The following is a 70,905-nucleotide window of genomic DNA, read 5'->3' on the forward strand; positions in this document are numbered from 1 at the left end:
GATCTCCACCGTTCGCCGACCCTTTCCACTGATCTCCACTGTCCCGCCAGCCCTTTCCACCAATTCTCCGTCTGTGGTTGCGCCACGATGACGAAATCCCAGTGGGCGGGTTACCTGAGCGGTGATTTCGTCCCTGACACTGAAGATCCGTGAGATTGGGGCTCGCCACCGGAGATTGAATTCCCCTGCTGGTTGCCGCCGTCGGATTTCTGATCTTCGTATCCTTCACCGGTGTCTGGAGAAGCCTATGTTGGGCTGCCTTCACCGGAAGCGATGAGTGGAGATGGATTTGCTCCGGCCTCACCCTTGGCCACGGTTTATCCTGTGGCCAGGCGGACGATCTATCGTCGGCCTTCAAAAATTCATAAGAGATTTGCCAAAAATGCTAGGGTTACTCCCCATGTGTGGCTTGTGTGTTGCTCTGCCTTGTTTGGCTGCCTGTGGCTTTATGTGCTTTAGCCCTGTGTGGCTTTGTGTACTTTTGCCCTGTGTGGCTGTTGCTCTTGCTGCCTGTGGCTCTGTTGGTCTTTGCCTTAGCCATCTATTGAACCAAACAACATATTTTCATTTCATAAAAATTGCATACAAAAGGCATTTTTTACAACTGAAAAATGCATACAAAAACAATCTGCATTTTTTACAAAATCAGTTTGGCTTTCAAAAAGTAATCATTCATCTTTCCTTCACTAAGTCATGGTTCTTGAATACCTAAGTTTGTCATTAGGTATTCGTCCCATCTAATGAAATTGATCCTATACCTAGATCATTCATTAGATGGTCCATGCCCTCCTCACAGCCATTATCCACAAGATATTGTAGGCATTCCTTCACTAACTCATTAGTGACTTCCAAATTTCATTGGAAGTTCATTTTGCCTAATGAGCGTGCCCTTCTTCATGTGTGGTATCTTGTATGCATTGTGTCCTTTCACCTTCATCATTTCCACAATGCATCCTTGAAGACTCAAGAACACATTGTTTAGAGTAGTAGGTGAGAGGTCTTAATATGACTTCTCAACTGCAGCCACTAGCTCCTCCACATTGTTGCACACACTTTCTGTTTGCAAGCTCTGGATTGCTCTAAAAAACCCCAAATCATTGATATTCGTGTCTGGACTGTTGGGGGGTTGATGAATAATTATGATGTCAAAGCCATCAGAACTTGCAGCCCGCCTAAAATCTGGATCATCATCCTTGATGTGAGGCCTTGCATTGTCTTGTTGAATGAAAATCACTTTGCTTGTAAATTCTGGCCATTTAAGCTTTATGGCTGGTATTATCTGTATGAAAACCACTTCATTCATTACAAATTATGTAGAAATACAGAAATTAATCTAAAATACAAATGCATTCAGCCCCTACTAGTTTTACTGTTGCATTTGTCACAACAATCATCACTAATCCATACCTTATTGATAAAACAATGCTTTGTGACTTGCTTTGTTATGCTCTCGATTGGTTTTAACTCCAAAGTTCCAGCCTCCAGGTTTTTGTTGTTTCTTTTAGCAAGCACCAATTCTGTAAATGGCCAAATCCCTATTTTTCCGTCGAATAACACGCTGCCATCTTCTGCAAATATTGGCCTACACACTGCACACATGAACATCACTTTTTTGATGAATTTCTTTGATTTGCATGTTCTATGCGGTTCTGCCTCTCCGGGGGTTAAGTAGAACCTGTGATTTACTTTTGTGATATAAAACCACTTCTCGTCGATATGCACAGTGTTGTGCATATCTTTGAACTGAAGTACCTTCAGAATACAGTCGTATTCTATGGCTTCAAGGATGAATCGCAGGCGTAGAAGTTTGTTAAGAACAGTTAGGTCAGGTCGTATTGCACTTGTGTGAGCTTTGATCAATCCCTTGCTTATCCATCGACCCACTGTACTTTTACTGCAATTTATGCCACTTGCAAGCCTTCGAATAGTTGATCTTTTGCTCAATTCCAGGCTGGAAATTAGCTCTAAGTCGATTTGCACTCTTTTTCTATGTGGTCGATGTATTTTCATGCTTGCCGAATGAATGTGCTCACCTATTTCTTGTTGTTTTTTTGTCGCAGCCCAAAGCCGACTCACGATCCTCCTAGAGTTTCCGAATTTGACAATGGCTTCTTGGATCTTCCCTCTCTTCGGCTTGCCGTTTTTGCTATCTTGAAGAAGGAATTGAACAATGGTGTTCCTTTCTCCACTACTTAGATCTTTTCTTCTCATTTTTCCTTTCTTTTTGCTGTAATTTTTGGTGTTTAGGATGAAAAACTGAATCTGCACTTGTGCCTATTTATAAGGCTTTTTGTGATTGTAAAGAGAGGGAAATTCAAATTCTATGAAAAAGTTTAATTAAATTTGGTGTTGAATTTTTTTTGAAGCCTTTACAGCTTTTGGCGCATTCAGGAGGGAAGTCAAATTTTGGGCAGTATCATTCAGACGTAAAAGTGGAAACCTAATTTATTAAAGTTCACTTAAAATTTGGATAATAAAATTAAAGGGAAACCTAATTGTAATAAAAAATAAAAGAATATTTAAATTTATAAAAAAGTAAAAGTGGGCCACCACATTCTTAATGGTTACAATTACTTTTGCTAATTAAATGGTTAAAAAGGTGGGCCACCAACTTTAACACCTTAATTCAACACTCCTTAATCTCCAGTGCCCAAAAGAAACAGGCCATTCTTTCTGAGACGGAGGGAGTATTTTCTTAATTCTCATGTTAAAGAAAAAGATCTCAAAATAGCTGGGACGGAGAGAATACTATTAATAATTTGTGTCGTTACAACTCATGACCTACATACAAATACCAATTAACGACACTAATGTCGTCCGTTGATCAATGACACTATGATTCTCATCGTTGTATTAAAAAAATTATTTTTTAATTATATTTCATCATAAAAACGTTGTTTTAATGAAATATATCAAATTTAATATTTTTTCCATTGTAAATCATTTGTAAAAACACATTTGCTTAATTAATTTTATTTATTTTACGTCATTATTTTGTCATGAAAAATAATTAATTAAATATTTAAATTGCTAAATTAATTAACATGTATTTTTCCTACTATTACGTACTAATTATAATACTACATCTCAATATAATTGACCGATCATTCGATTTTTTTCGCAATGAGGTGATTTTTCAGTAAGTATACCGGAGTGCCGCCTGCATGAAACCCTAGCTTTTCCGCCTGCATGGATCCGCTGTCGCCGATGGATTCCGGTGGCCGCGACGTCAATACTGTTAACAACGGTGATGTCAACAGCAACATGAAGACTGGAGGTCTCAATCTTCCGGTGGTTTCGAATAATTTCGCCCTAAACAACGTTGGTATGACTCTTCCTGGAAGGAACCCTAACTCTCTTATTCAGTCCTCGCATTCTCGTCCTAGTTTGTTGGACAAGACTTCAGTTTCCTTCGGTAATTCTCGCGGTGAGAGTAACCATGGACATAGCCATGGAGATTCTTCTGCTCCGAAAGCCCTCGACTCAACCATCGTTGAAGTTCCGCACCAACAGCCTGGAAAATCTTATGCGGATGCTACTACGCTTCGTACGCCTCGCCGGCCGGATGTTGCTGCTCATCGCTTTCATGCTCTTCGTCCTACTAAAGAGGGGGATCGTTACTGTTTCAAAATGCCTAAAGATCTTCTTGTAAAACAGTTGTCACAGTTTGATAATGCTTTAACGGGAAGACTCTTCCTTCGAAAGGGTGATAAACCGCGTCCGGCAATGATGGTTAAGAAAGAACTATCGACTATTTGGGGTATTACGTCGGAGTGGCAGATTATACCTTTGGGAAAAGGGTACTATACTATGGTTTTTCAAAACGCTGCTGATAAATCTATTGCCAAATCTAAGCAAATCTGGGACATCTTTGATGGACACATTAGGCTGCGAGAATGGTCCAAAAACTTCGATCCTTTTAAGGAACACTCGTCGTTGGCTAACGTTTGGGTGCGCATTCATTACCTACCCATCGAATATTGGCACGCGGAGGTTATTTTAGGAATTGCGAGATATATTGGGCATCCTTTAAAGATTGATGGCGCCTCCATTACAAAGGACTTCGGGCAGTTTGCTCGTATTCTGGTGGAAATAGATATGTCGAATCCTCTGCCTACTACTTTACTTTTCGATGCTGAAGATTTTTCGTTTCACGTTGAATTTTCCTATGAATCTTTGCCGTTATATTGTGCTAGGTGCAAAATCACAGGGCACTCTCCGGAAAAATGTCGTAAGGCAGGTTCTAATTTTAAAGATGGATCGAAGGGGATTGTGAATCAGCCACCACCGTTGAAGCCTCAGCCAAGCTCGGCCTTGGGGAAACAATGGCAGCAAATTAGTGAGGAGGGGGCGTCTGTGAAGGATTGCCGTGTGCAGCAACAGCTGGAGAACCCTCAAACTGATCAAGGCAGAAAAAATGGGGTTGGGCAGGACAGCCGTGTGCAGCAGCAGTTGGAGAATCCTCAAACTGATCAAGGCAGGAAGAGCGGAGCGTTGCAGAACGATAGAATGCAGCAACAAGAGGTTCCTCGAGCTGTCGGAGCTTCATCTCCACCACGAGGCCCGATCGGAAATCGGTTCCAAGCTTTAGGGGGTTTGACGGGAATGGATGTTCTTGAGGGGAATGAACAGCAGAATAACACTTATCAGGAAATTGGAAAACAACCTATTGTGGAGCTGGATCTTGATGGAGTTACTGAGGGTTCTAGGCGGAATTCTCCCAGATCGAACTCACCTTCTAGTGCTCGGAATAATGGGATAAATTTGAGAGAGCAGCAAGGGCAGATTTCGAGAGTACAGCAAGAGCGGATTTCTGGGCCGGATTTATTACATACCACTGCAAAGCCGGTGGAAAACTCGGCGTATGATAAACCTTTACGGGACTATAGCTCTGAGGAGGAGGAGGAGTTGATTGTGGCTGATGCTGAACCTACTACACAGGGACCCATTACACAAGAGGCGACACAAGTGGCGAAAGCGAGTGTTGATAAGGAGAATGCAATAAAAGCCCAACGCCTGGAACAGATACTGGAGCTTGTCAAGGCTCCCATTCCGCAGGAGGTACAGGTCAAGAGAGGGCGGGGTAGGCCCACGAAACAAGAACAAGCGGCTAGAGCGGCAGGACAAGTGACGAAACAGGCTGACGATACTATTAAAAGCCGCCTCAGGAAGTCTGGGGAAACATGAGGTAAGCATCGAGATTTTGTGATTGATAATAGCGGGAATGAGTGTTTTCGGGCTATGGATAACGTTGTTAATGAGAGTTGGGCGGATCAAGTGGAGCGAAGCGAAGCTTCCTCTACTCATTTCAATTAATTTCATGAATATTATCGCCTGGAATGTCCGTGGTCTAACGGACGAATCCAAGCGTCTGCTTAAGGAACATTGTAGTTCCTTTAATCCTGTGGTCTTGGGGATTGTTGAGCCTAAGAAATCTCTCCACAAAGTTCGGCAGAGCTTTTGGAATTCTTTGAATCTCTTTCCTGTTCATCAGAATTGTCGGGCTCCTAGATGTCCGAACATTTGGATTCTTGCACAACCTTCGGTTGTTGCAACTATTGTTTTCTCGTCTACTCAGGTGGTTATTGTGGATTGTATCTGGCAGACGATCAACTTCAGGGTGGCAGTTGTGCATGGCGCTAATGAGCAAAGTCTTAGACGTGAACATTGGCGTGATTTGCTTCATTTTGTCTCTGGGAACACCGTTTTCATTGGTGACTTTAATGCGGTTAAAGGGGCTCACGAACGTATCAGTCCGCTTTTACCTGCCAGGAGTTCTTGCATGGAGTTCTGTTCTTTCATCGATGATTCTCAGTTCATCGAATCCCCTACTGATGGTTTACGATTTACTTGGTCTGGTCGGAGGTTTTTCCCTCGGCATGTGGAGTCCATTTTAGACAGAGCTCTCTTCTCTCAGAGTTTTGCGGATTTATGGGACTCGGTGGTCACGTCGGTTCTCCTTCGACTTACTTCTGATCACTCGCCTCTTGTTCTTCGATGTAGTCGGACTTCTCCTCCTAGAAATCGTCAGTTTCGTTTCCTGAATATGTGGGCTCTCCATCCTACCTTTCAGGACATGGTTAGAAATTCTTGGATGCATGATGTTAGTACTTGCTGCCCCATCCTGCGTGTGATGTGGAAGCTTAAACGGTTGAGGGTGGACATCAAGATTTGGAACAAGGATGTTTTCGGTCATGTGGACTCAGAAATTGCTGGTCTTCAACGACAACTGGCTAGCACTCAGGCTAGAATTTCTGAGGTGGGTTATACGGTGGACTTGTTTGATGAAGAAGTTGGTTTTCAAACGGGTTTGAATGTCGCTCTTACTAGGAAGAGCAACCTTTTGCAGCAAAAGAGCCGGGCTTCTTGGTTGCAGGATGGCGATAGAAACACTTCTTTTTTCCACCGTTTGACAAAAACTAAGAAGATGAATGCTTCCATTACTCATCTGAATATTGATGGGGTTGATACTTACGACCAGGCCACTATTGAGCAACATATTGTGGGATATTTCTCGGCGTTATTTACTGATGATGGACGGTCGTGTGCTGATCCGATTGAGATTGAGGCTCTCATTGATCCTTCTATCTCTGAGGCGCAAAGTAGAGTGTTAGCCCGTACCCCGGATGAAAGTGAGATTGTTGCTGCGGTTTTTGGAATGGATGTCAACAGTGCGCCTGGACCGGATGGTTTTTCAGGTATGTTTTTTCACACCTGTTGGGAGACGGTGAAGGCGGATGTCGTGGTGGCTGTTCAAACTTTTTTCTTGAAATCTTATCTCCCCATGGGATGTAACTCCAGCACGATGATTTTGATCCCCAAAAAGGAGGTTATATCTTCTGTTGCTGATCTTCGCCCTATTGTGCTCTCGAATTTTTTCTTTAAAATCATCTCCAAGATTTTGGCCTCGAGACTTAGTGTGGTGGCTGCTTCGCATGTTTCTGACAACCAATTCGGTTTTATTAGCGGTAGGAACATACATGATTGTATTATGCTCAGTTCCGAGGGTTTCAATTGTATGCAGCGAACCAACCGGGGTGTGAATATGGCTTGTAAGATTGATATCAGAAAAGCTTTTGACACCATCAGATGGGAGTTTATTATGCAGGTCTTGAGGGCTAATGGTTATCCTGTGACCTTCATCCGTTGGATTTCAGTCATCTTTAATTCTGCCAGACTGTCTATTCTTTATAATGGAAGGCTCAGCGGATATTTTGCTTGTTCTCGTGGTGTTAGGCAAGGAGATCCTCTTTCGCCTATTCTTTTTGGGATTGCTGAAGATGCTTTAAGTAGCATTATCAAGAGCTGTGTGGATTCTGGGCATTTGACACCTATGGGGTTCAGCAGGGCTACTTACTTCCCTACTCATCTTTTTTACACTGATGATATCATCATCTTCTGCACTGCCACTGTCAGGAATGCCAAGAAGATTAAGGGTATCTTGACTTATTATGGCGAGATTTCTGGTCAGCTTTGCAGCCAGGAAAAGTCGAATTTGTATTTTGGTCCCAAGGTCTCTACGGATAGGAGTCGGGCTATTCAGCGTGTTTTGGGTTTCTCCACTGGGAATCTGCCGATGACTTACCTGGGTGTTCCTATGTTTATCGGGTGGCCGAAAGCTTCTTATTTTATGCCTATTTATGATCGGATCGTTCAAAAGTTCGCTAGATGGAAGGGTCTCCAACTCTCAATTGCTGGTCGGGTTTGTCTTTTGAGATCGGTGATTCAAAGTTCTGTTGTCCATTCGATGATGGTCTACGAATGGCCTAAATCTCTGCTGCATTCGCTTGATAAGAAGTGCCGAAATTTTGTGTGGACGGGAAGCATTGATAAAAGACTTACTTGCCCTGTCAGTTGGGGTCGTGTCTGCACCCCTCGGGAGGAGGGGGGTCTTGGGATTAGGTCTTTCACCTTGATGAATCAATCTTATTTAATGAAGTTGGCCTGGAAGATGATCAAAGGCGTTGAGTGGGCTCACCAGATTATGCGGTCTCGTTATCTTAATCAGTTCAGCTACGCCAAGAAGTCGATTGCTAACTCCCCGATTTGGATTGGAGTTAAGCATGAGGTGGATGATTTGGTGGAGGATTCCTATACTTGTGTTGATCGTGGTGACAGTACTTATTTTTGGCGGGATAATTGGCTTGGCTATAAACTTGTAGATAAGCTGAAAATTCCACATTATATGCATGAGTATTTCAGTTTTTCGGTCAAAGACTATTATTATGATGGCCTTTGGCACTTCTCTGCTGCTTTCGTTAATAAGTTTCCTGAGATTGTGGCTGATATTTTACTTGTTCACATGAGCGGCGAGCTGGACTCTAGATTTTGGAAGCATTCTGTCAGCGGGGATGTTTCGGCGGCCTTGGCTTTCTCCAGCAAGTGTAGTCATTTTCCAATGGTAAAATGGGGTAAGTGGATTTGGGAACCCTACATTCCGGTTAGACGTTCTATTCTTTGCTGGCGTGTTCTTCATGATCGCCTCCCGACCCTAGACAAGCTTCGAAATCAGGGTCTGATAATTCCTAATGGTTGCCCTTTATGCTTGAGGGAGTCGGAATCTATTTCTCATGTTATGTGGAGCTGCTCTATGACTAAGCCGTTGTGGGTGACTTTTCTTTCTTGGTTTGGTAAAGAGGCTTTTATTGACTCTTTTGATATTCTGTCTTTTTTAGTTATGGCTTGGAATACTCACTTTAGCTCGCAAATTCTAGCTTTCTGGAAAGCAGGTATTATCACTCTTTTGTGGAAAATTTGGGAGAATCGGAATGCTGTGATTTTTTAGGATCGTGAGTTTAGTGCTCTTCCTATTCTCACGTTTGTCAAAACCTTCTTCAAAGAGCTTGAGGTCAATTTCCCGAAGCTTGGCACGGTCAGCAATACTTGGGGAGATTACCTGATCACCCGCAATCTGGGTGTCAAGTGTCGCGCTATGCCCCCTTCTCGCATGATTGAGGTTCATTGGTGGCCTCCGGTTTTGCATTGGATCAAGGTAAACACAGATGGTTCTGCTGCTGGGGCGCCTGGTTTGATTGCTGCTGGTGGAGTTTTTAGGGATCAGTGGTCGGAGGTTCGAGGCTGCTATCATATTAAGGGTGGGACTGGATTCGCTTTTGAGGCGGAGCTGCTCGCTGTCATTACTGCCATCAACATTGCCCATGATCGTGGCTGGCACTATCTTTGGGTTGAGTCTGACTCAATGTATGTTATCCATCTTTTGGACTCCAGAACTACTAATGTTCCGTGGCGCTTCATGAATTCTTGGAAACACATTCTTCGGATTTTACGGGATTTCCAGTTGATGGTTACACATATTTATAGAGAGGGCAATCAGCCTGCGGATATTATGGCTAATGGAAATAGGCAGGAGGGCTGGTGGCCGTTTGCTATTGATGAGATCAAGCTTGCGGTTTCTCGTGATATGTCTACTCATAGCCATGTTAGAATTGCTCGTTAGAGTTTTCTTTTCGTGTTCTGCTGGTTTTGGGGTTCTTTCTTGACTGCGGTGTGCGGTGGTGGTGTTGTGTTGAGGTGGATGGGCAGGGGTGTCTCTCTGACCTTTTTTCAGTTTTCTGGTGCGCTAGAGGCTGGGGTCAGAGAGGTCGGATCCCTTTGGGTACGTCTTGTCCTTTATTGATGGGATATGGTCGGCTCTCGCTTTCGCGGAAGGCAGCTTTGGTCAGTGATGTGCTTTCTTGCTGGTTTTGTCCTTGGAAGCGAGTTTTCTTTTCGTGCTATGCTGGTCTTGGTGTTTGTTCTTGCTGCGGGGTGCGGTGGTTGTGGTGTGTTGAGATGGATGGGCAGGGGTGTCTCTCTGACCTTTTTTCAGTTTTCTGGTGCGCTAGAGGCTGGGGTGAGGGAGGTCGGATCCCTTTGGATACGTCATGTCCCTTGTTGTTGGGATATGGTTGGTTCTCGCTTTCGCGGAAGGCTGCTTTGGTCGGCGATGTGCTTTCCTGTGGGGTTAACCCTTGGAAGCAAGTTTTTTGCAGGTTTAATTTCTTGTTCTGTCTTGTGTTTTTTCGCTGTTGGCTTTTTCTCTTCTGGGTCAAGAAGGTGTCCGGGGAGGCTTGGGGACGATGGTTAGGCCGGAGTTTCTGAAGTCTCTCCCTCCTTTTTGGCTTTTTTGTTATCTGGTTTCGAGTTTGCTTGGTTTTAGACGAATACTCTTTTTCCCCTTTAAGGTTTTTCCCTTTGGGTTTTCTTTAAAGGGGTTTTAACGAGGCTCGGTCCTTAGTGAGCTTTGCTGTGCTCTCAAGGGTTTCTAGGCTTTTCCTTTTTCTTTTTTAATAAAATCCGATTTTAATAATAATTGACCGATCATTCAATAAAGTTTATAATGACAATTAGTATTTCTTAAAATAAATAATATATGTACATAATAAACTATATATATTTTCGGTATTCAATAAAGTTTACGAGGAGAAGAGGTGAACCCGCTGCAATCATCGAAAACACAAAATCTCATGTACACTCAAGTTGATTCGTACCCACATCCTGACTCGCATTCTGATCTAAATAGTGTAAATGACACCATTCAGTTATACAAATGACACTAATTATAATTGGCAATATTCAATTATATAAATGACACTGTAACTTTAAAATGTTATAGTGTCATTTTCAATTTTATTGTGTTATTTAAAGTATTATAATGTCATTTACAATCTTATAGTATCAATTACAGGATGTGTCATTTATATTTCTGAATAGTGTCAATTATACACAATGTCATTTACAATGTTATAGTGTCATTTATACGTAGTGTCATTTGTATAGCAGAATAACGTCAATTACAGGCAGTGTAATTTGTATAACCAAATAGTGTCATTTACACGATTTGAGTCAAAATGCGAGTTTGGATACGGATCAATTCGAGTGTACGGTACACCCTGTTGTACCCAAAACCTCCTCCATCGAAAAAATTAGAAGGAGTATTGAAGCATGCCTACGGACCCACTGTTGTTGGAATAAAGAATTAGAAAAAGTTATTTTACGCAAAACTATTTTTTTAGAAATGATATTTTTAATTAACATTATTTTCCTGTCAAACATATACTTAAGCACCCTTTTTTTTGGGTGTGTGTGTGTGTGGGTGGGGGGGGAGGATGCCAAATCTTTCAAAATTTGCAATTAAAGCTTTCTCAATTTTTTTCAATGAATGGGAAAGATGACATGCACGCCCACATGAATTGAGATGATGATGTGGACAACCATTGTTAACTAAAATCCAATAGAGATGGATTTTATTGTGCAATTAATAGCATCTCAAAACAACACTCAACCTTATTGTGAAGCAGGGTAAAGTCTATGCCACACCCAGGTGCCCAGCACTCCCACTCTCGATGCGCGCCACGTGGCACTTTTCATTTAATCAATTTATCTTTTCCTTTTGTAATTTTGAGTTAACTCCGTTTATGGGTTCCGTCTAGCACTCAATTGATTCTTGGGAACCGTAATGTCATGGCATCAGAATTCGGCAAAATTTGTTGCCGAAACACTCGGCAAGCATGACACATGCTTAATTTTCCGCGCCAATTTTTCAATTCCAATTTTTTGGGGGATTAAAACATGACTTTTGGGTTTACTTTCTTCCATTTCTTCCACACGAAGTCTGAGCTGATTCTGAAGCTCTTCATTTTTCTTAAATGAAAATTTATATTGTAAACTCGATTTTTCTATTGTGAAGTGTCCATATTCAAGCTATTTCAAGATTTATTGTAAGGTTATGTTTCTTTTCTAATTTTGACGGATTATTTGTGAATTTTGTTCATTTTTTAATCATTTATTTTTATTCTTCTTATATGAAAATTGAAATTGTAAGCTAGATTTTTCTATTGTGAAGTGTTCATATTCAAGCTATTTTAAGTTCTATTGTAAGTTACGTATTTTTCTAGTTTTGACAGATTATTAGTGAATTTTGTTCATTTTATTTGTTTATTGTGTATTTTTAGTTTGATAATATCATATTTTTATGTTGTTGTTTTTTTGTTATTGAATATCATAACTACCGATTCTGGCAAGTACATATTTTGGCAAAGTTTTGTTTTTAATTCGAAAAGTGCCTTTTTGTAATAATATCATAAATTTAAATATTGGTAGAATTTTGGCAATTTTTCATTTCGGCAAGTACATATATCGGCCTGTTTTTTTATTGAATAAAAATCTGTCGATATATGTACTTGCCGGTATTGGCAAGTCATTATTTTGCCGAAATACATAGTAATTTCCGGATATAATTGCCGAATAAAATATAGTAATTATCTATCATACAATGTATCTTTAAAAATAAAACAACTGCATCTCTTTAAAAATAATTTCAAAATTAATATTTTTCATGATTATAAAATAATGTTGTTGCCGAACTAAAATAATTGTCGACAAGCATTAAAATTTGGTTGGCCGAATAACAGCTGCCGAAACCATGGAAAATGGTGCTATTGCATTACAACTGTATTGATAGGAATAAAATAAACTTATAAATTCTTTTTTAAAAAAAGATAATTTTATAATTGAAACTTGCTATATTTAGTCATATCAACATAATATTGTGCTAACTAAACTAATGTCTGCCAAGCATTCAAATGTTTACCGAATAATAGCTGCCGAAATTGAAAAAAGGGTAATGCATGAAAAACTGCATTTTGAAGGAATAGGAATAAAAAATATATAAATCTTGAAAAATAAAGTAATTATTACATTAAAATTGCTTCTATTTAGGTTACATAATAAACAGAATACGAAAATTAATTTGCGTAATATTAGAATTTAATAATATAGTTAAATTAAGAATAATTTTTGCCGAATTAAACAAAATCTGCCAACAAAGCAAAAACTTTCTTGCCAAATACTAGCTACCTAAAATATGAAATCTCGTGAAAGGAATGACCACTGATCATTGATAAGACAATATATATATATATATATATATATATATATATATATATATAATTTTTTTAAAATAAGAGAAATTTATTCAATTTCAACTTGCTTGTATTTATTTCACATAATATACATGCTTCCAAAATTACTATTTTCAATAGTTATAAGTTTAATTATATATTTGAATTTAAAAATATATTTGCCGAACTAAATTATTATATGCCGAGTATTATAATTTTATTGCCGAGATTACTTGCCGAAACCATCGAAACGTGTGCCACGAATGACCGCTGAACCTTGATAAGATAAATGTTGAAAAATGGGGTTACTGCGAATGATTACATAGACGGACGTTAAAGCATTTATGTTTATTTTGAATTTAAATTTATTCAACCCTATAAAGTTAAAACGCCACGTGGCGCGCATCAGGAGTGGGAGTGCTGGGCACCTGGGTGTGGCATAGAATTTACCGTGAAGCAGTCGTTTGATAGAATAGATAGAAAACGGAGACTGAATAACCAGGAAGAATGGAATTGTCAGGATTTCCTAACCATTTCGTTAGACTCTGTAGCGCTACTCACCATTCCATTATACATCTGTCGCTCACCCCAGTCAAAGATTGTACAGTGTTCTTGGTTAGATTTTAGGTTTACAAAATTACCCTCCCAATTTCAACTGCAAAGCATCGATGTTCTTGGAGCTCTAGTTTAGCTGGGTGAAGTGATTGGCCATGAAAGGGATTAGCCAGGTGTTACCAGCTGGGTTTGTTTTGAGAAGATGGTTGAAAGATTTGGGTGTATATCTCGCTGCCCTCACTCTCGACGCCCCCTGCCTTCGCCGAAGTCGTCGTCCCCGCCCTCGCCGCCCCCGCCACCTCGCCCCTTACCAACAGCAGCGCTCCTCCAGCGAGCCGCTGACCGTCGATCTCAGGCAGCGGCTAGCGGCGGCGACTCAGGGCGTGTTCTGCACAAGAAAAAAAGGGGAGGGGGTTAGGGGATGAGCTTGTGAAGAAGAAGGGGGGGGGGGGCGTGTTCTATGTGGGTTTACACGTTTGGATAGCCTTTTTTTATTTTTATTCTTATTTCTTAAATTAAGATTAAAAAGATAATTTGCTAATTTGATTTTTTTTTTGCGAAAATTTGTTAATTTAACTTAAGTTATATATATTGTCTATCAAACAAAAAAATTAGTTATCTCAAGGATTCTATCTTAACTATCAAACACTTATAAAATATTAACAATTTCACTCAATTTATATTATTTATCTAAATTTTATTTATCATCATTTATCTCATCCCAGCTATCAAACGCATCCAAATATATTGCGCTATTATGGTACAATGAACATTGTTGCTCTATTAAAATAGTGACATTGTTTATTGCGCCATTTATTATTATTATTATTATTATTATTATTATTATTATTATTATTAATAATAATCGTATTGTTTATTTTGTATCAATTACAATAAATTTCAACTATTAATAAAAAATAGTCTAATTTAAAAAATATTTTTTGAAATACTATTATTTTTGGTTGTATTACTACAGACGACTGTAGATGAAACTAAATTTCTATGTTTTCTTAAGTTAAAACTGTTGTATTATAGCGTGTAGAGTGTCATAAGCAATCCAAGTACAACCCTCTCGAAAAAAATAAAATAATAAGCTATCTAAGCCCAAAATTGAAATGAATATTCGATTTTTATCAGCTTATGTGCTTAATTGCACATTGAACAACACCGTTTAGTCCATATTGATATGCCAACATCCACGACATTTGTTGGGTCACCGAAAAAAAATAAAGAAGCCTCAATTATAAAAATTATAAAGATTTGCTATTAAAGTAAGATAAAAAATGACATATTTTAGTTTATAATTTATTTTGTAATATTTTTTAAAAAAATTATTCTTTTACGCAGTGAGTGATTGTGATTCTTCAGAAAAAGGTAATTCAAATTTAATTAAATTTTTAATTGCAATTATTTTAGCAGGTAACTTTTATATTTGAAATAATGTAATAAGAGAGGTAAGGATACAATATATCTTACCAACATCATCATTCCTTATATCTTACATTTAAGGGGGTGTATTCGTTCAGGATTTTAATAGATTTCTGTAGACTTTTAAAACTTTTAAAATTTGGGTGTATTCGTTCAAGACTTTTAAAAGTCTATGAAAATCTAGAGGTATTCGTTTAAAACTTTTAAAATTCTATAAAAATTCAGAGGTATTTGTTTCAGACTTTTAAAAATCTATGAAAATCTAGAGGTATTTAAAAATATATGAATTTTAAAATTGGACTGAATTTTCATTAATTTTATTCAAAAAATACACATGAACAAATCCAACCTCAGACCACGAGATTTCTGAAATCTTCAAATTTCAGCGTCGGCTGAGTTCCAGCGGCCGCGGCTCGAGGAAGCCAGCGATCGCTGGCACCCAACGGTTGCTGGGCCCGGTATTACAATTCTAGCTTTGCACACGGTTTTGTGCTCTGTGTTTTTATTTATTTATATATATATATATATGTATCGATATTACCGATGATTTTTTTCTTGATTTTCTCCCTTAATTCATTCGCACATGTCCTTGTTAGTAAAGGAGTTTGTGATCATTGTTATCCTGTTATAAAATATTATTGCAAGTTGTTGGGAGATATTATATGTTATATTCACTTACGACGACTGTGTGCATGATTTTATTGACCTATTCAAAAGTTATTGAAAGTCGAGCTTTATATTGCACGAGGACTTTTGTTGGAAGAACTGGTTGCGGCCAGCGGCTAGCTAGAACTCAGCGATAGCTGGAAGCTGTCCCAACGATTGCTGGGATGGTAGATTTCAAGTCCGTAAAAATTACGTTTAATTTTTGTTAAAATTCCTACAAATTTGGTTCAAAATCTATTTAAAATTTCAAAATACATGAAGAATCTATATGAAATTTGTAGATTTTTAAAATATCTGAATTTTAAAAATCTATTAAAATCCTGAACAAATACACCCCCCAAATTTTGATACGAATAAATCTCATAAGTCATAATTTTGTCTTACCTTTATTTTTTGTATACCTTAATTTTCGGTGTACATTATTTTTTTCTTTTATGTACTAACAATATTAATATTGATTAGATTATATAATATCATTCAATTATTATTAATATCTATTCATTTAGTTTTAAAAATATATTTTATTTATAAAACGTATTTTTCAATTGTTTATTTATTGCATAATGTTTTTTATTTTACATTATAATATATATGAAATATATATTAATATTTGATTTTTTTTTTTTGAAATTACAAGAGACATCTGAATACAATCAAATAAGCAAACCGCACGCAGGCGGGACCTCAACACCATTCAACGGTGGGAAAACATCACTGCACGCAGGCGAGCCGCATATAGGCGAGAACGCCCTGCGTGTGGGACCACAATATGAAATAATATAATCTATATATTATATATAACAACAGTTTAACGGTAACATTTTACTGCCAATTTTTTCCTGCTATTTAGAAAAACGTGGATGATTTCTGTTAGTTTGAGATAATCATGGATTTATAAGCAGTAATCTTCTTTAAAAATTTCAAACACCCCATTATCTTCTCTACATTATAATTTTTCTGTAACTGCATCTTTCTCTCTCTCTCTCACGCTGCCGCTTCTCACTTCTTTGAGCAACACACACTCCCATGTTTGGCCTCTCCACTCGCTGCCGCAACTTATCATTCACAGTTTGAACATCGTCGCTGTCGTTTTTCCATCTAATTTCATACATTATTGTGTTAAGAATTCGTCAGTGACCACCGCAGCAGTCTAGCGCCTTGCAGGCTGTTTGACCGCCGACGTCTGGCTTCACTGCAACCACTATACCCCTCTTTCTTAGGCTTCATTTACTTCATTCATATTTTTTAGAAGTATTTCAATTTTTTTATGTTTGAATGCCGACAGTCCGGTTGAATTTCTAATCAATCGGAAAAAGTCTCCAAATGTCAACACCCCAAAATCATTTCCCATTAGCAAATTACATATCATATATGTAAATCTCTAAACGTGAATGATGAAACGTCTAATATTTCAGTAGCAGCGCAACCTGAACCTTACTTTTTCTTGCAACTCAATTCATGGTTAGTTGTTCTTATTTTCTGCTATTTTTTCATTTGTTCTTTTGGAGATATATTTGTAATGAGCATTTTTTTTCAGCACAATAATATCAAGTTATTCGTGTTGGGTCCTGAGGGTCTCGAATAGGTGTATGGGTGGGGGGAATACACCTATGGGCTATTTTAAATTCTTCAATCAGAGGGATCTCAGTCAGAGATCAAAACGAAACTTTACACGCAAACACAGACTCCTGTTTTACTGAAAACAGTTTTGACCAAACAGGGTTGACGACTGATACTGAAAGCTCTTCAGTAAAGAGTTATCAGTTAAGTTACTGGAACTTAACTGATGCAAATAAAGGCTTCTGTCGGGTTTGCTAAAACAGAGATGATAACACTCTTCCTGACTATCACAAGATAGATTAGTCAGACTGATATCATACGCAGCGGAAATTAAACTTAGTTTCGCAATAGCCTCGGTGGAGCATGTTGTTGGTCTTTAGGTTTCTCTTTGCAGTTAATCAGTGTTCAGTTTATCAATTGAAATAACACAAGTAAGAATGTAAAACTGAAAGCTGTAAACAACACAGAGACTTTTACGTGGTTCGGAAAAACCATTCCCTACATCCACGGTCGGTAGATCAGACCAACAATCCACTCCGCAAGTGCTTAACAGGTGCACGGCAAACCAAACCGTGTGCTTGCCGGGTGCACACAACCGTACCACTAAAGAAAACCCTTCTTCAGTACCCACGCTTCACTCGCGTCGGATTTCTCTTGCTCAGCACAACCCGTGCTAAGACTTCTCACTCAGAGTCAGAGTACCATCCTGAACCCGAATCACTCAAACACTCTTTTAGGGGGGAGGTTTGAACGAGTGCCAACTATGCTACAAAGAACAAGTTCTTTGAAGCAAGTTTGACCTTTGGCTTATGGGTAAACAGAGGTTCGCCTAAGGTCTAAGAGAATATGTGTAGTCAGCAGTGACTGATTTTGGCTTTGGAATTCTCTTCTTCGATTCAAGCTTTGGGGAGGTTAAGTTTTAGGCTGAGTAGCAATTTCGGCAGAGCTTCAGCTTATGCCGTTGAATCGGTGAAGGTTGAAGTGATCCTCGAGCTCTATTTGTAGGAGAACTCTTGAATAGATCCGTTGGCGTAGAACGTCATCAAGATTTCTTCCGTTGGAGAGCAATTTGAATTTGGGCTGAGGCTTCAATCTTCGAGGTTCCTTTTCTGGGTGGAAACGGCTCTCTTGATGGACAGGAGATGTGACGTCTCTGAAAAGTAACCACCAGATAGGAATGACCTCTATAGAGATAAGATCCTAAGATCTCTGCATTTAATGCGGCTGTACTTTGTGAGTACGTGGCTTCCTCTGAACGTTGGAAGATCAGTCCTAGGAGGAATGTTCAACTGATACTTGACTTTAGTATCAGTCCATTGCGCGCATTAAGTAATCAGTTCCTAACTGACTCTTCAACTGATACTTCAGTTGGTAGCTGCAGTATTCAGTCTTCAGTCCTTCGTTCTTCAGTCTTCAGTCTTCAGTCTTCGACACCGCAAGCTAAACTAGAACCGAACTCTAACACTTGAGTTCAAAACAATTATAGTCTATTACAAATACGACCTATGAATTTTGGTATCATCAAAACAAGGATTAGGATATTCCACAAGATTCCCAACAATTTTCCCCTTTTTGATGATGCCAAAACCACACAGCAGTTCTAGACAACAAAAAGACTGAACTCACAATACAAGTTCTAAAAATTGGGGTGGAAACAGTTCCCCCTTAACAATAGAACCTAAAAACTTGTACTTAGAGTTAAGAACGAAAATAGTTCTAAAACAGAACAAGGAGAAGACAGAAAAACATAATCAGAGCCTGGACAAAGAGTCATTGTCTTCAGGTTGAGATAAAAAAGAAGTTCTTTTAATTAATAAAAGACTGATTAGCCATCAGTCGAGGTACAAAGCAAGACTTACATTGGAGTAAAAAAGAAAAACAAAAACAACATGGGAAACCCATGGACTCCAGCAGTCTGCTTGGCTGCGCCTTGAACTTCTTGATCTTCATCTTCTGTCTTCGTGTCTTCATGTTCCTAAACTTGTTCCACTCTCACTTGTTTTCCGTTGAGTTGAGGTCTTTACTGGAACGTCGTCCTTACAACTTCTGGTGATCCTTGCTATCTCATCTTCAGTCAAGAAAGAAAGGACATGAGCAACCTTAGGGAAGGTTTCTCTCTGACTTCTGACTTTTCCCCTTTTTGGCAACATAAAAAAGAGAGCTGATGATGGAAGCTATGATCGGATGGGACTTCAACTCTGATTCTCAAGCATTCGTGGGAGAGCTTGGAAATGGAGAAGTGATCCCGAGATGCAGAAAGAAGAGGACGCCAGTGGAGAGGTGGAGAGATGAGAAGAGAGACGGAGAAGTGATGGAGACGGAGAGATGGAGAAGAGCAGGGTGAAGGAAAGGAAAGTATGCATAGCATGTTAGAGATAAACATGAGATGCAGCTATGCATACAATTCGGAGGGCGAATAGACAGACGAGAAGAGAAGAATTAGAGGAGTGCGAGAAGTGGGGAGAAGAAGCGAAGGAAATGCATGGCGAGGCTTTGATGAAAGAAGTATATCAAAACGCGCTTCGCCATACATGGAGGAAAGAGAAGGTGAGGATGAAAAATTGAATCAGTGTTAGTCGTGAGGACTAGCACTGGCGATATTGCGCCGGTTGACAACGAGCTCCTGCTCATTGTTGTTGCACCACATGGAAGCTTTACGAAAGGTGCAAAGCTTGCCTGAAGAATCAGGTGAAGTCTGTCTGCTTGAGACAGGTACTTCAAGTCATATGGTCCGGGCATGAGGATGGAAGACACTCGCTTCGCTGGATACAAGTGAGGGTAGAGCAAACTTCGACGTCGGAGAGACGTTGAGATCCAGTGGAAGGGTCCGGTGAAGACCAGGTATGTGAGCGTCATTCTCCCACTCCATGACTTTGCAGTCATAGATTTCTCCTTTAGTCGGAACAATTTTTCTCTGCAGCTTTGGAAATATTGAAAGATTTTCTCACAGTGAAGGCTGTGGAGATTTGTTAGTTGATGCAGAAAAATAGTGAAGACAACATGATATAAATAGACAAGATGTGTACCACGTAAGAAGATGAAAAGTTTTTAGAAGACTGTGCCTAAAATGTTTTTGAAGATAATTTTCACGTCCGCCGTCACTGCAGGGGATTGAGACATCAAAAAGGTGAGAGGCATCATTGCATTCTGTCATGTCAATGAGGTTCTCAAGAAATTTTATCACAGAGGCAAAATGGGTTGGAAAGATTTTTGGCAAAAGATCAGGACAAGTTCAATAAAAATAGATTTTCCCTTTAAAATACTTGTCCTTCTCGGATATTCCATTTTCCAACAATCAGTTAAAGTTTTTGAAAGAAACTGATCAGTTAGAGAAAGATTTTAAACTGAAACTCAAAACTCTGAACTGAAATAACTGATTTTAAAAGTAAGCTTTTTAAATACTTACTGATCGACTGAACATTGCAGTCAGTCGATACCACTTGATCCTGGTTGAATCATCAGGATAGCTTATTCTTCAGATGAGCGTTCTGACTTCATTGTTTTCTTCATCGGTGATCGTAGACTCAGCAGTTGGTTGACCACCAGTCAGCATGACTATTTGAGAAAGTCTTCATGCACAACATCTCTCTTCAGGGTTGATGAGGCCGATCTTTCCACACAAATCGTTGAACCTTTCTTCTGGAAGAGCCTTGGTCAGCAGGTCCGCTCTCTGAACAGCAGTAGGAATCCATTCCACAGAGATATTCTTCTTTTCGACATGATCACGGATGAAGTGATGTCGAATAGCAATATGCTTGACTCTGGTGTGATGAACTGGATTATGGGAGATTGCAATAGCACTGGAGCTGTCGCAATAGATTGGGACTTCCTTTTCGTCGATCCCATAGTCCTTCAACTATTAGACTATCCACAGGAGTTGAGAACAGCAGCTTCCGGCAGCAACATATTCAGCTTCAGTTGTGGAGGTGGCGACTGAAGTCTGCTTCTTTGAAAACCAAGAGATGAGCTTGTTGCCTAGGAATTGACATGTTCCGGAGGTTGATTTGCGATCAAGCTTGCATCCACCGAAGTCTGAGTCTGAGTATCCGGTGAGCTTGATGTCGTCGTCTGCTGGATACCACAATCCTAAATTGGGTGTGCCTTTGAGATATGGAAGTATATGCTGCATCCAAATGAGCTTCCTTTGGATCTGATTAATATCTTGCACATACCCCGACTGCAAATGAGATGTCTGGTCTGCTCGCAGTCAAATACAGCAAAGATCCAATGATTTCTCTGTACTTCGTCGAATAGACAGATTTTTCTTCTGAACTTGGATCAACTTTCCAGTTTGTGTTCATTGGGATCTTGACTGATTTCATGTGCTGAATACCGAACTTGGCTATCAGTTCCATAGCATACTTGGACTGACTAATAAGTATTCCTTCGTTGGTCTGCTTGACTTGTAATCCGAGAAAGAAATTCATTTCTCCCATCATGGACATTTGGAACTTGTTGGTCATGATGTCAGCAAACTTCTTGCACATGTGTTCGGATTTGGATCCAAAAATTATGTCATCGACATAAATCTGAACAAGCAAGAGATCTTCTCCTTCTTTGCGAGTGAACAGAGTTCTGTCCACAGATCCTTTCTTGAAACCTTGTTCAACAAGATACTCCGAGAGAGTATCATACCACGCTCTTGGTGCTTGCTTCAATCCATAGAGCGCTTTCTTCAGCTTGTACACCTTTTCTGGTCCTGCAACCTCGAAGCCTGGAGGTTGTTCCACATAGACTTCATCTGTGAGCACTCCATTCAGAAATGCACACTTGACATCCATTTGGTGTACCTTGAAACCTTTGTGAGCTGCGAAGGCTAAGAAGAGTCTGACTGCTTCCAATCTGGCAACTGGAGTGAACGTCTCGTCGTAGTCGATTCCTTCTTCTTGACTGTATCCTTTTGCTACAAGACTTGTTTTGTTTCTCACAACATTTCCTTCTTCATCTTTTTTGTTTTTAAAAATCCATTTCAAACCAATCACCTTTGCATCGTCTGGTCGATCCACAAGCTCCCAAACTGAATTCTGGTTGAATTCATTGAGTTCTTCTTGCATTGCGATGACCCATTGAGTAGACTTCAGAGCTTCTTCAACATCCTTGGGCTCTGTAGATGATAAGAAACTGCTGAAAATCTTATCTTCGTTGATGCAGTTCTGATTTATGTCAAAGACGAGGTTGCACATTGATCTCCGAGTCTTGACGCCATCTGATGGTTCTCCAATGATGTTCTCCTTTGAGTGGAGTTCAAACCATCTTCGATACTTCTTGATCTCTTCTGGAGATGGTGGGGCTTCTTCGGTCAGAATGGTTCTAAAGTGTTGAGCACCTTCTGGAGCAGGGGAGAGTTGAGCTGGAGCTACTTCTGCACGTTCAACTCGATCTTTAGCAATTGGAGTTCCCCCTTGACTGATGCCATCTGCATTGGCTCCAGTCTGAACTTCAGACCTTTGGCTGATCTTTTGATACTGAAGCTTCTCAGTATCTCTATCTTTGCTTGGTCCCCACACCAAGACAGTAGAGGGCTCGATGTTGTGGATTTCAGCTCTAGAATCTTCAGTGTTCTGGACACACTTTTCAGTTTCCTGTTCCTTGAAATCATCTGAAGACTCATCAAAGATCACATGAGGTGTTTCTTCAACACAAAGAGTTTGAGAATTAAACACTCGATAGGCTTTGCTTGATCGTTCTGTTCCAGAATATCCAAGAAATACTCCTGGATCAGCCTTGCTATCAAAAGTATTTAACCTCTTCTTTTCATTGTTGTGGATGAAACACTTAGAACCGAAAGCATGAAAGTATGCAATTGATGGCTTTCTGTTCTTCCATAGCTCGTATGGAGTTTTTCCATGTCTCTGAGTGAGGAAGGAGCGATTCTGCGTGTAGCATGCGTTGTTGACTGCTTCGGCCCAAAACTTCAAGGGGAGTTTTTACTCAGCTAGCATCGTCCTTGCTGCTTCCTTCAAAGACCGGTTTCTTCTTTCTGCAACTCCGTTCTGCTGTGGAGTTCTTGCTGCAGAAGTTTGATGACTGATTCCTTGTTCATCACAATACTCACGAATGACAGTATTGAGGAACTCAGTCCCACGATCTGATCTGATGCTGATGATGTTGACTTCATTTTCAACGCTCAGTCTTCTCAGCAGCTTTGGCAGTTCCTCCAGTGTCTCATTCTTCTTGAAGAGAAATATAACCCAAGTGTATCGTGAATAATCATCCACAACAACTAAGGTATACTTCCTACCATTGTAGCTTCTTGGAGAGATAGGGCCAAACAGATCCATGTGAAGTAGATGTAGAATTCTTTCAGATGAGTGACCTGTCTTTGACTTGAATGACATCCGTGTCTGCTTTCCTCTTTGGCATGCATCACATTCTTGCTTCTTCTGGAACACAATAGAAGGCAGACCTTCTACCAGTTGATGTTTAGCAAGCTTGTTGATCATCTTGAAGTTGAGATGGTTGAGTCTCTTGTGCCACAGCCAGTTGAGCTCCGAGCTGCTTTTGCTGATGAGGCATGTTTCTGGTGGGCTGTCTTCCCATGAAACGACGTAGAGACTTCCTTGTCTGAAACCTTTCAGAACCACCTTCTTTTGATTGTTTCTAACAGTGAATTCATCCTTCTTGATCTTCACTGTGAAATCGCTGTCACAAAATTGACTCACAGACAACAGATTATGTTTAAGACCAGAAACAAAGCTAACGTTACTGATACTGGCGTTACCCATGTTGAGCACACTGTAGCCTTTTATTTCTCCGATTGAGTTATCTCCGAATGCAACTTTGGATCCAGCTTTCTCAACATACTGAGATAGATATTCTTTGTAGCCCGTCATGTGCTTCGAGCAGCCACTATCCAGATACCATGTTCTGATTGAAGCTTTAACTTCTTCCTTCTTTTTGTGTTTCCTGACATTGACCTGCAAGGAAGAGTTGCTTCAGGCACCCAATCAAGATTTAGGTCCTTCGATGTTAGCTCGAGTTCCCTTTGGAACCCATATCTGTTTCAGAATTGGTCTGGTTGATCTCTTGCGCTTTGTTGATCTTCTGATTGACGTTGTTGGCGCTTCAGTTGGCACACGAGCATTCTTCTGTTGAGAATTTCCTTTGAAGGCCTCACTCTTGTAGCAATTCTGTCTGATGAGTGGTTGAGGTTTTCTTTGCTCGGCGAAGTATCTTCCTTGAGATACTCGAGTCTTTGTAGACTGATGGAGACTTGACTGATGTCGTGTGACATGAGTCATTTGATGTCCAGTTGCTTGTCGTCGTGGATGTCGCTTGGCTCGACTGGACTCATCATTGTTTGGTCTCCATGGATGTTGTTCCTTCTGAAACTGAACTGATGTCAGTCTCTGACTGATATGGCCTTTCTTCTCCCTGGACTGGTGAGGAAGATTCTTCTTGATTTCTGATGTTCCTTCCCTGATCTTTGACTGAAATCTGCTTTCCAGTCTTCTCAGTAAGATCAACTGGTTGGGGGCCTCCTTTGCTCGTCTGTAGCTCCGTGGAGGTGGAACATTTGATCTAGCCATCAGTTTGCGTTTGCGAACTTCATCCATATCATGATCTCTTGATTCTTCTGATGTTGTGACTTCAGAAGTATCGTCCTTTGAAGCGATCATGATCTTCTTTCCTTTGTCAGCTGCAACCTTTCCTCCAATGCTTTTAACAAGGCTTTTTGATGGAAAGTTGCTCATCATGGAAGACTGCATCATGCAGTTCTTGACTGTTTCTTCCAGCTTGTGATTGAGCCTCTTGATCTCATGAGATGCTCTATCACATTCTGAGTTGGAGATTCTGAGCTTTTCTTCCAGTCGGCTGTTCTCCATGATTAGCTGATCAAGATAAGTTTCATCCAGAAAGTAGATGATTGTCTGATTCCTAGCTCGTTCATCATTGATCTCCTTGTCCATTTTCTGATTCTGCTTGAGGAGATCTTCGAACATTTTCCTCAACTGACAGAGATCAGTCATGAGTTGATCAAACTTGTCAGTTTCATCGGATGAGCTTTGTCCAGATTCTGAGTGGTCTCTTGAAAGCATCAGGAAGTTATCAGTATAAGGAGTTTTTGAGTGAGAGATTACCTCTGAGCCATTCATTCCATTGTCGTAGCTGTTGTCAGCCACGCTTTCAGATTCATTGGCCATCAGGGCTCGGCTCTCATCGTCTGAGCTGGAACTATCGAAGTCGGATGATTCTGATGTGTCTTTGGAAGAATCAGCGTCGTCAGCAACCATCGCTTTCTTCTTCGAAAAGCTGCGATCTTTCTTGGCTTTCAGCTCTCTGCGCTCAGCTTGAGTCAGATCAGTGCATTCATTTCGAAAGTGCCATTTCTTTCTATATCCAAAGCATTCCATGTCTTTGATGTCGTAAGCGGCTGACTTCCTTTCTCCGCTTCGATCTGTGGAATGTCTGGAGTTGCTTTCTCTTTCTTTTCCTTTGTAGTGCTGCTTGTGGAACCTTCTATTTTTCCGGAACTTGGACTCCATTTTGTTGAATCTTTCAGTCAACAAAGCATATTGACTGAAGAAGTCCTCAGGGTTGAGTTCCGTTGGTTCCTTGATCTGCTTCTTGCCTTCTCTTGTTGAGGCTTTCAGTGGTGCTCCTCTTGAGGTTGATGGACCATCTTCGTCTGATCCTCCAGCCTTTTTGATTCCAAGATTTCTCAGAAGGTCGAACTCATTTGCCATGAGATCGGAGAAGAGCTTGTTTGTCGGGAGCTGACTGAATCCTGGCTTATGCTGATGAGCGACTGAGTAGATCTGCCATTCTCCTCGTGGCAGTTCTCGAAGAATCTTCAGGTTGATTTCTCGTTGAGTGTATTTGTCTTTAGAAATGGATTGAACTTCATTCAAGATTTGATTGAATCTAAGTTCCATTTCCTCAACAGATTCATTCTTGAGCATGAGGAATGAGTCGAACTTCTGACAAGCTATGGATAGCTTATTTTCCTTGATTTCCTCGGAACCAACGCACATTCTTTCCAGAATATCCCACATCTCCTTTGCAGTTCCGCACTTGATGATCTTCATGGCATGCTTGTCGGGAACTGTGCCGGAGATGATGCTTTTGGCGAGGTTGTCAAACTCATCTTGCTTCCTTTCTTCGATGGTGAAGTCTGCCTTTCGCTTGGGCTGGACCTCATCGTAAGGATCTTGTTGTGGATCAACATGAATCCGTTTGACGGTTTCGGTGATGATGATTGGTCCGCTGGTGATGACTTCCCACATTCGGCAATGTTGGGCGGTGAGGAAGCTTTCAAGCCGAAACTTCTATATGTCGTATTTTTCAATACTAAACATAGGTAGAGAAGATAATCTGTTGTGGTTAGTCTCCATAAAAAAAAGAGAACAGATAACAACAGATAGAACAGATAGCAAACACAAAAAAAGAGAACTTTTTCGAGACCTTTAAGAAAAAGGATCTAGTTCAATTAGAACCTAATCAGACACAGAGTGTTCTTGCGAACAACCTGCTCTGATACCAATTGTTGGGTCCTGAGGGTCTCGAATAGGTGTATGGAGGGGGGGAATACACCTATGGGCTATTTTAAATTCCTCAATCAGAGGGATCTCAGTCAGAGATCAAAACGAAACTTTACACGCAAACACAGACTCCTGTTTTACTGAAAACAGTTTTGACCAAACAGGGTTGACGACTGATACTGAAAGCTCTTCAGTAAAGAGTTATCAGTTAAGTTACTGGAACTTAACTGATGCAAATAAAGGCTTCAGTCGGGTTTGCTAAAACAGAGATGATAACACTCTTCCTGACTATCACAAGATAGATCAGTCAGACTGATGTTTACCTCGTATTTGGGCAGTTTTTGCGTATGTTTCTGCTGTGCATTCGAGCGTGTTTCATGACTTTTTGCCCTATATTTCACGTGCTCGATGATCTTTTTGCGTGTGCTATTGTCGTATGCAGGATTCGCGAGTTGTCAAGCATTTTCAGCATCGTTTGGAGCAAATTTCGAAGGCATGCTCACGGCCGCCGTCGTGCCACGGCCGTGCCCCTTTTTTTTTGGAGGAATCTGCGAAGCACCCTCATGGCGGCGCCGTCCCACGACGCCGCCGTCCCTGGCCAGATCCGGCAGTTACGGATTTTCGTATAAAAACCCATTTTTAGGGTTTTTCTTGACATCTTCGAACACAGCAGCCTCTAGGGCGATTTCTACATTATTTCCTTGATTTTTAGGAGTTTCAATCCATCAACTTCGCTTTCGGATTCATTGGATCGCTTGTAATGCCAATTAACATTTCATCGGATTAGTTTTCCTTGGATTGCTACGTTGTGTAAGAACTCATTTATTTTCCTTAGTTAATTTGAATCCTTTGGTTTATTTGAATCCTTGTTTTATGCTCTTGATGAATGTGATGATTTGAGATTATGTTCGTTGAATCCTAATACTTTACGTGAATCGTTAGATCGTTATTGTTGCCTTCGGTTTTCTTTCATTGGAGAATGTTAGGGATTTCTTTTATGGAGATTAAAGTTTTCTTTGAATTCGAATCTTATGCGTGATTTAGTTTCTTGCCTAGGTAGTAATTAATCATTGATGTTTATGAGTTTATGATCGTTTGGTTTAGAGTTCGAGATTGAAACCCTAGTTGATAGTCTTCATGTTTAATCCTTGTGTTCTTAGTTGTTCTTATCTACGGCATTAGTTAATGTTTATTGCTTCTTCTGTTTATGTCTTGGTGATTAGAGAGCGAGATAGTGACAGACCCAATTACCCGATTAGAGTGTTTAGGTTTCTTTCCGTTTCTTGTGAGTGATACAATTGAAGCCCTGCTAAGCCTTCCGTGTGAGACGACTTGAGTCACCTTACCGCCCTAGGATGACCTCGTATAAATTCGAGTCCATCCGTTAGGTGTTTCTGGATGAGTCAAATTTTGGCGCCGTTGCCGGGGAAGACTTTAGGCATTTGATTGTGTTGCATTGTTTTCCGTGTTTATTTTTGTTTCTTTCTTTTAACTCGGTTATTTTTCTCCCTCCGGTGCGTTTGATTTGTTTGTTCATGTTGAGTATGCAAGGACGTAGAAGCTTGAAGAGAAAGCTTGCACCTTACTACGACAACATTCATCGACCCCGTGAGATCCTGTCAAGCCTGGAGGAGGAGTCCGAGTCCAGTTCGAGAAACCTTGTGGAATCACAATTTCGAGAGAAAGACTGTGAAGAGAGAATCACTTCCAACCCCATTCTGGAAGACTTTGAGGATTCACGCTCAGTTGACTTTGAAGATCCGTTAGAGAACGGTGAAGGGCGTGAGCAAGAAGAAGAAGAAGTTCGTCCCAATCCTCACCAAGAAGCCATGGCGGAGCGGAATGTACAGTACATGGGAGATTTCTCCAGGCCGGTCATCGGGAACACTAGCACCTCAGCGATAGTGCTTCCCACAGCAGTCCGGAATTACAATCTGAAGCCCAACGACTCAAACCTGCTGCCGCTCTTTCATGGGATGCCCAGTGAGGACGCCTTACAGTTCATCTGTGACTTCTGCACTCAAGTGCAGACCTTCCCGCTGTTGGACCTCACCGAAGATCAGTTAAGACTCAAGTGCCTACCTTATGCACTCAAGAACCGGGCGAGAACGTGGTTACTGTCCTTGCCGCCGAACTCCATCACTACATGGGGAGAGGCGTGTGAGAAGTTCATGCTCAAATACTACCCTAATCACAAGACACAGGAGATTAGGAGCCAGATAATGAACTTCATGCAAGGAGCTGACGAGCCTATCCACGAAGCTTGGGAGAGATTCCAAGAGCTCCTCCGCCAGTGTCCACAGCACCAGTTGGCTCCCGTCATGTTGATGCAATTTTTCTATGACGGATTGATTCAGACGGCATAATTTATGGTGGACAGTACAGCAGGGGGCAACATCGCCCGGAACACAGCTGATGAGCTCCAAGAGATCTTCAACACACTGGCCGCGAGTTCTCAACAAAAATCAGTCAGAGGAAGGAGGGTCGAAGCCAATGCAGTAGCCCCAAACAATGAGCTGCAGAAGCAAGTAGCGGACTTGATGAGGCAAGTTCAGCACCTAAGAATGAACCAGGTGGAGACTCCACCCGTTCAAGCACCGCCAGCTCAAGCGCCGCCAGCAGAAGGATGTGGCATATGTGGCGACTTCAGCCACGGAACCAACGAGTGCCATCGAATGGGGGAGTTCACACCTGAAGGGGAGGCAGAGGTCTATGCTGCCCAGGGATACCCAGGGAGGCCTCAATTTGAACAGAGGCCCATGTTTAATCAAGGGCAACAAAATTCCAACTCGGGTTGGAGAGCTCAGCAGAATTCTGGATGGAGGAACCAAGCGCCTGGCCAAGGGTCGGGATCAAATCAAGGAAATCAATTCCGCCGCCCTCCTCAGCAATTTGGGTATCAGAACCAGCAGCAGTTCTACCCACCTCAACAGCAGCTTCCCTTTCCTCAGCAGCAGAACTACACTCAAGCTTATCAGCAGCAGCAGCCCCCGCAGTATCAGCAGTATCAACAGTTCCCTATGCAACAAGGGAATTTTCAGCAGCAGCAGCAATACCAAAATGCCCCCCAACAGTTTCAGAAGCAAGCTCAACCGCAGAAGCCGTCTCTCGAGGACACCATGCAATCCTTTATGGAGATGACCAAACAGAGCATGGAGTCCCAGTCGGCTACAATCAAGCGTCTCGAGACAACCGTTGGGCAGCTCTCCGGGACATTGAACTAGATGCAACAGCAGCAACAACCAGGGAAGCTCCATGGGCAAGGATTACAGCCCCACCAAGCCCAAGCTGTCACTGTTTTACGCAGTGGAAAGGTGGTGAACAACAAAGTGGAAGCCCCTGTGGAAGAACCACCCAAGGAAGCCCGCATGGAAGAGCAAGTAAAGGAGCCGCTGCAGCCAAGAGAGGAGGAGAAGGAGAAAGAGCAGGAGCCCGTAGTGAAGCTCCACAAGGCTACCAAGCCATATAAGCCACCGGTCCCCTATCCAAGCAGGTTGAAGAATGAAAAGCTGGACCAACAGTTCACCGATTTCTACAACATGTTGGCAAAGGTGAACGTGAACCTGCCGTTGCTAGACGTGATCAGAAATGTCCCAGCCTACCTGAAGTTCTTTAAAGAGTTGGCCTCCAAGAAGAGAAGGTTCGAGGACAACGAGAAGATTTTGGTGTCCGAGGTTGCAAACTCCATAATGCAACAGCCCTTACCGACCAAGCAACGAGACCCAGGTAGCTTTGTCATTAATATTGCTTTGGGAAATGGTAAGGAGGCCTCGGGGATGTTAGATTTGGGGGCTGGAATCAATTTAATGCCTTACTCTATTTTCAAGCAATTAGAGTTAGGAAATCTGAAACCCACTCGTATGTGCTTGCAATTAGCTGATAGGTCGGTGCGGTATCCTCATGGGGTAGTTGAGGATATCCTTGTTAGAGTGGGTGGGTTGATTGTACCTGTTGATTTTGTTGTGCTTGAAATAGGAGAGGTACACGAAAATGGCAAAGAACATACCCTTTTGCTAGGAAGACCATTTATGGCAACTACTAACACATTGATAGATGTTAAAAATGGCACCATCAAGATGACTGTGTTAGGAGAGTCAGTGTCTTTCTCTGTGCATCATAATCGAGCCATGCCATCATCCTCACTCACTAATGAATGTTCTTATATTGATGCTATTGATGGCTTGGCCGAGATATTCTTTGTGCATGAGCAAGAAGTTGTTGAGGTTTTTGCAGGGTCCGCGAACATGGAGGAGTTTGCCCGTGAAGCCGAAGAAAGAGAGCGGGCCCGCAAAGCTAAGCTCCCCATTGATGAGGCCGTGGTGATTGACTATGCCACAAAGATTAAGCCAACCTTGGAGCTCAAGGAGCTCCCCAAGAACCTCAAGTATGTATACTTGGAAGGAGAGGCGGAAAAACCCGTGATCATATCTGCCGAGCTTACGCACGAGCAAGAGTTGGCATTGATGGAGGTTTTGTGGAAAAACAAGGCAGCTTTCAGATGGGGCCTTGCCGATATTAAAGGCATTAGCCCTGCCACTTGCATGCACAGGATCCACCTTGAGGAAGGGGCGAGGCCCAAGAGAGATGGCCAAAGGAGATTGAATCCAGTCCTCATGGAGGTGGTTCGCAAGGAAATCCTCAAGCTATTGGCGGAAGGGATCATCTACCCGATCGCCGATAGTGAGTGGGTTAGTCCGGTGCACGTGGTGCCGAAGAAAGGATGGATCACTGTCATCCTTAATGATGATCAAGAGTTGGTGCCAACCCGCCCCGTGACGGGATGGCGCATGTGCATCGACTACAGGAAATTGAATGCAGCCACCAAAAAGGACCACTTTCCCCTCCCCTTTATTGATCAAATGCTTGATCATTTAGCTGGTCATAATTTTTATTGTTTTCTTGATGGACTTTCAGGGTATTACCAAATAGCCATTGCACCAGAGGACCACGGGTTTTACCGGCGTTTCATTAAGGATTTTTCTAAGATTAGTCAACCTTTATGCCGTTTACTTGCCCAAGATGTGCCTTTTGAATTCAATGATTCTTGCATGCATGCTTTTGAGTTACTTAAGCTTAAGTTGAGCACAACTCCAATTGTGGTTGCACCCGATTGGGTTATACCTTTTGAAATCATGTGTGATGCCTCTAACTCCGCCGTTGGTGTGGTGCTTGGTCAACGTGTGGATAAGATGTTGCGTGTAATTTACTATGCTAGTCTCACCTTGAATAGTGCACAAGTGAATTACACCACCACTAAAAAAGAGTTGCTTGTTGTGGTTTTTGCTTTAGACAAGTTTCGTGCTTATATTATCGGTTCTAAAGTAATCGTCCATAGTGATCATGCGGCTCTAAGATATTTGTTGACTAAGTCCCAGGCCAAGCCACGGCTTATCCGTTGGATTTTATTGTTGCAAGAATTTGATGTTGAGATTAAGGATAGAAAGGGGAGTGAAAACTCTGTGGCCGATCACTTGTCTAGACTTGAACAAAATGAGGTAGAGTCAAACGATGCCGCTATTTATGAGTCTTTCCCATTTTAGCATGCATACGCATTGACTTCGGTCCCGTGGTTTGCAGATATTGTCAATTATCTTGCTTGTGGAGAACTCCGACCTAACCTCACTTCCCAAGAAAGGAAGCGTTTTCTATCTCTTTGCAGGCAATACTATTGGGAAGATCCCTACTTGTTCAAGTTAGGAAAGGACGAAGTGATACGAAGGTGTGTGCCCAATGAAGAGCAACAACGCGTCTTACAGTGGTGTCATGACGCTCATTGTGGAGGCCATTTCGGCGGACAAAAGACAGCCCACAAAGTGCTCCAATCTGGTTTGTATTGGCCAACCCTCTTTAAGGATGCTCATTCATTTTATCTTGCTTGTGACCGTTGTCAAAGAGTGGGAAGCATTGGCCGTAGGAATGAGATGCCCCTAACTAACATTTTAGTTGTGGAAATTTTCGACGTATGGGGCATCGATTTCATGGGACCATTTCCCATTTCTTATGGATTTGAATATATTTTATTGGCGGTTGATTATGTGTCCAAGTGGGTTGAGGCAATCCCCACGAGGACCTGTGATGCTAATGTTGTCCTCAAGTTTGTGCAGGAGAACATTTTGTGCCGTTTTGGGTTCCCCCGTGCTATCATTAGTGATGGGGGAAAACACTTCTGCAACAAATTGTTTGAGAAGCTTATGAGAAAAAATGGCATCACCCATAAGGTTGCAACTCCTTATCATCCGCAGACTTCGGGGCAAGGCGAAACTAGCAACCGGCAAATCAAGGGCATACTTGAAAAGACCGTGCAACCATCGCGCAAGGATTGGTCCATCAAGCTCTCGGATGCCCTATGGGCATATCGGACTGCCTTCAAAGGAGTTCTTGGGATGAGTCCCTACCGTCTTGTGTATGGCAAAGCTTGCCATTTGCCGGTCGAGATCGAGCATCGCGCTTATTGGGCTATCAAGGCCGCAAACTTGGACCTTCGATCCGCAGGGAAGCACCGAGCTTTACAAATGGAAGAACTTGATGAATTGCGCAATGAAGCATATGAAAATGCATGCATCTACAAAGACAAAGTGAAGAAAATGCATGATCGTCGTGTCGTGCAAAAGGATTTCCACCCGGGCATGAAAGTACTGTTGTTCAACTCACGGTTGAAACTCTTTCCCGGAAAACTCAAGTCCCGTTGGATTGGCCCTTTCATCATCAAAGAAGTGCTCAATCACGGAGTTGTGGTGTTAACCAAGGAAGGCACAGATGAACAATTTACGGTCAACGGGCATAGGGTGAAGCCCTACCTGGAGCATGAAGTGGTTGCCGTGGTAGTGGAGTCTCAAGCACTCCACGACCCAACGTTTTGATATGCTCTATACCGTCGAGCTCTCGACCTTAACTAGAGCGCTTCGTGGGAGGCAACCCACGTTTCTTTCTCTCCCTTTTTCTCTTTCGCCTTGTGTGGAGCATGTTTTTGAGGTGTTTTTCTACTTTTTTTGGTTGGTTTTAAGTGGGTTTTTACTTGTGTTTTATTGTGGTTATGCAGGTATTCGGCCTATCGGACTCTCTCCGAGCTCGAAGACGGCGAGAAGGGGCCGCTGGACGCCCAGGGACACCCGCCGCCGCCCCACGGCGGCGGCCGTACTGTTCTCCGCAACCCAAATCCACAAAAACGCCGAAGGGGGGGACGGCCACCGGGCCGTCCACGACGGGCCCGGCGGGCGCCGTAACCCCCATTTCCATCCATTTCCCCAATTTCAACCAAAAACCCCGTAGGGGGTGCACGGCGGCGCCGTGCCACGGCGGCGCCGTCACCCCCAGCCCAGCCCGGCCCGCCCCCTCCCTATAAAAACTAAACCCTATTTCCTCCCCCACCATTAGCCCCCAACCCGCCTCCCTCACCACCTCTCTCCCTCTTCCATTCTCCATAACCATCGCACCACTACCAACCTCCACCCACATCCGACCACCGCCAACCACAGCCACCACCTCCACCACCACCTGCACACCACCACTCCCCACTGCCAACCACCGCCCTCGTTTCCCACCACCGCCCACCAAACTCCACCACCACTCCCCAGCCGTCTCCACCATTATCGACCTCCATCCCAACCGCCGCTGCAGCCGCCGCCGCCACACAGCCTCTGCCGCAGCCGCCGACGCAGCGCTGCCCCGCCACCGCCTTCAGCAGACCACGGCCGCCGTCATCTACACGGCCGCCGCCGTGGTCCACAGCCGCCGCCTTCTGCACGGCCGCCGCCGTCTGAACCGCCTCCGCCGTCAGCACAGCCGCCGCTGTCTGCCCACATCCAGCTCATTCTATGGCGAATCTCACCACCTACAAGCGCCGCCGCCACCTCATAGTCGCCGACGACGAGGATGAGGCCCCACCTAGCCCTCCGGCCTCTTCTAGCCGCCCGCCGGCCTCGCCTATCCAACTCCCCCGCCCTCCCTCGCCACCGAAAGATATCCGGCATGTCTACAATGCCCCGTTCGCCATCTATGAAGATTGGAAGGGCACTCGGTGGACGGCGTTAAAAGGGAAGCAAGTCACCCAACCTCGTTGTCTTGATTGGCCACTGCTCAGAAGGTTGAAGCTTGACAAGGCCATCGAGGCACATTTGAAGAATATGGGACTCTACAAGTTTTAACAAACCACGCCGCCGGGCTTGCTTCCGCTGCATTTGGAGTTCCTTTGCACACTCAACATGACCGCCGACAAGTCCGAGCTCCACTGTCGCATGCTGAATAGGCCATGTGTCGTCACCTACCGGATCATGAATGAAGTCTTTGGGTTTCACCCGAAGCGTTTGAAGGGAATCCCGGATACGTGGGTGCCCACTAAAGCTTGGAAAGAATTGACGGGTTTGCCCACTTGGACCGGCCAGGGTGCCCCGGGCAATCAACTCATAGATGCAGACATCGGCGTGCTACACAAGTTCTTGTCCTTCTGCATTGTGGGCAAGGAACAGGCGAACAAAGTGAATGCGACCGAACTCTATATGCTTTGGTGTGCAAAGCGTAAGAAGAAGATCGACGCCACCACCATCATTTGGAACCAGCTGCACACCATGGCCCGTCACGGGGGTTTCAAGCCCTCCCTGAGTCCTATCTCTACCGCCCTGGCCCTCCATTTCGGCCTCTTCCCTCCGACCCAGGTCCCCGACCACCTGCGCGCCGTTATCACTAGGACGATCGATCGCCCCCTTTTTTTTGGAGGAATCTGCGAAGCACCCTCACGGCGGCGCCGTCCCACGGCGGCCGCCGTCCACGGCGCCGCCATCCCTGGCCAGATCCGGCAGTTACGGATTTTCGTATAAAAACCCATTTTTAGGGTTTTTCTTGACATCTTCGAACACAGCAGCCTCTAGGGCGATTTCTACATTATTTCCTTGATTTTTAGGAGTTTCAATCCATCAACTTCGCTTTCGGATTCATTGGATCGCTTGTAATGCCAATTAACATTTCATCGGATTAGTTTTCCTTGGATTGCTACGTTGTGTAAGAACTCATTTATTTTCCTTAGTTAATTTGAATCCTTTGGTTTATTTGAATCCTTGTTTTATGCTCTTGATGAATGTGATGATTTGAGATTATGTTCGTTGAATCCTAATACTTTACGTGAATCGTTAGATCGTTATTGTTGCCTTCGGTTTTCTTTCATTGGAGAATGTTAGGGATTTCTTTTATGGAGATTAAAGCTTTCTTTGAATTCGAATCTTATGCGTGATTTAGTTTCTTGCCTAGGTAGTAATTAATCATTGATGTTTATGAGTTTATGATCGTTTGGTTTAGAGTTCGAGATTGAAACCCTAGTTGATAGTCTTCATGTTTAATCCTTGTGTTCTTAGTTGTTCTTATCTACGGCATTAGTTAATGTTTATTGCTTCTTCTGTTTATGTCTTGGTGATTAGAGAGCGAGATAGTGACAGACCCAATTACCCGATTAGAGTGTTTAGGTTTCTTTCCGTTTCTTGTGAGTGATACAATTGAAGCCCTGCTAAGCCTTCCGTGTGAGACGACTTGAGTCACCTTACCGCCCTAGGACGACCTCGTATAAATTCGAGTCCATCCGTTAGGTGTTTCTGGATGAGTCAAATTTTGGCGCCGTTGCCGGGGAAGGCTTTAGGCATTTGATTGTGTTGCATTGTTTTCCGTGTTTATTTTTGTTTCTTTCTTTTAACTCGGTTATTTTTCTCCCTCTGGTGCGTTTGATTTGTTTGTTCATATTGTGTATGCAAGGACGTAGAAGCTTGAAGAGAAAGCTTGCACCTTACTACGACAACATTCATCGACCCCGTGAGATCCTGTCAAGCCTGGAGGAGGAGTCCGAGTCCAGTTCGAGAAACCTTGTGGAATCACAATTTCGAGAGGAAGACTGTGAAGAGAGAATCACTTCCAACCCCATTCTGGAAGACTTTGAGGATTCACGCTCAGTTGACTTTGAAGATCCGTTAGAGAACGGTGAAGGGCGTGAGCAAGAAGAAGAAGAAGTTCATCCCAATCCTCACCAAGAAGCCATGGCGGAGCGGAATGTACAGTACATGGGAGATTTCTCCAGGCCGGTCATCGGGAACACTAGCACCTCAGCGATAGTGCTTCCCACAGCAGTCCGGAATTACAATCTGAAGCCCAACGACTCAAACCTGCTGCCGCTCTTTCATGGGATGCCCAGTGAGGACGCCTTACAGTTCATCTGTGACTTCTGCACTCAAGTGCAGACCTTCCCGCTGTTGGACCTCACCGAAGATCAGTTAAGACTCAAGTGCCTACCTTATGCACTCAAGAACCGGGCGAGAACGTGGTTACTGTCCTTGCCGCCGAACTCCATCACTACATGGGGAGAGGCGTGTGAGAAGTTCATGCTCAAATACTACCCTAATCACAAGACACAGGAGATTAGGAGCCAGATAATGAACTTCATGCAAGGAGCTGACGAGCCTATCCACGAAGCTTGGGAGAGATTCCAAGAGATCCTCCGCCAGTGTCCACAGCACCAGTTGGCTCCCGTCATGTTGATGCAATTTTTCTATGACGGATTGATTCAGACGGCACAATTTATGGTGGACAGTACAGCAGGGGGCAACATCGCCCGGAACACAGCTGATGAGCTCCAAGAGATCTTCAACACACTGGCCGCGAGTTCTCAACAAAAATCAGTCAGAGGAAGGAGGGTCGAAGCCAATGCAGTAGCCCCAAACAATGAGCTGCAGAAGCAAGTAGCGGACTTGATGAGGCAAGTTCAGCACCTAAGAATGAACCAGGTGGAGACTCCACCCGTTCAAGCACCGCCAGCTCAAGCGCCGCCAGCAGAAGGATGTGGCATATGTGGCGACTTCAGCCACGGAACCAACGAGTGCCATCGAATGGGGGAGTTCACACCTGAAGGGGAGGCAGAGGTCTATGCTTCCCAGGGATACCCAGGGAGGCCTCAATTTGAACAGAGGCCCATGTTTAATCAAGGGCAACAAAATTCCAACTCGGGTTGGAGAGCTCAGCAGAATTCTGGATGGAGGAACCAAGCGCCTGGCCAAGGGTCGGGATCAAATCAAGGAAATCAATTCCGCCGCCCTCCTCAGCAATTTGGGTATCAGAACCAGCAGCAGTTCTACCCACCTCAACAGCAGCTTCCCTTTCCTCAGCAGCAGAACTACACTCAAGCTTATCAGCAGCAGCAGCCCCCGCAGTATCAGCAGTATCAACAGTTCCCTATGCAACAAGGGAATTTTCAGCAGCAGCAGCAATACCAAAATGCCCCCCAACAGTTTCAGAAGCAAGCTCAACCGCAGAAGCCGTCTCTCGAGGACACCATGCAATCCTTTATGGAGATGACCAAACAGAGCATGGAGTCCCAGTCGGCTACAATCAAGCGTCTCGAGACAACCGTTGGGCAGCTCTCCGGGACATTGAACTAGATGCAACAGCAGCAACAACCAGGGAAGCTCCATGGGCAAGGATTACAGCCCCACCAAGCCCAAGCTGTCACTGTTTTGCGCAGTGGAAAGGTGGTGAACAACAAAGTGGAAGCCCCTGTGGAAGAACCACCCAAGGAAGCCCGCATGGAAGAGCAAGTAAAGGAGCCGCTGCAGCCAAGAGAGGAGGAGAAGGAGAAAGAGCAGGAGCCCGTAGTGAAGCTCCACAAGGCTACCAAGCCATATAAGCCACCGGTCCCCTATCCAAGCCGGTTGAAGAATGAAAAGCTGGACCAACAGTTCACCGATTTCTACAACATGTTGGCAAAGGTGAACGTGAACCTGCCGTTGCTAGACGTGATCAGAAATGTCCCAGCCTACCTGAAGTTCTTTAAAGAGTTGGCCTCCAAGAAGAGGAGGTTCGAGGACAACGAGAAGATTTTGGTGTCCGAGGTTGCAAACTCCATAATGCAACAGCCCTTACCGACCAAGCAACGAGACCCAGGTAGCTTTGTCATTAATATTGCTTTGGGAAATGGTAAGGAGGCCTCGGGGATGTTAGATTTGGGGGCTGGAATCAATTTAATGCCTTACTCTATTTTCAAGCAATTAGAGTTAGGAAATCTGAAACCCACTCGTATGTGCTTGCAATTAGCTGATAGGTCGGTGCGGTATCCTCATGGGGTAGTTGAGGATATCCTTGTTAGAGTGGGTGGGTTGATTGTACCTGTTGATTTTGTTGTGCTTGAAATAGGAGAGGTACACGAAAATGGCAAAGAACATACCCTTTTGCTAGGAAGACCATTTATGGCAACTACTAACACATTGATAGATGTTAAAAATGGCACCATCAAGATGACTGTGTTAGGAGAGTCAGTGTCTTTCTCTGTGCATCATAATCGAGCCATGCCATCATCCTCACTCACTAATGAATGTTCTTATATTGATGCTATTGATGGATTGGCCGAGATATTCTTTGTGCATGAGCAAGAAGTTGTTGAGGTTTTTGCAGGGTCCGCGAACATGGAGGAGTTTGCCCGTGAAGCCGAAGAAAGAGAGCGGGCCCGCAAAGCTAAGCTCCCCATTGATGAGGCCGTGGTGATTGACTATGCCACAAAGATTAAGCCAACCTTGGAGCTCAAGGAGCTCCCCAAGAACCTCAAGTATGTATACTTGGAAGGAGAGGCGGAAAAGCCCGTGATCATATCTGCCGAGCTTACGCACGAGCAAGAGTTGGCATTGATGGAGGTTTTGCGGAAAAACAAGGCAGCTTTCAGATGGGGCCTTGCCGATATTAAAGGCATTAGCCCTGCCACTTGCATGCACAGGATCCACCTTGAGGAAGGGGCGAGGCCCAAGAGAGATGGCCAAAGGAGATTGAATCCAGTCCTCATGGAGGTGGTTCGCAAGGAAATCCTCAAGCTATTGGCGGAAGGGATCATCTACCCGATCGCCGATAGTGAGTGGGTTAGTCCGGTGCACGTGGTGCCGAAGAAAGGATGGATCACTGTCATCCTTAATGATGATCAAGAGTTGGTGCCAACCCGCCCCGTGACGGGATGGTGCATGTGCATCGACTACAGGAAATTGAATGCAGCCACCAAAAAGGACCACTTTCCCCTCCCCTTTATTGATCAAATGCTTGATCATTTAGCTGGTCATAATTTTTATTGTTTTCTTGATGGACTTTCAGGGTATTACCAAATAGCCATTGCACCAGAGGACCAAGACAAGACGGCATTCACCACTCTCTTCGGCACCTTTGCGTGGAAGAGGATGCCGTTCGGTTTGTGCAATGCACCGGGGACTTTCCAACGGTGCATGATGTCGATCTTCGCGGAAATGATAGGTGATTTTGTTGAGATTTTTATGGATGATTTTTCCGTGTTTGGTTGCTCTTTTATTGATTGCTTGGCGAAAATTGATTTGGTGTTGCAAAGGTGCATAATTAGTGGGTTGACTTTAAGTTGGGAGAAGAGTCACTTCATGGTGACTAGTGGCATTGTTCTTGGCCACGTGGTGTCTAAAAATGGTATAGAGGTCGATAAAGCCAAGGTTGAGGTCATTCAAAAGTTGCCTCCACCTATTGATGTGAAAGGGATTAGAAGTTTCCTAGGTCATGCCGGGTTTTACCGGCGTTTCATTAAGGATTTTTCTAAGATTAGTCAACCTTTATGCCGTTTACTTGCCCAAGATGTGCCTTTTGAATTCAATGATTCTTGCATGCATGCTTTTGAGTTACTTAAGCTTAAGTTGAGCACAGCTCCAATTGTGGTTGCACCCGATTGGGTTATGCCTTTTGAAATCATGTGTGATGCCTCTAACTCCGCCGTTGGTGCGGTGCTTGGTCAACGTGTGGATAAGATGTTGCGTGTAATTTACTATGCTAGTCTCACCTTGGATAGTGCACAAGTGAATTACACCACCACTGAAAAAGAGTTGCTTGCTGTGGTTTTTGCTTTAGACAAGTTTCGTGCTTATATTATCGGTTCTAAAGTAATCGTCCATAGTGATCATGCGGCTCTAAGATATTTGTTGACTAAGTCCCAGGCCAAGCCACGGCTTATCCGTTGGATTTTATTGTTGCAAGAATTTGATGTTGAGATTAAGGATAGAAAGGGGAGTGAAAACTCTGTGGCCGATCACTTGTCTAGACTTGAACAAAATGAGGTAGAGTCAAACGATGCCGCTATTTATGAGTCTTTCCCATTTTAGCATGCATACGCATTGACTTCGGTCCCGTGGTTTGCAGATATTGTCAATTATCTTGCTTGTGGAGAACTCCGACCTAACCTCACTTCCCAAGAAAGGAAGCGTTTTCTATCTCTTTGCAGGCAATACTATTGGGAAGATCCCTACTTGTTCAAGTTAGGAAAGGACGAAGTGATACGAAGGTGTGTGCCCAATGAAGAGCAACAACGCGTCTTACAGTGGTGTCATGACGCTCATTGTGGAGGCCATTTCGGCGGACAAAAGACAGCCCACAAAGTGCTCCAATCTGGTTTGTATTGGCCAACCCTCTTTAAGGATGCTCATTCATTTTATCTTGCTTGTGACCGTTGTCAAAGAGTGGGAAGCATTGGCCGTAGGAATGAGATGCCCCTAACTAACATTTTAGTTGTGGAAATTTTCGACGTATGGGGCATCGATTTCATGGGACCATTTCCCATTTCTTATGGATTTGAATATATTTTATTGGCGGTTGATTATGTGTCCAAGTGGGTTGAGGCAATCCCCACGAGGACCTGTGATGCTAATGTTGTCCTCAAGTTTGTGCAGGAGAACATTTTGTGCCGTTTTGGGTTCCCCCGTGCTATCATTAGTGATGGGGGAAAACACTTCTGCAACAAATTGTTTGAGAAGCTTATGAGAAAAAATGGCATCACCCATAAGGTTGCAACTCCTTATCATCCGCAGACTTCGGGGCAAGGCGAAACTAGCAACCGGCAAATCAAGGGCATACTTGAAAAGACCGTGCAACCATCGCGCAAGGATTGGTCCATCAAGCTCTCGGATGCCCTATGGGCATATCGGACCGCCTTCAAAGGAGTTCTTGGGATGAGTCCCTACCGTCTTGTGTATGGCAAAGCTTGCCATTTGCCGGTCGAGATCGAGCATCGCGCTTATTGGGCTATCAAGGCCGCAAACTTGGACCTTCGATCCGCAGGGAAGCACCGAGCTTTACAAATGGAAGAACTTGATGAATTGCGCAATGAAGCATATGAAAATGCATGCATCTACAAAGACAAAGTGAAGAAAATGCATGATCGTCGTGTCGTGCAAAAGGATTTCCACCCGGGCATGAAAGTACTGTTGTTCAACTCACGGTTGAAACTCTTTCCCGGAAAACTCAAGTCCCGTTGGATTGGCCCTTTCATCATCAAAGAAGTGCTCAATCACGGAGTTGTGGTGTTAACCAAGGAAGGCACAGATAAACAATTTACGGTCAACGGGCATAGGGTGAAGCCCTACCTGGAGCATGAAGTGGTTGCCGTGGTAGTGGAGTCTCAAGCACTCCACGACCCAACGTTTTGATATGCTCTATACCGTCGAGCTCTCGACCTTAACTAGAGCGCTTCGTGGGAGGCAACCCACGTTTCTTTCTCTCCCTTTTTCTCTTTCGCCTTGTGTGGAGCATGTTTTTGAGGTGTTTTTCTACTTTTTTTGGTTGGTTTTAAGTGGGTTTTTACTTGTGTTTTATTGTGGTTATGCAGGTATTCGGCCTATCGGACTCTCTCCGAGCTCGAAGACGGCGAGAAAGGGCCGCTGGACGCCCAGGGACACCCGCCGCCGCCCCACGGCGGCGGCCGTACGTTCTCCGCAACCCAAATCCACAAAAACGCCGAAGGGGGGGACGGCGCCGCCGTCCCACGACGGGCGCTGTGCCACGGCGGGCGCCGTAACCCCCATTTCCATCCATTTCCCCAATTTCAACCAAAAACCCCGTAGGGGGTGCACGGCAGCGCCGTCACCCCCAGCCCAGCCCGCCCAGCCCGCCCCCTCCCTATAAAAACTAAACCCTATTTCCTCCCCCACCATCAGCCCCCAACCCGCCTCCCTCACCACCTCTCTCCTTCCATTCTCCATAACCACCGCACCACTACCAACCTCCACCCACATCCGACCACCGCCAACCACAGCCACCACCTCCACCACCACCTGCACACCACCACTCCCCACTGCCAACCACCGCCCTCGTTTCCCACCACCGCCCACCAAACTCCACCACCACTCCCCAGCCGTCTCCACCATTATCGACCTCCATCCCAACCGCCGCTGCAGCCGCCGCCGCCACACAGCCTCTGCCGCAGCCGCCGACGCAGCGCTGCCCCGCCACCGCCTTCAGCAGACCACGGCCGCCGTCATCTACACGGCCGCTGCCGTGCTCCACAGCCGCCGCCTTCTGCACGGCCGCCGCCGTCTGAACCGCCTCCGCCGTCAGCACAGCCGCCGCCGTCTGCCCACATCCAGCTCATTCTATGGCGAATCTCACCACCTACAAGCGCTGCCGCCACCTCATAGTCGCCGATGACGAGGATGAGGCCCCACCTAGCCCTCCGGCCTCTTCTAGCCGCCCTCCGGCCTCGCCTATCCAACTCCCCCGCCCTCCCTCGCCACCGAAAGATATCCGGCATGTCTACAATGCCCCGTTCGCCATCTATGAAGATTGGAAGGGCACTCGGTGGACAGCGTTAAAAGGGAAGCAAGTCACCCAACCTCGTTGTCTTGATTGGCCACTGCTCAGAAGGTTGAAGCTTGACAAGGCCATCGAGGCACATTTGAAGAATATGGGACTCTACAAGTTTTCACAAACCACGCCGCCGAGCTTGCTTCCGCTGCATTTGGAGTTCCTTTGCACACTCAACATGACCGCCGACAAGTCCGAGCTCCACTGTCGCATGCTGAATAGGCCATGCGTCGTCACCTACCGGATCATGAATGAAGTCTTTGGGTTTCACCCGAAGCGTTTGAAGGGAATCCCGGATACGTGGGTGCCCGCTAAAGCTTGGAAAGAATTGACGGGTTTGCCCACTTGGACCGGCCAGCGTGCCCCGGGCAATCAACTCATAGATGCAGACATCGGCGTGCTACACAAGTTCTTGTCCTTCTGCATTGTGGGCAAGGAACAGGCGAACAAAGTGAATGCGACCGAACTCTATATGCTTTGGTGTGCAAAGCGTAAGAAGAAGATCGACGCCACCACCATCATTTGGAACCAGCTGCACACCATGGCCCGCCACGGGGGTTTCAAGCCCTCCCTGAGTCCTATCTCTACCGCCCTGGCCCTCCATTTCGGCCTCTTCCCGCCGACCCAGGTCCCCGACCACCTGCGCGCCGTTGTCACTAGGACGATCGATCGCCCCTTTTTTTTGGAGGAATCTGCGAAGCACCCTCACGGCGGTGCCGTCCCACGGCGGCCGCCGTCCACGGCGCCGTCGTCCCTGGCCAGATCCGGCAGTTACGGATTTTCGTATAAAAACCCATTTTTAGGGTTTTTCTTGACATCTTCGAACACAGCAGCCTCTAGGGCGATTTCTACATTATTTCCTTGATTTTTAGGAGTTTCAATCCATCAACTTCGCTTTCGGATTCATTGGATCGCTTGTAATGCCAATTAACATTTCATCGGATTAGTTTTCCTTGGATTGCTACGTTGTGTAAGAACTCATTTATTTTCCTTAGTTAATTTGAATCCTTTGGTTTATTTGAATCCTTGTTTTATGCTCTTGATGAATGTGATTATTTGAGATTATGTTCGTTGAATCCTAATACTTTACGTGAATCATTAGATCGTTATTGTTGCCTTCGGTTTTCTTTCATTGGAGAATGTAAGGGATTTCTTTTATGGAGATTAAAGCTTTCTTTGAATTCGAATCTTATGCGTGATTTAGTTTCTTGCCTAGGTAGTAATTAATCATTGATGTTTATGAGTTTATGATCGTTTGGTTTAGAGTTCGAGATTGAAACCCTAGTTGATAGTCTTCATGTTTAATCCTTGTGTTCTTAGTTGTTCTTATCTACGGCATTAGTTAATGTTTATTGCTTCTTCTGTTTATGTCTTGGTGATTAGAGAGCGAGATAGTGACAGACCCAATTACCCGATTAGAGTGTTTAGGTTTCTTTCCGTTTCTTGTGAGTGATACAATTGAAGCCCTGCTAAGCCTTCCGTGTGAGACGACTTGAGTCACCTTACCGCCCTAGGACGACCTCGTATAAATTCGAGTCCATCCGTTAGGTGTTTCTGGATGAGTCAAATTTTGGCGCCGTTGCCGGGGAAGGCTTTAGGCATTTGATTGTGTTGCATTGTTTTTCGTGTTTATTTTTATTTCTTTCTTTTAACTCGATTATTTTTCTCCCTCCGGTGCGTTTGATTTGTTTGTTCGTGTTGTGTATGCAAGGACGTAGAAGCTTGAAGAGAAAGCTTGCACCTTACTACGACAACATTCATCGACCCCGTGAGATCCTGTCAAGCCTGGAGGAGGAGTCCGAGTCCAGTTCGAGAAACCTTGTGGAATCACAGTTTCGAGAGGAAGACTGTGAAGAGATAATCACTTCCAACCCCATTCTGGAAGAGTTTGAGGATTCACGCTCAGTTGACTTAGAAGATCCGTTAGAGAACGGTGAAGGGCGTGAGCAAGAAGAAGAAGAAGTTCGTCCCAATCCTCACCAAGAAGCCATGGCGGAGCGGAATGTACAGTACATGGGAGATTTCTCCAGGCCGGTCATCGGGAACACTAGCACCTCAGCGATAGTGCTTCCCACAGCAGTCCGGAATTACAATCTGAAGCCCAACGACTCAAACCTGCTGCCGCTCTTTCATGGGATGCCCAGTGAGGACGCCTTACAGTTCATCCGTGACTTCTGCACTCAAGTGCAGACCTTCCCGCTATTGGACCTCACCGAAGATCAGTTGAGACTCAAGTGCCTACCTTATGCACTCAAGGACCGGGCGAGAACGTGGTTACTGTCCTTGCCGCCGAACTCCATCACTACATGGGGAGAGGCGTGTGAGAAGTTCATGCTCAAATACTACCCTAATCACAAGACACAGGAGATTAGGAGCCAGATAATGAACTTCATGCAAGGAGCTGACGAGCCTCTCCACGAAGCTTGGGAGAGATTCCAAGAGCTCCTCCGCCAGTGTCCACAGCACCAGTTGGCTCCCGTCATGTTGATGCAATTTTTCTATGACGGATTGATTCAGACGGCACAATTTATGGTGGACAGTACAGCAGGGGGCAACATCGCCCGGAACACAGCTGATGAGCTCCAAGAGATCTACAACACACTGGCCGCGAGTTCTGAACAAAAATCAGTCAGAGGAAGGAGGGTCGAAGCCAATGCAGTAGCCCCAAACAATGAGCTGCAGAAGCAAGTAGCGGACTTGATGAGGCAAGTTCAGCACCTAAGAATGAACCAGGTGGAGACTCCACCCGTTCAAGCACCGCCAGCTCAAGCGCCGCCAGCAGAAGGATGTGGCATATATGGCGACTTCAGCCACGGAACCAACGAGTGCCATCGAATGGGGGAGTTCACACCTGAAGGGGAGGCAGAGGTCTATGCTGCCCAGGGATACCCAGGGAGGCCTCAATTTGAACAGAGGCCCATGTTTAATCAAGGGCAACAAAATTCCAACTCGGGTTGGAGAGCTCAGCAGAATTCTGGATGGAGGAACCAAGCGCCTGGCCAAGGGTCGGGATCAAATCAAGGAAATCAATTCCGCCGCCCTCCTCAGCAATTTGGTTCGGAAAAACCCTTTCCTACATCCACGGTCGGTTGATCAGACCAACAATCCACTCCGCAAGTGCTTAACAGGTGCACTGCAAACCAAACCGTATGCTTGCCGGGTGCACACAATCGTACCACTGAAGAAAACCCTTCTTCAGTACCCACGCTTCACTCGCGTCGGATTTCTCTTGCTCAGCACAACCCGTGCTAAGACTTCTCACTCAGAGTCAGAGTACCTTCCTGAACTCCGAATCACTCAAACACTCTTTTGGGGGAGAGGTTTGAACGAGTGTCAACTATGCTACAAAGAACAAGTTCTTTGAAGCAAGTTTGACCTTTGGCTTCTGGGTAAACAGAGGTTCGCCTAAGGTCTAAGAGAATATGTGTAATCAGCAGTGACTGATTTTGGCTTTGGAATTCTCTTCTTCGATTCAAGCTTTGGGGAGGTTAAGCTTTAGGCTGAGTAGCAATTTCGGCAGAGCTTCAGCTTATGTCGTTGAATCGGTGAAGGTTGAAGTGATCCTCGAGCGCTATTTGTAGGATAACTCTTGAATAGATCCGTTGACGTAGAACGTCATCAAGATTTCTTCCGTTGGAGAGCAATTCGAATTTGGGCTGAGGCTTCAATCTTCGAGGTTCCTTGTCTGGGTGGAAACGACTCTCTTGATGGACAGGAGATGTGACGTCTCTGAAAAGTAACCACCAGATAGGAATGACCTCTGCAGAGATAAGATCCTAAGATCTCTGCATTTAATGCGGCTGTACTTTGTGAGTACGTTGCTTCCTCTGAACGTTGGAAGATCAGTCCTAGGAGGAATGTTCAACTGATACTTGACTTTAGTATCAGTCCATTGCGCGCATTAAGTAATCAGTTCCTAACTGATTCTTCAACTGATACTTCAGTTGGTATCTGCAGTCTTCAGTCTTTAGTCCTTCGTTCTTCAGTCTTCAGTCTTCGACACCGCAAGCTAAACTAGAACCGAACTCTAACACTTGAGTTCAAAACAATTCTAGTATATTACAAATACGACCTATAAATTTTGGTATCATCAAAACAAGGATTATGATATTCCACAAGATTCCCAACAATTCGAATTTCTGGCAAGGAACCACCATGTTTCCATTGACAAGGTAAACTTGGCAAACATACATGCTTCATCTACTACCTCTATGTTTATCCAAAGTATATATGTATTTTTTTTTTCCAAATTCCTTTTGAGAGACGTGCACAAAGCTGGTAGCAGTTGGTGGATCGGAAGAGTGGTAGTGAGAGGCAACAATGGTGTTGCGTAGAGAAGATGAGAAAAATAAAATTATTTTTGACGCGGCAGAACATATCTACCTTGAGGTACATCTATTCCCTAATGTTTTAACCCACACTTTCGTCAAGTTCTCAATATTAATTTTCGAAAAGTTCATCATTTGAACCGGATTCACTATTCCCAGATCCAAATTATCAATATTGGTCATTTATTGAAGACTGCGACCAACATACAATACATGGTATTCAGAGAAAGGGCCAGCGGCTGTGGCCGTGGTGGGAGTTTGTATAATAATATCTGCTTATGGAAATTTCTGTCATGATCTGATTTTAGATTTTGGGAGTTTGTATGATAATTTGCATGATTAATGCCATGCTTATCAATTTTGTATAAGGAAACCTAATGTGAGCATCTTTCATTTAAGCTTTCATTAAGAATATGATCATCATGCGAGATGAAGTGTTCTCTCTCATCATTTTTTTGTTCTACTTTCTTTATGATTTGCAGGTATTCTTGTAGGTTTCTCTATATATATGTCATTATTTTTCTTCTTCGTACTTCATGTTTTTGTTATTCTTTAGCTTTATTACCTTTTTGGAGAGAAAGTTTTCACCTGGTGCCTTTTTTCTTTTTTCTTTTTTATTTAAGCTGACAAAGCAAACAAAATTATAATTGTTCTTTAATTTTGTAGTACAGTAAGGAGCGCTTAGAAAGGATGCATAGTATCTATGACAGATATATATCTATTCAAAGCTATATATTTATTTCTCTTTCTTTTTCATTCTTTGTAGATTTGTTATTCTTACTTTCTTTTAGCTATGTTTTTCATTTTTTTTATTTGCATCGTCTGACTCCAATCAATCGGGCTCGACGGAAAGGATTGGGGTGCGTACCTCTCTATTGCTGCAACATACAACAGTTGATGAAACTGATGTCCCTTTTCTTCTAGACTTTCAAGTATGTCAATGAAATTCAATCTTAATAATTTTTTTCCCTCTATTTTTCTTGATTTTGATGAGATGGGCGTGGCTGATTTTCGTAGGTGGAGGAGGCGTTTTCAAGCCCAAAAATATCAAGAAAATGAAAAAAACAAAAAAAAACATTTAAAAAGGTTTACATTATTGTTTAGTTATAATTATTTTATATTTAAATATTTTTAAATTATAGTAATTTCTAATGCAATTAAGAAGAAGGATATTTGTATTAATTTTAATATGAATTTGTAAATAAAAATTAGTTATATATATATATATATATATCTTAAAATTAAAATTCAAAATATTATATAAATTTATTTAATTATGTGTATAAATAACTTATTTATTTATCTAAACATATTTGTTGTTATTATATTATTCATATTTTTTTTATTTTTTTATTAGTTTTGAGCTATTTAAATATGATCATTTAATAATAATACAGTTTGGACTCTTAAATAGAATAAATATGACTTTTTATTTATTATGACACATAATACTCTATAGGGAGTAATATGTAATGTTAAGTTTTATTATTAAATAACCTTCAATTTCTTAATAACTATAATTATCATAATATTTTATATAAAGTTGAAAATTTACGTTTTCAACTTCGAATTTTGACTAATTGATGTAGATTATTTTATTTAAAAAGAATATATATTTGCATTTACTTATATTTTAATTATTAATAATATTTATATATTTATTTATTTAAATATATCGTTAATTTCGATGTTCGCCGTGCATCGTACGGGATGACATACTAGTACAACAATAATACATCACTATCTAAAGTGGGAAAATAAATACTTGGGTGATCGTAGTTTTGTTCCCTAGGCGTCTAGGGTTTGTTCTCTTGTTCTCTAGTTTTGCTAGGGTTTCGTCCTCCCTGTGAGTCTTTGGTTAGGGTTTGTCCCTTGTGTCAGCGGCGCTCTCCCTTCGTTTCCAGGCGCCCTTCTGTTTCGTTTTTCTGCTGTTCAAATACTGTTCTCTTGTGTCGTCCTTTTCTCCTTTTTCTCAGTGTGGTTTGTTTGGTTGTGGGTGATCTCTTTGTTTGTTTTCTTTGTGTTTTTTCTACAGGTCATGGATCGCGAAGGAACGTCTCGGTTTTATGAGTTTGACCCCGGAGAAGAGACGCGAACTGATCGTGAAAGGCTGGTTCTGGAAATCACTAGTGATGGGGTGGAAGAAGGTTCTAAGATGGAAGATCAATCTTTCTGTATGGTGGGAAAACTGATTTGTGCTAAATCACCAAACGGATTTCACCTCCTGGAAATAATGAGAAAATCCTGGAGAACTCAGCAGGAGTTTGGTGCTAGGGAATGGCGGAAGAATCTTTTCCTATTCTCTTTCAAAACTCTCGAGGATAGAGAATGGGTTCGTCAACGGCAACCATGGCATTTTGATGGACATTTATTTGCTATTGCCGATCTGAATGGAGCTGTGCAGCCTTCCAGCATAAGGATTGATAGAGGAAGTTTCTGGGTTAGGGCGTACGATCTGCCGATGACGTGCACTCGGCCCGCTATTCTCAAAAGTATCGCAAGGAAAGTTGGGGAGGTGGAAGATATCGATACGGAGGAAAATTTTGCCGGCTGTTTTGCTCGCTTTAAGGTCAGCATTGATATCTCGGTTCCCTTACTGAGAGGTATCACTATTTCCTTCGGAGGACAGCAACTGTGGATCCCCCTCAAGTACGAAAGCCTTCCCATCTTTTGTTATCGGTGTGGATTGATCGGCCACCATACCAGAAATTGTGATAAAGAAACCGAAGAAGATGGCAATGGTAAACATTTTTAAGATCTCCTTTATGGTCCCGCACTTAAAGCCTCTCCTCTGAAAAGAATCCGAACTCTGAAACAAACCGATACTAACTCATCCAAACGCCTCTTCAATGCCCCAAATATCCCACCCCCACCCTCAAACCTTTCCCCTAAACAACAGGCAACTATACTCACATACAACCCTCACAGGAAACCCCGCCCTCCTCCTCTCTCCCATAATCCGATTTTCCCCCTACAAACAAACACCACTGCTGATACGGAGGCTATGAGTGCTTCGTCAAAACAGAAGCTCATTACGCCCCCCCTGATCCAGACGCCAAAACAATCGCTATCTACCTCAAACTCCAGCCAAAAAACTTCCACTAAGGCCTCTATCCCACCAAATGAATCAATTTCTTTCCCATGTCAGATACAGCTTCCTGATACTTTATCCCTCAACAAGTCCTCTCTTCTTTTCAATCATCCAAAACCCCCATACTCGCCTCTCCCGAAACATATCAGCCCTAATGTTGCTACCAAAGACAAAACCCAACGATTTACTGCCCAGAAGTCCCAATCTACTCCCGAAGCTCCCTTCACTCCAACTTCCGATCTTTTGAAAATCCTTAATATTCAATAGCAGCCTGAAAATCCTCTCTCCCCACCCAACCTCACCACTCACCCAGACGCTACTTCCAATGAAATCCGCAGCAAGAAGTGGAAACGGCTTGCTCGGTCCCCCAACACCCTGTCCAATCCTATTTCGTTAACCCTGAATTCTGAAAAGAAACGTTACTTGTGCAATGAGGAGAGTAGCGAATCTTCGAAGAATGATGATATCATTGAGCTAGTTCAGAAGCGGCTCAAAGGAACTGTGATTGAAAATGATCCTCTATCACCTGCATCAACGGCGGAGATTGCATCGCAGCAATCCCGTCGAGCACAATGAACTCCCTTTTTTGGAATTGTCGAGGGCTTAGGAACCCTACGACAATTCGTCAACTAGTTTGGTTAACCAAACAAAAGCGGCCCGAGGTGATGTTTTTGATGGAAACAAAATTATCTACTGATGAGTGGAACCCCATCCTTGCTCAACTGGGGTTTAGTAATTTCTTCTCTATTGATTGTGATTGCGAGAATGGAGGTCGTAAAGGTGGTCTTTGCATGATCTGGGCTGACGACTTGAAGGTCTCTATCAAATCTTCATCTATACACCATATTTTGGCTTCTATAGACGATGGGGAGCATGATCCTTGGGATTTCTGTGGTTTATATGGCTGGAGCAATACGGATGACCACCATCTGACATGGGATCTTATGCTTTCAATTCTACCCCAAGTATCGGATAGGTGGATTTGTGGAGGAGACTTCAATGAGACTATGTACCATTATGAAAAACGTGGGGGACAGATTAAGAGTGATTCGAGACTGGTTCGCTTTAGGGAGACGGTGGAAGATTGTGGTTTGTTGGATTTGGGTTTCTTTGGTGAGCCGTTTACTTGGACAAATAATCAAAAAGGTGTTGATAATATTTTAGAACGTCTTGATCGTGTGCTGGGGAGTGAGAACTGGATCACCTCTTTTCCGGGCTACGAAATCCATCATCTTGTAAGGAAATCTAGTGACCACTGCCCTATTTTACTTTGTCTCGAGAAAAGATGGGTGGATTCACATAACAGACCGAAACCCTTTCGCTTCGAAGCTATGTGGCTCCGTCATGACAGCTGCAAGCCTTTGTGCGAGAACCTTTGGAATAATGGTAGTTTAGGGAATTCGGCGGAGGACATCAGGACGAAAATTGAGAACATGGGCAGAGAGTTGAAACTTTGGGAGGGAAATGTTTTCGGCAACGTGAGGAAGAGATGCAAGGATATCAGGGACGAGCTGGCAGAGCTTCAAAAGGCTCAGCGACATGCTTTTACTATTGATGAACAGAGGCGGTTAGAGGATGAACTTGATGAGATTTCAAAACAGGAAGAGGTGATGTGGAAACAACGCTCGAGAGCGGATTGGATGGCGGAAGGAGATAGAAACACTGGCTTCTTCCACAAAGTGGCGGAGGGTAGGAAAAAAAGAAACTTTATCAAAGAGATTCATCAGGGGGGATGGTTCGAAAACACGTAATTTTGAGGAGATGGATGAAGTTTTCAGAAATCACTTTTAGGAGCTCTTTTCTTCGGGTCCTACTCATAACCCCGCTGAGGTTCTCCGTTCCATTGACCCTATGGTGACTGAAGATATGAATAGAGAGTTGTCCTTGCCTTACAACCGCACGGAGATTGTCCAAGCCCTTAAGCAGATGCCCCCTCTCAAGGCCCCTGGGCCGGATGGTATGCCCGCTCTGTTCTTTTCTTCCTTCTGGTCGTCTGTTAGCACTGACATTGTTCCTCTTATTTTAGATATTCTTAACAACGGTGCGTCGCCTGGTCCTTTAAACTCTACTTTTATTTGTCTTATCCCCAAAAAAAAAAGTGTGTGGTTCCCTCTGATTTTAGACCTATTAGCTTATGCAACGTGGTTTACAAAATTATCTCTAAGGTCATCACTAATAGGCTGAAATTGTGTCTCCCTTCTATTGTCAATGAGAGTCAATCGGCGTTTGTGCCTGGTCGTCACATTACTGACAATGCTATCCTTGCTTTTGAGATCTTTCATATGATGAAGCTAAGTAAAGCTAAAGCTCAAGGTGTCTTTGCCTTTAAGCTCGATATGGCAAAAGCTTACGATAGGGTGGAGTGGAGTTTTTTGGAAGTTATTATGAGTCAGTTGGGCTTCAATGGTTCTTTTGTTAATCTGATCATGCGCTGCATCTCGTCTGTTTCTTTCCGTGTCCTTGTCAATGGCTTCCCAGGTGCTTTTGAGCCAGGGCGCGGCTTGAGACAGGGAGACCCCCTATCACCCTTCCTGTTTCTTTTTTGCGCAGAGGCCCTGTCAGGACTCCTTAGAAAAGCGGAGACGCAAAACCTCATCCATGGGGCGCGGTTGTGCAGAACGGCTCCTCGTGTCTCTCACCTCCTTTTTGCCGATGACTGTATTATTTTTGGCAGGAGCAATAAGAAGGAGATCGAGCTGGTGAAGGAGATCATCAGAGACTATGAAGGAGTTTCTGGCCAATTGGTGAACAGGGAGAAATCAACCATTTCTTTTAGTGGATGCGTTGAAGATTACTTACAGATTGAGCTTGCTAACTTGCTAGGGGTCTCTCGAACTGGGCAACGTTCCAACTACCTTGGAATCCCCTGCACGGTGGGACGGTCTAAGGGAGAAATCTTCCAAATGCTGGTGGATAGGACGAGGAAGAAGGCTAAGGATTGGAAGAGACGTTTTCTTTCGGGAGCGGGGAAAATGGTCTTAATTAAAGCGGTGCTACAGTTTATCCCCACTTATTTGATGAGTTGCTTTGCTCTTCCTGTACAGATCTGTCAACAACTTAACAGCGTGGCTGCCCGTTTCTTTTGGGGGTAAAAGAATGACGAGAGGCGTATTCATTGGAGAAGTTGAAAGAAGCTGTGCACGGCAAAAAGAGATGGAGGTTTGGGCTTTCGCGATATATCCTTGTTTAATCAAGCAATGCTTGCTAAACAGGCGTGGCGCCTTCTTATTAATGACAACTCCCTTCTTGCTCGGTCTCTAAAGGCGAGATATTTTCCGAGAAATGATTTACTCTTGGCTAGTAATGCTCACAACCCTTCCTTTGCGTGGAAAAGCATACTAGTGGGTAGAGATTTACTCGTTAAAGGTCTAGCGTGGAGACTAGGCAACGGAGATCGAGTGTGGATTGGTGTTGATCCTTGGCTTCCCGATGGCAAGGGAAATTTTCTGGTGGCAAAGGTGGATGCGGGATATGCAAATGTACGAGCTCAGGAGTTGATGACAGGAGACCTTTCTACTTGGGATTGCGAGAAAATGGATGAAATTCTGCACCATGCAGACCGTTGGAAACTGTTAGCTCAGATCCGTCCTAATCCTATTATGGGAGACAAACCGTTTTGGCCAAGAGGTAAATCAAATTCTTACTCTGTGAGATCTGGCTATAAGTTGGCTCTAGAGCTTGAGCGCCGGGAAGAAGCCTCCTCTTCACGTCATATGAGTGAGCTATGGAACTGGATTTGGAAGATTAATGTTATTCCCAAAGTTAAGATCTTTATGTGGCGTTGTTTGGAGCACATTATTCCTACAGCAAAGGCGTTGAGGAGTAGAGATATTGATGTGGATGGAATTTGTAGAAGATGTGGTGTTGGTGAAGAAACTTTGGAACATGTTCTGCGAGATTGTGAATGGACCAGTGTGCTTTGGGCAGTCTCTCCTCTTCGGTTACAGCCTCAGGAACAGGGAGGTTGCCTCTCAATCACTGATTGGTTTGAGAAAATCAGAAGTTGCCCACAGAGTGAAGTTCATGCTCAGTTTGCTTCGTTGGCTTGGGCAATTTGGTATGCGAGGAATCAGCTTGTTTTTCACCAAAATGTTTTATCGCATGTGGACTGTCTTGGTATTGCAAACCGGGCAAAATGGACGACCAAAGCTGATCTTTCCTTTCGCCAGAGCCTTGCTGCTCAGATGGATTGCAATGGTGAGGAGGAATGTAAAGTCTCTACTGATGCAGCGTTCCTTTCGGGGTCAGGGATGGGGATTGGCGCAGTCTTAAAGGGTGGGGATGGTGCTGTTTTGGGGTGCAGATTCGGCTTTATGCAAGGTGCTTTTACGGTTGTGGAAGGAGAAGCCTTTGCTCTGCTGGAAGGTCTGAAACTGTGTTGGGAGAAAGGAAGGAGGGAGGTGATTGCGGAGACTGACTGTCAACAACTTTACTGGATGCTCGTTCGTGCCGAGGAGGATCGGTCTTACTTGGGAGACACCTTGAGAGAAATCCACGAGATGAAGAAGGCTTTTAGTCGCCTCGCTTTCAGCTGGACGCCTCGGGAAGGCAACGCCATTGCTCATAGTTTAACTTCTTTTGCTGTTAAACCTTCTCTGGTTATTGCTTCGTTTGAGGAGCTTCCTTTTGACTTGTATGGTGGATCTGATCATTAATACAAGTATCTCTTTGGTTCTCAAAAAAAAAAAAAAAAAAGTGGGAAAACATCGCCGCCAAGCGGGATTGAACCCAAGATCTCTCATAAAGGAGAGTCTTTGGGTGCCTCATTAATATTTGATTTTAAAAACACACATATAATGATTGATTTTTTTTTTTGAGACGATAATGATTGAAATTTTAAAGTGTATGACCAACATAAGTAATTTTCATTATGTAGTACTAATGATATAAAATATACAATATATTATAAGATGTGTAAATAGATCTAACTTATTTGATAATTATAATAATAGATATGTAAATATTTATGTAACTCATATTTGTATACTTGTACATTATAATTAATTATATTAATTTTTGTTATGTACTAATAATATAAACTTTTTTCTGAAGCATACTAATAATATAAACTTGAATAATCTATTTAATATCATCCGATTATATGATTTATATGGACTCTATTTATTTAATTTTCAAAGTTTATTTATATGCTACAACTATTTTTTATATAAGAGTTAATTAATTATATAATATAGATGTAAATATGCAAGAATATGATTTTATAATTATGATTGTTATTAAGAACATAAAATATTTTTATTTTTTAATTATCAGTAATCATATATTTTGTGATTTGTCATTAATAACGAGTAAGCATTTTTTGAAAATAATTTATCAGTAGTTATATATATAACATAAATAATATATTTTGGTACGGTATATACCGAACCACGATATATTGGTATGTACCGCAACACGGGTATAAACTCATTCCATCCACAATTTAAAGTCACAATTTGGTGTGGGTACGGAGACTAAGAAAGCTGAAAAATGTGATGTGGATGAAATATAAGAATAGTTGACTAAGTGATAAATGTGTTGTGAGTGGGTCCACTAGTGATAAAGTGTACTAAATATATGAAAAGAAGAAGGGTAAAAAAGTACAAAAAAACAGAATATGGCTTTAATTTATGAACAAAAAATTAAGAGCAAGTAGGGCTTAAAATTGTGGACGGAGGGAGTAGTACACATGAACATTGATATGTATTGTTGAAATACTGATACACAATTCCTCGTTCACGAAAAGATGTTTTAATTTGTCATTTTGGTTCGTCCACAAAAAAAATGTCTTAATCTATTTTTAATACTCTCTCCGTCCCATTAAAATTGGTCACATTTCTATTTTCGTCTGTCCCATTATTTCTCGCTACTTTCTAAAATAAAGAATATTTGCACTTAATTAGGGCCACTAATTAAACACTAACTAAATCATAATTCTAACCTACTACTTTAACTCCACTCCTCCGTCCGCCAAGATTATGTCACAATTATTATATCGGCGTCCGTTAAGATTATGTCACTTTTCTTTTAAGACAATGGTCTCACCATCCTCTTTAATATTTTATCCTTACTAACACTCTTTATTTATAAAAAAAACTCACCTCAAATTCAATCTCAACCACACATTTAATAAAGTGGTAGAATCTTTTCTCCACTACATCAAAATCATCATCAATAGTATTAAATGTGCCCAAACAATTTGACATAATCTTGACTCACGGAGGAGTAATCATTTCACCCCTAACTCTACGTAGCACTCTCTCGTCTCTCTCTCTACACCCGCCGCCACCACTGAGGATCCGGCGAGCCGGCGCCTTCATCGTGGCCCTGAATACCCATTGAAGTCGGCGCTGCCTCTCTTCTCAGGATGAGCCCTAAATCTCGCCTCAAAAATCACAGCCTCTCCGCCGCTCTATAACATCCGACGAAGTCGACGTCGTTCTTGGGCCTGTGTTGCCTCCTAAATCCCTGGGTCTGATGGAACAGAACAGTCAGCCTCTTGCCTCAGGCCGCTCAGCTAAACAGGATAGGAACAGTTTTCCTCCATCAAAGCTAAGTTCAATTTCTGATGGGGGATAGGGCTTTCAAGCGCCGATTTAGATTTTGAGATAGTATTGCATTTTTGAGATAGTTTAGGTGCCGTGAAATTAGATTTTGAGATAATATTGTATTTTTGCTGCTCATTTTCAATCAATTAGATTTTGAGATGGAAGAGATGGAGTGAGAATCTATCCTCCATTTTCGATCAATTTAGATGCAATCTAAATCAGTTTTCAATCACCCAATTCTCTTGCATTCACACAGAAAATGGAGGATAGAATGGAAGAGATGCAGTGAGAAGATGAAGAAGGACCCGCCTAGATGTAGATCTGTTAGGATAATTCATGCAATAAAGTGTTTAATGCAATTTATATATAGTCCCTCCGACCACGAAAGAACTTCATATCTTTCCTTTTCGGGACGTCCACAAAAGAACTTTTTACCTATTTTTGGACTATACCCCACCACTTATAATCCTCTTACTTTTCACTTTTCACAATTCTCAATATTAATTAAAACACCTTTTCACTACTCCCAATACACTCAACTTCCTTTTATTCACTTTCAATACACTTAACAATATTTTTTCTTAAAACCCGTGTCACTCCCTCCTAGGAAGTTCTTTCATGGACGGAGGGAGCCATATTTTCTCTATCCCACGTTTATTTAATTTCTCACACGTTCTCTGACGACGGTTAACACAATTCTCTCTCCCACAATTCATTAAAATGAGAAATTTCAATATTTGAAACTCTCTTCGTCAACCCTCCGCCTTTATTTTGTTTCTCCCTCAATTCCCTCTCCCACAATTCATTAAAATTGAAAAATCACTTGAAACTCTTTTTCATCAGCCTCTTGAAGTCCGTTGGCAATTGTTCGAGTTTCTGGATTTTTGCAATTCTCATGAAATTTGTATGTAACTATATATATGCATATATCTTTATTATATTTGTGTCTATTTTTTTCTCCCAATATATATAGATCTGCTTCTGCTTGATTTTTCTTCATTATGCCTTCAGTTCTCTCTTTCTTCCACAACCCAGTGCAACGATGGTAGAATGCTTCGTCACAGCATTCATCAAATTTTCCTTCTTATGATTGAAATGTTTCGTATATTTAATTCCTCTTTTTCTTCTATTTTAATTTGTTTTTGTTAAATTTGTATTTCAGATCATCAAAAAAGAACCGAAGACAGATCCCCAAATACCTATTCCCAGGTAAAAGTTTTTGTTAAAATATTTTTTCCTCATTTCCTGTTCTGTTTTTTTTTTCGGCCTTTTCTTTTTCATCAATCGATCCTGTGCAATTTTGCCAACGTGTTCTCCGTCAGAGATCTTGTGCGTGGTCTCTGTGTGGGAATTTCCTCTCTCCATGTGTAGATAGTTTAGGAAGGTTTCAGTAGCATAACCTCTATTTCATTTGGCAGGTTTTGGACAATCGAGATCATCTCCTTGCCGCACTAGGTTACTGTCTTTGGCCATCAATCGCACGAAGGTACCACCACCGTCAAAACTGTGGGCCTAGGGCTTTTGATTTCAAGCCAGGAGATGACCAGATATATCAATTGTATTTGCTAAATAAGTCTCTGCTTGCATATGGCACTTATTTATCTCGCTTTCTCAGAGTAATGTGTTTTGGAGACTCGTCCGCAGTGTCCTCAAAACTCCTACCAAGTAACAAGCAAATTGTCAGCAGCCAAAGCCAATTTTATTGGATACTGGCAAAATGAAACAACCTTATGACTGTGATTTTCTTGCAAGGGCTTGTGCAGGAAGGTTATAAGGTTTAAAAATTCTGAAAGAATGAGGCTCTTATGAGATGCTTTATCTTTCTTATGCTTAATTTGTATTATGAGTTATGTGGTCGAACAGGATTTGCTGAGACTATATATTTTTGAATTCACAGAAGTTTCAAAGGCAGAAGGATGGGACAAAGTACTAATTTGGTGATTGGATGATTCGACCAATGAGTGGCTTGCTCTAGATCATAAGGTAGTGTTATATAGTCCATCACATGCATTAAGGCGCCTTCGAGTTGAAATTTAAGTCCAACTCAACCATGATCGTGTGCATAATTTTTGTGCTTACCTAATGAATATTACACATGTATTGTATTTGTAGGTGAACTATTATCTAATAGTTAGAGGTTTCACGTCAATTGTGGAATCAGGGTAACAATTTTGTGCAAGTCATGGTTCTTTTTTCTCTGTTTGATTCAGCTGCTCCCTTCTTCACCTTCTCTTTCTCTATTTTTTATGCAATAGTCGCTTTTCTTCTTTTTCTGCAACAATTGCTTATATTTCTTCGCAAGATCAACACCTTCTTGCTTCTCATTCCTTCATATTCGATTTTGTTCATTAGTTTTTATTTTTTATTTTTTATTTATGAATGGAATATTTGTAAAGATGATCTAAAAAAATCTACATTTGTAAAGATCAGATCAATATAAAGATTCTGATAATGTTGCAGCTTTATAATCTATTTTTGCTATATTTTATTTCAGGGAACAGATATTCACCTTCTGAGTTCGACGATGGGGGCTACGATTAGAGCTGGTTATCCCAGGGGTAGGGGGACGAGAAGACGATTATTAATAGCCCAAAGTTCTTAAATTATATGACAGCTATTAATATCGATATATTTTTTTTTTTTGAGAGAGAGAATTAATATTGATATTGTTTTTTTTAGAGAATCAATATCGATATTGTTATTGATGTTTTAGTGTTATTTGTTCAACATGAGAGAGACTTAAATTATTTATTTTACAATCTGTAAATTTAATTATTATTATACAATATTCATTAAATTTAATATTATACTCCTACTTATTAAGTTGATAAAATTATTACTATACATTATTTTAAATCAAATACTAATATTTAAATTAACATATTTTTTTGTTATTAACTAATTTAACTCATAAATAATGATATTTTTACATAATTTAAAATTGTAGAAATAAATAAATATATCGTGGCCCGTGCATCGCACGGGAGGGCATACTAGTTTTAATTAACTCATTAATTTGGTGGACCACACTCAATTAAAATATACTATAACAATTAATTTTTTAATCTTTGTGCCGAAAAAAATGTGGCCGCTTTTAACGAGACGGAGGGAGTAATAATTTGTGGATCATTTTCTCCACTCACTAATTTGTGAGAGAGTAATAATTTATGGGTCATTTTCTCCACTCACTAATTTGTGTGGGCCCCTGACTACACTCACTAACTTAATTATTATTTTTTTTAATTTTGTGGCACCTTTCTCAACTCATTTAATAAATAACACAATTTTTTTTTAAATCTATGTCACCCTCTCTTAAAATATTTTTTCATGGACAGAGAGAGTATCAAATTTCGGTACGTGCTGTAGTAATGATATACTTCGATATAAAAAACCGTTTGTACTACATTATACTTTATCAAAAATTACAATATATCTTAAATTTGTATTTTTTGATATTTTTTTAAAATATGATAACTATGATATATCAAGTATTCGATATATTTTCCTCCCCGGACCAAATGAGATACTCCATGTAGAAATTTTATTTTCACACTGAATAAACTAGTGACCAGCAAGAGAATGATAGAAGAATATAATTTTATTATAATGTTTTAATACAATTTAATATAAAATCAAATGTCGAGATTAATACATAAAATCAAATGTCGAGATTAATATAAAATCAAATGTCGAGATTAATACAATTTAATATAAAATCAAATGTCGAGAGTAATTAATATTTATCCATGCATCCATTTTTTCTTTTTTGCTCCTTTATTTATAAATCCAAGTTTACAGCTTATAAATACACCGTAACATCAACTCGATTTTGTTAGAGCTTTTACTGATATTGATTATAATTTCATCACTACTCTGAAGAACTAAACCTAAACCCCTAAATTATTTGAACTAAAAAAAACCTAACTTCTCTAAATTCTTCTCAAAATAATTCCAAAACTCCAAAACTTTACGCAGATGAGAACGTCGGATCCTGCTTTTCCCGTTCGGCACACCTCGTGCTGTTTAGATATCAATGTAATTTCTGTTTCATCTGCTTTAATTTCTGCGAGAAGTTTACTTATTTATTGGTGTAATTTAATTTTAATGCTCATAGTTTTGCGAGCTATTTTTTGCGTAATTGAGCTCAAATTTAGACTCAAAATCACTCGAATTAAATAATCCATGTGTTGAAATCCATTTTGCACCCATTTTTTCAGTACTGTGATTTCAGTTTGCTTGCTTGGTTGTTGATTGAAGAATTTTTACTGTCATATTTGTCGTTATACCAGGGGCACAAGACGGATATTATCATAAGCAGCTACGAAGATCATATTCTCGTGAGTTTTTTTTTTTGGTGTGTGTGTGTGTATGAAATTAAGGTATTTTGGAGTTGTGTTGATATTTGGATTTATTTCAGGTCATGGCAACTCAGATAGGAAGCATGGGGACTATATTGCAAGCTAGGTATTGGCATATTAACATTGCTTTAGATTCTATTAAGATTTTTGATGCAGAAGATAAGAGCCTGTGTTTCTTTAGTTAACTTTGCCAAAAAAAAAAAAGTGATTGCAATGCCTTATTTTACTTTTCATTTTGTAGGCTGCTTTGTTCTGCCTCTAAGGATTTGTTATTATGGTGATTGTATGGAGTTTCATAGCATTTAACAAAATTTGGTAACATTAAGTAGTGAAGGGTTTATTTATCCTTGTTGCTTGTATTGAGCTTTTAGTGGTATCAGTTCATATATTGCATTACTCTATGTAAAATTTTAGTCTAAGGAATCTGGAATTTGCGATTGCGTCAAATTTAGGTACTGAATCAGAAATTCAGAATAACCGACCATATGAACTCAAAACCTCCTTATGTATCACAATTAGGCGTTCATTAGATGTTGAGTCTTATATTTATGAAACGAGGCCATGACTTGACAACGTAACCGAGTGCAATCTAGTCTATCTATGTTACATTTACTGGCAAACTGCTTGTATACACATCTGGATTCATCTTGATGTTTTTGTATCTTTAACTTATTGGGCAGAAGATTGGAACTTAGTTTGTCCTCCAAGATCCTAAACACATCTCAAAACAGCATCGATCTTCAACTAATTCCTAAGCTTTAATGTAGTGCTGCATAAGCATTAAGTAACTATGAGAATTTTGAGATTGTATCATGCAAATCCAAACTAGTTTTCTCACACACAGTCCTACCTGTGCTGCCATTACCCGAACATTTTCCATTAGAAAATAAGTAGGTATGGTTTTCCATTACCTGAACATTTTCAATGTTGTCATTATTAAATCTATATAACCAGTTATGAAGTTATTGTGATGCATCGTGCTAAGACCGAGCAATGTATGAGTGCTTTTGTCTTAGTAGACGGCTTTTTATCTGGTTCTAGTTCCTCTTTTGTTCATGTCTGCTGTATATTTTCCTTCCAAAAATTTATAGATAGAAATGCAGATGTATTAGCGAACATTTTGTTGATTGTCAGGAAAGAGGGAGGAGGCGTTTCAATTGATCCAACTTACAGCGTCTCTGTAGTATTCGGTAAACGAGACGAGGTAAGTCTAGATCTTCATTAAATGTGTGTTTCTATTAAGTAGAGGGACCTTGTTGCTTCCATTAAGGAGATATATCGTACTGATGTATAAGATGAATGTTTGCAGCCCATGCTCGTCGCTTGTGCTCGACAGTTGATTGAACATATAAGGTATTTCATTATATCATCTGATGCATCATTTCCATTTCACAAATTGCTGCTTTGAAATCAACAACCGCTACATAATTTCTACTACATCTGCAGCAACTCTGGATCATCGAAAGCATTAGTCCTGTCCCTTGGTCTGAGAGATCATTCATTGGTATGATTGCACCATCTTTTACTTCTTCTATAAAATTAAAGGTCATATATCTGTTTATATCCCAACATTTCACCATTTTTTCAATTACGTGCCTATGTTTTATTAATTATTACAAATTTTGATGATCAACACCTCAACATCTTCACAATTATGTCTCGAGATGATATTCCCGATATTTGAAATCTCATGTGGCACGTCAGATTCTGACGTGAAAAACACATGCTCAAATTTTTAATATCTAGGGCATGTTTGTTTGGCACGGATTCTGGCCTGGGAAAGTAATCTGATTCCAAAATATTAAATTCCTGTGTTTGGTTAAATTTTTATGAGTCAAGGAAAGTAATAAGAATTCTGAAAACAAGGAAAGTAGTGCAACTTTCCAGGATTCTTATTCCCTAGCTTTTCTTATGTATTCTTTTTCCTCATTCTCAGGATTCTTATTTATTTGTATTATTTTATAATAAAATGTAAATTATAATTTTTATTTAGTTGGAATTTAATGTTTCTATTATTATTATTATTATTATTATTATTATTATTATTATTATTATTATTATTATTATTATTATTATTATTATTATTATTATTATTATTATTATTATTATTATTAGTTCATAATTTATTTTAAGCAAATTATAATGTAATTCTCGTAACTATGTATCAACTTTATATTATTATTATTATTATTATTATTATTATTATTATTATTATTATTATTATTATTTAATTGATTAATTAGTTCATAATTTATTTTAAGCAAATAATAATTTAATTCTCATAACTATGAATCAAATTAATAATAATAATAATAATAATAATAATAATAATAATAATAATATTTTAAGCAAATTATAATTTAATTCTTAGAACTATGATCATACTTTATTAAGAAAATCTTAATTTAATTTTTTAAAACTACAAAAATCATACTTTATGTACATTATTATTATTATTATTATTATTATTATTATTATTATTATTATTATTATTATTAAATTTTAGAGCTATGAATCACACTTTATTATTATTATTATTATTATTATTATTATTATTATTATTATTATTATTATTATTATTATTATTATTATTATTATTATTATTATTATTATTATTATTATTATTATTATGTAATAAAATTTGAATTTAATTTTAGAATTATAAATCATATAATTAACCTTAATAATGTACTTTGTTGTTACTAAAAAATTTATAGTGAAATTTATTATAAAGATTAAATTACAATTTAATTCTTATATATATTGATTAATTATATTTATTTAATGATACAAATCCAGAATACTAATAAATATTTTTGGTATTTCCAAACACTGGAAAATGAATCTATTAGGATTTATTTTCCACGGAATCATTTTCCTGGGAATAACAATCCCAATTCACATTACTTTCCTGGCAAACAAACATGCCCCTAGTGATTTCCATGTGGGTCCAAAACAACGATGTGCAACATAAGTTTTCCTGTGTTGAAAAATTACATCGGGATATAATTGCACAAAAGGTTAATTGTCTATAAATACACGAAGAATAGCCAAATTGTCTATAAAATTTTAATTTTTTGGGATTTGGTCCGAATTAGAATTTCGTACACAATTAATCATATTGAAGATGAAATTAATTATGTGGCAATTCAACTTCCTTTGAATCTGCATGCCAGAATTGATTTGTTCGCCGAAATTCTAATTTTCTGCTTCCGCGAGAAATTTGAGTATACTTTGTATATTTATAGGCAAATTAACCCTTCTATAAACATTAAAAGATTGGATATAATTTGTAATTTATCAAAAGTTTGAACACTATTGAAAAAACGACCAAAAGTTGTGGCATAATTTAATACTTGTTTGAAAGTTAAGGCTACTTAGTGGGCGTTTACTTTTGAGGATTAACCTTGATAGATAAAAATAACAATGTTAATTCATTCATATGGATGTAGGGTTTCGAGATTTGAATTCGCATGATTAGACCTTTGAGTCGTGCGTTCGCGATTGAGTTGGAAATGTTCTTCGCGTAAAAAATAAAATACATAAATTAAAATGAACATGAATCGAAATTTTGGAATATTGCCCTTGATTATTTCTATCATTTGAATTGGATTGGAGAAATCCTATGTATCTTATACTCAAGCAACTATTATAATGTTTTAGTTTTTGCATCTTCCTCTTTCCATTCGCAGGGGATATTGAAGACAATAGTTGCAGCTGTAACTGAGAAACTTGCTGAGGTAATTTAACTCGATTATCGTGCCATATTGTCCTTGTTCGTTGGAAGTCTGCGCGAATAAGACCCTCAGTTTTGCATATATCCCGTCGTGTATGACATGAATACTATCTTCATTTACATTTTTCACTTCTAAGTTCTACCCAGAAAAAAACTGTGTCATAGTATGTAATATCTGCACAGAATTTTATTTGGAAGCTGGAAATTGCTAATTGATCTACAACAAAACTTAATTACAATGCTTGAACACAAATGGAGTGATGTCTTAACTTAAAAACAGCAGCAACACACACAGTGACACATAGCAAACAAATAACTAGATCAAACTCACAGCGAACATGAAACCTCAGCAGCATTACACCAAAAATTCATTGAAAGTAATATATACAGAGGAAAAATTGCCAAGAGAAAAACAGAAGATAATTCATGCGCTTCCCTTCTTTTCCTCGTCTCTCTCACTATTCTGGTATCCTGTCATCTTTCTTGAGCATCACAAATAGTTCTCGTTCCAACTACAAATTATCCAACTAGAACATGTGAGTTCTCATTGCTACGTGATATTTAAACAGGTTTAGGTTTGGGGCAATTTTGTCCTTTCTACGAAGAACCAAAGACGAACCTGAGTGTTCTTGGCCTTGAGTCTCTGTAGTTCTTCCACCATACCTCCGACACTGATATTCAAAAATTAATTCAGCGTGGTAGGGCATTAAATCTAGACAATCTCACAGTGTGTACAAGGGATTTTGCCTTTATACCTTTGTTGCATTTGAATCACTTGAGTTTGCAGCTCGCGCTCCCTCACTGAACTAGGGTTCATCTGCAGAAACAGCAAAACATCGTTACAATCTGTTTCTGCTGAATGAAAAGCGATTTTGACAAGAATTTGGTGAATTTTTCGACTTGAGCAAACCACTCTACCTGCAAAAGGTCGGTTATTCCTGCCTCTGTCGACTCACTAGCATTTCCTGCGAAGACCAAATATCTAAGCTGACGGGGGAAGGTAAAAGAGCATTGTACGGGCCAATGCATAGATAGTCGTTACCTGCAGTTTGTTCAACAAACTCCATCATTTTGAGCACTCCATCCTGAAAAGATGAGTATATTCAGATGAGCAACGGATGATCGAATAAGGTGCAAGAGGTTGAGGGAGCTTACTCTTTTTATTGTATTATGCTGCAATATGCACTGTAATGATTGGAGAACCGAGGCAGTTAAGGTACTAGGATTTGTTGGGAATGTGGAACCACCGGAAATTGAGCTACAGTGGTTCACGGGATCCTGGATTTGATAAGAAACACGATGGTTACAAACGCCCTCGACTGAAAACATAGCTAGGTTTAAACCAAGTTATGTATAATTTCAAAGATGTGCTCAGTTATGTATTTCTTTTGAGGGGGCATGTACTTTGTGTTCTATTTTCCCTGTCCTATAAGAGTTACATTTTTTTGTCATTTTTGTACGTCCCATAAGAATGTGCATTTTCTATTTTTTGACATTACTCTACCATAAAATTGGTCACTTTCTCCATTGACAACATATTCACATCATTAAAACTAGGGCCACTAAAAGTAATGCACACACCTGAGTATTAGATTGGTAAAATGTGTTCCCTCCTTCCTTAAGAGCGTTTTTTTTGCCATGTTGGTATGTCCCACAAAAGTATGCATTTTTCATTTTTGGATACTACCTCACCATATATCTTTTATTTTTACCTTTAATTTCTCAATTTATTCACAAATTTACCCCACATGGTCCACCACAAATTCCTTATTTTTTATTCCCACTATCATAACACTACAATAAAAATGGATACATTTCTTCACTCGTAATATACTCACTTAACATTTATTAAAACTCGTGCCAGCAAAAGTAATGAACACTTTTAAGGACCGGAGGGAGTATGATTGAGCATTCAAACAATTAGATGATGAGACGAGATCAAAATTAATTAAACCATTATTGTTGTCTATCAATCTATCCTATCGCCTAAAGTAAATACTTCCATGTGTTTTTATGTTCTGTTTAATGACTATAATAACCTTACTCGTACCTTGATATTCACATCTGCTGAAGTTACTTTGAACCGTCCTCTTCGCTCAACCACAGCCCCTTCTGATGCATCCTCCCCTAGATTGGCATTTAAAAATATTTAGTATGAGCATTTAATTAGAAAGAAAAAATAAGAGAGGACTAAATAGAAAATCCATGCTGTATTAGGCGATGAAATAATGTGGCATTTGCACTCTATATGCATTACCCGGTCCGGAATAGTTGAAATCTCTTCTTTGACGATTCTGCAGCGGACCACTACAGCTTCGCTCCATCTGGTATCTCTGTTGCGTATATTCCCTTCAAATAAATTAAAAATCATCATCTTACAATACATCAAACTACTTGAAAAAACACGGTATCTACTATGGATAATTCAACTATGTAAGTTTCAAATGAGAGACATTTAATCAATTTTTATCCATACCTCTATTTTTAAAACAAGCAGTCAAAGTTCAAAGACTCACCTCCAGGAATAAATAAGTTACTACATAGGCCGTCGCATAGGACTTTGTGAATTTCATCAACAATGTTACAGGAGTGTAAGTGTAGATGTAAACAAAGTCTTCAAGGCATGACAGCCATGAATCTTCTATGAAATAACTTTCTAGATTGCAGCAAGAAACAATAGATGGGCCAAAGGAGAAATAATGCAATTTCACTCACAGCAACCCTCAAAACATACCCTGCCCCTGCAACCCCACCCCCCACAGGGCCCACCCCCAACACTTTCACATGGGAACCAAATTAAAAAAATAGATAAAAAGATGGGTACTAGGAATGCATCCATAGCAACTCAACTAAAGGAAACAGTATTAAAAAGTTCAATTATTTTTTTAACAGAAAAGGAGTAGTTAGCTTTTACCTTCAGAAAATAAAATTGCATGCTCTAAGAGGATAATTTACCTGTCTCCATCACCATTGCACTTTTTAGCAGAGAGGCTATTTTCCTGCAGTACAGGGACACTGGGGATTTTTTTAAGATCTGCACCAACAGAGCATGAGAAGCTATTTAGACGAGAATCTCCAGCATCATCTCTTCCTGATTCTTCATCTACAACAGTTGTCAATGGCTGTTGTTGGCTTTGTTGTTCAGAGTCCAAATGGATAGAATCTCTTAAACTTGGACTACTGGGGTCATCCTCAAGTACATCAAAACAACCTCTGCATTCGATAAAAGTGTACAATAAATCTCCTCGTAGATAATTAACTCACCAAGACAGTAAATGAGCCCAAACAATAGCAGAAACAAAAGGTGCAATGATTATGTTTTATTACAAACACCATGCCTGTGATTTGTTGTGAGCATAAGCATAAGATAAAATTCCGCGTTGAGTACACTGAAAATAACAAGTCATCCATACTTTTTTAACTAGCCTATTGGATCACAAAAGAGCACAGACCTAGAACCTACTTATTCAAAAGGAGAAACAAAGTGAGGCAGCAGCAAATCATTGTCAATATGCTCCGAAACAAGGTTAATTCATGTGAATTTTAAGTGCTAACAGTGGACATCATTCATAAAAAGTTCCTTATTACAGAGAGTGAATTTAGCTCAAGTAGAGTTGATGTTTAGACTTGTTCCGATGGATTATTGCATTAACCTTGATAATAAGTAGAACGTAAAAGATGAAACCTCATGGATGGCGTAATATGGACAAAAGAATATTTCTTTTTCTTATGCATTGCTCAATATTTAAAAGAAAATAAAAAGAAGTGCATTGCTCAGTACACTTCTGTTGCTTTTGATATTGTTTGATTAACAGACTACTTTATATTAGAAAATGTGTATCGGATAAGCCTACTGTGGAACCATCCAACAGTAGCATACTAGCAACTAGCAAGAGATAGATAGAGAAATGGCGAAGCATTCAGGTAGCAGGGAAACGAAAGCTGAAGTTGGCAGGATTAAAAGATCTTGGTGGCTTACTTGAGAGCCTGCAGAGGTTTTATAGGAAATGCAGCAAACGACTTCTCCAAATCATCGATGTCATTGAGCTCATCCTATGAGCATAGGAAACAAAATATACTAATGAGAATAGAGAACTAATGGGGGAATATAGTAAAACAAGAAGCCGGAATATAGCCAAAAAAGAAGCCACAAAGCATGTAAGGATATCAAATACAATCACATGTACACGCACTACACATATTATTATAACATGTGATATATCATACTTCCAAATGAGAAGCATCACTAGAATCATTTGGCTGGTTGAGATAATTCCTTTCCCCGGGTGAACCAACATCATTCTGACCGTTGATGTATTTCCATCTCACACTTGAGTCTTCTGAACATGATGTAGGGTCATCTTCAATCTGCAATCAACAAAAAAGACCTTGGTGAATCTTATGTTAAAATTTTACCATTCGCCAAGTGATCAGTCGAAAGATGGTATACCAGGGCAGCTTGATTCCTCAGATCCTCCAGATTGAAATTCCATGCACTGACACCTCGAATGTACTCTTGCTGCACATAGCAACAGCTGATGATAAAGGCAACATACAAGATTTTCTACAATCTGTCTGTCCAAACAGTTTTGTACTTGGGTTAAATGATTCCTTACCTGCGATAGATGCTCTTTGTTCTCATATAATGACTTATTCTGCATAAGAAGTTCTGCATCTTTAGCCTGAAAAATGTACATGATTCCTTACAAAGATCCTAACCAAAGTAATGAAGCAAAATGCGATTTATGTGAAAGAAAAAGAAAACAAGGACGAGAATAAGGTAAGCAAGAGACCTTAAGAATCCTAAAACCTTCAGCAAGGGGGGATTGGCCCTCGAGGATAGCACGAGCCAAATAATCAGGTGACTTAGCATGTTTGAAGAAAGGGTGCTTCAAAAGCTTTTCAGAGCTGGGACGTTTCTTCGGATCCTTTACCAAGCAAGCAGCAACCAGATCTTTGAAAGACTGCAAAATTGTGTACTTCAGTAGCAATGTGAGATATTCCACATTATAATTTCTATAAAACAAGATAAACCTTAGAAAAACGTCTGTCTCTTTCATAGTCAAGCCCCGGTGGTGCATTTTGCAAGGTCATCAGCAGAACCTGCATTTTTGTGTAACAGAAGAAAGATCAGACCGACTTCTCTGCACACTTGTGAACAAGAGAGAGATATAAGAAAACAAGCAATCCCCAACCTTCATTGGCGGGTACTTGGAGAATGGTGCATGTCCATGAGCAAGTTCAAGTGCTGTTATTCCGAATGACCAGATATCTGCTCTGTCGTAGCAAAATATTTTGCATCAAGAAATAAGAAACATAACTTTATTGAAGAAATAAGTCGACTGAAATTCTTCAGTATATACTCACTTAAAATCGTATCCATGCAACTGCTGCATGACTTCAGGAGCCATCCTGATCAAAGCAAAACAAAATTTTAAGTCAAAGCACGTATTGGAAATGGTATGATGCAGCTGAAAACCCAGAATTGTTTTTGTGCAGGTAATTTACCAGCATGGGGTTCCAACAAAAGTATTTCTTGAACGCTGGCGATCACCAGTATCAAACATGCAAGCAGAAACTCCAAAGTCCGCTAATCTGACAGAACCATTAGTATCAATCAATATGTTACCAGCCTGCAATAAAGAACAAAACAAAAGT

General features: G+C 41.2%; 4 protein-coding genes and 1 long non-coding RNA gene across 11 annotated transcripts in view; 3 read left to right on the forward strand and 2 right to left on the reverse strand.

The window, feature by feature from the left end:
* Positions 1 to 1,000: 1,000 nt before the first annotated feature.
* On the reverse strand, positions 1,001 to 2,211 carry LOC130990866 (uncharacterized). The gene is made up of 2 exons (XM_057915095.1): positions 1,408 to 2,211; positions 1,001 to 1,279 (listed from the first exon to the last, which is right to left on the reverse strand). The coding sequence occupies exons 1-2, from the start codon at positions 2,209 to 2,211 to the stop codon at positions 1,001 to 1,003; spliced, it is 1,083 nt and encodes a 360-aa protein (XP_057771078.1).
* A 27,606-nt stretch (positions 2,212 to 29,817) lies between these two features.
* LOC130990868 (uncharacterized) lies at positions 29,818 to 32,133 on the forward strand. Its single transcript, XM_057915096.1, has one exon. The coding sequence runs from the start codon at positions 29,818 to 29,820 to the stop codon at positions 32,131 to 32,133; it is 2,316 nt and encodes a 771-aa protein (XP_057771079.1).
* Positions 32,134 to 57,845: 25,712 nt separating this feature from the next.
* LOC130989459 (uncharacterized) lies at positions 57,846 to 59,986 on the forward strand. 2 transcript variants are annotated; one of them, XR_009090605.1, is made up of 5 exons: positions 57,846 to 58,057; positions 58,165 to 58,198; positions 58,316 to 58,362; positions 58,572 to 59,136; positions 59,648 to 59,986. It is a non-coding gene; the product is annotated as an uncharacterized LOC130989459 (long non-coding RNA). The 2 variants fall into 2 exon arrangements; XR_009090604.1 differs by lacking the exons at positions 58,165 to 58,198; positions 58,316 to 58,362 and having other exon boundaries at positions 57,852 to 58,057; positions 58,572 to 58,928; positions 59,051 to 59,136.
* Positions 59,987 to 60,921: 935 nt separating this feature from the next.
* On the forward strand, positions 60,922 to 66,698 carry LOC130989452 (uncharacterized). 3 transcript variants are annotated; one of them, XM_057913466.1, is made up of 8 exons: positions 60,963 to 61,188; positions 61,443 to 61,490; positions 61,571 to 61,617; positions 62,646 to 62,715; positions 62,821 to 62,864; positions 62,958 to 63,015; positions 65,204 to 65,251; positions 66,071 to 66,698. In XM_057913466.1, the coding sequence occupies exons 1-8, from the start codon at positions 61,129 to 61,131 to the stop codon at positions 66,104 to 66,106; spliced, it is 411 nt and encodes a 136-aa protein (XP_057769449.1). In that variant the 5' UTR covers positions 60,963 to 61,128; the 3' UTR covers positions 66,107 to 66,698. The 3 variants fall into 3 exon arrangements, with proteins under 3 accessions (XP_057769450.1, XP_057769449.1, XP_057769451.1); XM_057913468.1 differs by lacking the exon at positions 66,071 to 66,698 and adding an exon at positions 65,817 to 65,929 and having other exon boundaries at positions 61,003 to 61,188; XM_057913467.1 differs by lacking the exon at positions 66,071 to 66,698 and having other exon boundaries at positions 60,922 to 61,188; positions 65,204 to 65,475.
* LOC130989386 (serine/threonine-protein kinase BLUS1-like) overlaps positions 65,445 to 70,905 on the reverse strand; it is an 8,435-nt gene continuing 2,974 nt past the window's right edge. For all 4 annotated transcript variants that reach the window (XM_057913356.1, XM_057913357.1, XM_057913355.1 and 1 more), the window contains 18 exons: positions 70,756 to 70,880; positions 70,615 to 70,659; positions 70,443 to 70,524; positions 70,282 to 70,350; positions 70,041 to 70,211; positions 69,864 to 69,929; positions 69,698 to 69,766; positions 69,475 to 69,615; positions 69,227 to 69,300; positions 68,203 to 68,460; positions 67,505 to 67,596; positions 67,298 to 67,374; positions 66,403 to 66,525; positions 66,290 to 66,332; positions 66,166 to 66,212; positions 66,003 to 66,064; positions 65,867 to 65,918; positions 65,445 to 65,759 (listed from right to left, as the gene is read on the reverse strand). In XM_057913356.1, the coding sequence (XP_057769339.1) occupies positions 65,706 to 65,759; positions 65,867 to 65,918; positions 66,003 to 66,064; positions 66,166 to 66,212; positions 66,290 to 66,332; positions 66,403 to 66,525; positions 67,298 to 67,374; positions 67,505 to 67,596; positions 68,203 to 68,460; positions 69,227 to 69,300; positions 69,475 to 69,615; positions 69,698 to 69,766; positions 69,864 to 69,929; positions 70,041 to 70,211; positions 70,282 to 70,350; positions 70,443 to 70,524; positions 70,615 to 70,659; positions 70,756 to 70,880 (1,650 nt within the window). In that variant the 3' untranslated portion in view covers positions 65,445 to 65,705. The remainder of the gene's footprint in view (positions 65,760 to 65,866; positions 65,919 to 66,002; positions 66,065 to 66,165; positions 66,213 to 66,289; positions 66,333 to 66,402; positions 66,526 to 67,297; positions 67,375 to 67,504; positions 67,597 to 68,202; positions 68,461 to 69,226; positions 69,301 to 69,474; positions 69,616 to 69,697; positions 69,767 to 69,863; positions 69,930 to 70,040; positions 70,212 to 70,281; positions 70,351 to 70,442; positions 70,525 to 70,614; positions 70,660 to 70,755; positions 70,881 to 70,905) is intronic.

Source organism: Salvia miltiorrhiza, chromosome 6 (assembly GCF_028751815.1).
Source record: "Salvia miltiorrhiza cultivar Shanhuang (shh) chromosome 6, IMPLAD_Smil_shh, whole genome shotgun sequence".
Lineage (NCBI taxonomy): Eukaryota > Viridiplantae > Streptophyta > Magnoliopsida > Lamiales > Lamiaceae > Salvia > Salvia miltiorrhiza.

Coding starts and splice junctions, on each gene's coding strand:
- LOC130990868 (XM_057915096.1), top strand. CDS start 29,818: ATGCAACAGCAGCAACAACCAGGGAAGCTCCATGGGCAAGGATTACAG.
- LOC130989452 (XM_057913466.1), top strand. CDS start 61,129: ATGAGAACGTCGGATCCTGCTTTTCCCGTTCGGCACACCTCGTGCTGT. Junction 61,491..61,570: donor GCTACGAAGATCATATTCTC/GTGAGTTTTTTT, acceptor GATTTATTTCAG/GTCATGGCAACTCAGATAGG. Junction 61,618..62,645: donor GGGACTATATTGCAAGCTAG/GTATTGGCATAT, acceptor GTTGATTGTCAG/GAAAGAGGGAGGAGGCGTTT.
- LOC130990866 (XM_057915095.1), bottom strand. CDS start 2,211: ATGAGAAGAAAAGATCTAAGTAGTGGAGAAAGGAACACCATTGTTCAA. Junction 1,280..1,407: donor AGCATTGTTTTATCAATAAG/GTATGGATTAGT, acceptor GTTTTCATACAG/ATAATACCAGCCATAAAGCT.